Genomic DNA, 68,312 nt, shown 5'->3' with positions numbered 1-68,312 from the left:
CTAGAGTAAGTTTAAATATTTTCATTTTCACTAAAACATTGATTTATTTGAAATCTTGCCCTAAAACATGTAACTGCAGCTTTAGTTACAAAACAGATATTTGCTCTTTGTGCAAAAATGGTTCACTCTTTTTTTTTTAAATAAGAATCTCCTTAACACACAATGTAGTTTTACATAAGAGCTTGTTTTTGGACAGGGGATTCTCAATGTCATCTTTTTATGCACCGGCAACTGATTTGCATTTGCATGGAGGTGCCCTTTTCCAATAGTCAACCTACTATAACATATGTATTATGTATTCATGAAATAACAAAGCAGGCATAACATTGTGATAAATCCAATGACAATTTTGTAAAGTAAGCAAAATACAAATAAAAAGAATGACACTGAATTATTAAGCTGAACAGGATTTGGTATAGTATGATTTGGGGTTGTGAATAATTTGCATCTGAGGGATGGAGTGAGTCCATTTGAAGTGGCCTTTGGGATCAGTATCTTTGATGACTTCTCACTGGTACTAAGACTAAAATTTTAGGTCTACGATTCATAATATAGTGTGATTAGTTTGGTTATGTTTACCAGCAGTCATTCTATTCATATTTTGCTCAAATACATTTTATGATGGCTTTAAATGCAGTGTCTTCAGTTAAAAACCCATCCATCTGTTATCTACCAGATTATCCTTGCAGGGCTGTGAAGGGGCTGGTGCCCATCTCCTGCGGTGATCAGGTGAGAGGTGGGGTACAACTGGGTAGGTGTCCAGTTCGTCACAGAGCAACACACAGTCACAAAGGACAAACAATCATAGACACCTACTCATGCCTAGAGGCAACTTCGAGAGCACATTTTACCTAAAAGTCATATTTTTGGACTATGGGAGGAAAAATGTACAGGAAGAACATGCAAACTCTATGCAGACACACCCTACACCAGAATCCAAGAAAACTCCAAGAAAGCTGGAGTGATGTTAGTCCTTTTGTTTGTTCCACTTAAGAGTCCTGCTGCACAGTTTTGGGTTAACCGAAGGCAATCAAAGGTTTTTTGTTCATCCATGTGAAAAGTTAATCACAACAGGGTAGACTGTAGGAAGTACAAGCATGAATAACATTTCAAAAAGCTGTTTTTATGCAACCTTCTTAGTTGGTAAATATTTTTCAAATACTAAAAAGGGTCAGCACAAGCTGTTTTGCATGACTCTTAAGAAATGTTAATTGGTTGAAAATAACACCTAATTCCTTTAAATTTGGCTTAAATTGTCAAGTAGAAATGTCTAATCTGTTGCCCTATCAGAAGAATCTTTCTGGGGCAATAATCAGGCACTTGGAGGCACTCTCAGAGTTTACCTAACCAATTTGTCATTTTCTTTACGTAGTCAAGTGGATCAATGATTTGAGGATTACAGAATCTTTGAAGGAGGAGTATAGCTGCATGTCATCTGCATAAAAATGTCTCCATTAAAACCCAATTTCCATTAATGCAGGGTTTATTGATACATTAATTTGTTTGAACTTAAATGGTTTGCCAACAGCATCACACCTGGACTATGTCTTACTGGTGAAACAGTAGCACATATTCATAAAGTTGGCCCATGCTACAGTTGGGCTTAGACGTGTGTATTTCTGGTGAATGAAATTCATCCACATTTTACACTGGCTTCTGCACTGGTATTCACAGGAGTGTGGAGCATTCGCTCCCCTGAGTTCCTTTTCACCTGGGACTTCCAAGAGAAAGGTCCTTTACTGGAGAAATATTTTTATATTAGAAATATATTCCTACAACAAAGGCTAGTCTGCCATCATGGCTGTGCAGGGGTCCATTATTGTACAAGAGTTATTGTTCCTGTCCCTGCTAACACTGCAGTACTCAACAGCTCCTATAAGGATGAGTTATGGTGACCAAGACGGAGAGATATATTACAACGAGGCATCACATGATGGATCACCTCTTTGCCTGGGCTTATTTTGTTGGTACTTAGGGCGGGCTGTGATATATACCAAAAGCTGTGGCCCAGTACAAAGGTGGATTGTCTACCAGGTCAGTTAACATTCAGGCCAATGAACTCAAAGAGTAAGAAGGCTTTACTGGAAAATGCATAATGTAGAGATTTATTTTTTGTGATGTTTTTTTAGAGTTAAATTTGCTCTTTTGTTTTAGCTTCATACAATATGGGGTTATCAAATAGATTAAATGACAATTTGTTGGTCCACTGGCTAAAAGGTCCACTGTCTTCCCATACACCAACACAAGATTTCTCTCTGTTAGTACAAACATTTGTTTTTATTTACATATTTAATCCTTTATTTTAAAAAATATATATCATGCATGGCATTTGCCATCAGAAGCAATGGTCAGTGCAACAACAATCTGGACTCCAGCTAATTGTCAACTTTTAGTCTACTGAATTCTACTAGATTCTTTGGCATTTAATTGAGGCCTGATACTGTAACTCTTTTGTTGTGATGTTTTATTTTACTTACTTATTTCTCTAATTCATATATATATATATATATATATATATATATATATATATATATATATATATATATATATATATATATATATATATATATATAGAATTTCTCTCTTTTCATCAACTTATTCTATTGTCATTTTTGTACAGCACTTTGGTCTAGTTTTAAACCTGCTTGGTGCTATATAAATAAATTTGACACTGGCATTGATACTATCTTAAAATCCCTATGATACGCCACTGACTTGTTTTTTTCGAGGTGTAGGAGATAAACAGACTCCTCTTAGTGATGCAGAAAAAAGGATAAAAGTGTAGTTATTGGCTATGTATGTATAAAGGATGTACAATTAATCAAATTTGTATTTCAATTTCCTATTTGGCATCATATATTCACAATAGCAAAGTAGGATGTTAAAAAATTTATTATAAAACAAAAAATATTGGCCATATTTGCAGCAGAATGTGTCAAACTCATTTCAAATGAATTGCTTGGTTAAATTTTTGATATGCATTTATTAAGAGATTTGTTACCACTCAGCCACACAACCTTTACTTGTGCTAGTGAGTTGGAATGTTATGAATATACAGACCAAAGGCAAGAATTAATTTTTTAGATTTTAAAATACACATGAAAAAAAAAAAAACATTCTAAAGTGAGGAAAGGTATTTTATGAATAAGCCTATTCAGTCACTGGTGTTGAAAAGAAACCATTTCTCACTCAGGTGCTTGAAATTATTTTTTCTCAAAAATAATAGCATGCAAATTATCTTAAAAGTGCAATGCGGGGTAATTCACGATGCAGCCTTTTGTTAGATTACACATTAAGGTGAAGGCATGAATTCAGCAGAGCCATTTTAAAAATCATCTTTACAAAGTTGCCTTATAATGTCCTTGACACTCTTCTCTTTGAAGCTTCTTGCTTTGAAATGATGCTTCAAGAATAATAATTAAAAAAAAGCCAAATATGATGTAATTTTTTTAAATAATGTCTAAACAATATTGGGGTCAAACAGACAAGAAAAAAAAAAAAACAGAAAACAATATAAAGAAGAAAAAATAAAATGTCCTACAGCAATCTACTGAACTTTTGAAAAATGAATTCTTACATTTTCACAATGAACATTTCAGACATGTTCTTTTTTCACTATTCTCATTTCACAAATCCATCCATTAATTCATTCAATGGTTCATTCATGGTAACCATTGTTGGATTTCCAGCCATCAAGCACTGAATACAGGAGGCTGGTTTAACTATTGATGCATTGATAAATGAACTGCCATGACCTACTGTGGTTCTGGCAAGAGTTCGAGGAGGAGTTTCAGGTAGGAGACCCTGTGACACAATTTGAACCCTATAACCCTGGACAAAAATGTAGGACTAAAACAACAATCGTGTACAAAACATGTTAAAAGTGATCAATCGATTTGTATATTTGAGATAAATTGTCTCAAAAACAGAGACTAAACGATTTGAGTACTTTCTTGATAACTAAGTGGTGTTCTGATTTAGTAATTCTGATTACTAAATGACTAATTTTATTAATACTTGCACTAAGCAATTATTTAAAGCTATTTATAGCCAAGGAAGACTCCTTGTTGCACAACGCCACATAGGTTCTTAATGCTACAAAAATCTCCAAGTCCAGGTGAGCTCTTTCTGTCCAATTACAGTAACTAAATGATACAAAGTGTTCCAGTGTAGCAAAGACCTGAAATAGTTTAACACAGTATGTATACAACATACTGTTGTATATATACAATAATACAATATGTATACAAAATACAATTCAAAAGATCCAACACCTCATTATAGCATTTCTGAACTAAAAATTGTCCCCAGACAGTGTGAGTTGGTGTTTTTTTGGCACCTTTTTTCCATTTCCTCTCAGTCACTCACTTCACCTACTTGTATTTGATGTTAAGCCAAGACAAAGCAGGACAGATGCTTCCCAACCTATAAAAACAGTTCCACTTTATTGCTGTGGATTCTTGTATAGAAAGTTATGGTGGGCATGTCAATGGTGGTCCTCTATGATAACATTTCCAGATGTACAATTCACTTGCATATATTCTTTCTAAATCTTTTTTTTTTTTTTTTGTTACTGAAAACATACGTTTTCTTGTAGATTTTTTTCTGTTTAGCAAAGTAATATGTTACTAAACAGGGAAAATCTCTGTTTAACAAAATACCCGGGCTAATGTGGTAAGGCCTTTGTCTCTCTCTTCACTACACATAAGAACACCTCATAAGAAATAGATGATCAATAATACATGAAAGTTTAAGGCATTTTCATTTTCGAAGATGCATCTCATTTAAAACTATTTTGTATTCTACTCTACTTTCTTTACTCTATAAAATCCCTTTAATGCACTAGTCACCTTTCCAGTTGCACCCTGTTGACTGCTGAAGATGGACAGAAGCCCACCCTGCCACCCTAACAACCCTGAACAGGATCCAGTTGGAATAGAAATGGGTGTATATATATAATATACCTCATTTTAACAACTGCAGCTGCACAGTAATATAACATAGGTGGTTGAGACAGTTGTAAAAAAATTCAGGCACGATAAATTCTGGGCTATGTTTTTCAGAAGACCTTTCAACCCAAGATTTCTTCTAAGTATAGAAGTAATTTCTTACTTAGTAGGAGTCCTGTCACTGGAGGGTAATATAATACACTAAAGTGTAACAATGCCATCTAGTGGCAATACCCACAGCAAAAGAAGCTTACCCGAAAAAAACAAAATTGTGTTCCTCTCACCACTAAAACATATTTAAAATTAACAAAAATTTATCAGTTCAAACTAGTCTTTCAATCACTGATCCATAGTGTGATACCATGATGTAGACAAGGACCTGTATGACTTATCCTCATTTATGCACTCTGAAGAAATTGGATCCGTGTTTTTGCGGCTGCTCAGCACTGACTATCAGTTTTCGAAGAACTATTTTAAACCTTGCTGGCCAGCCACAGACTACTTATATGAGAACCCACCTTCATCTCACTGTTATAGATTGCTACCTTAAAGGTTCAAGACACAAGGCATGTTTAATTTAAGTAAATCAATAATTCTCTGAAAGTTTAGAACAAGATCCATCTTGACTATGTGATGTCTCTTGTGCTGTTTTTACGCGAACATATATTTATATGTTATGGGTGTGTATGTGTCTCTGGATATGTAAAAAAAATAATATTTTCTTTAAAGATATATCAGTAATCCAATTATGCTGACATCTCTTTTTGACTTATTTTTAGTCCAGTTAGGATTATATATGTGTGCTATTGAATGGTTGTTTAATCGTCTACTTTACATATATATTCATTTCAGAAATTCATATACACACCACATTACATGTATTATTGGTGTTTAATTTAATTCAAAAGTATATAATCAGTATTTAATCTTTAACCATAAAAATACATTGGAAACTCTCAAAAAAAAATTGTTACAAAAAACAGTGGAACTATGGAAACTGGAAAAAGCTGTCTATGCAAGTGTGTGTGCAAGCAGCTCAAATGTCAAAGGCGCCTCTGTTTACTGTTACACAGGAATTAGCTGAAATGGGTCAGAAGCTCTGGAGCAGAGTATCATCCATCATCTTCAGGGCAGAGTAGGACAAGGGGAAACTAGTGACACTAAGGTCATTTAAGCTAATGATAAAAAATTAACAAGATGCTGAAAGATTAATCACTCTATAACATGTTTAGAACTTGCAGGAAAGTAATATGCAAAAAAACCACAAAAAAAATACACAAAGATATAGATATTTAGGTAAAAGCAATTAAAAACTTTAAAAACTTATTTAAAATTGGTTGGAATTATAACACACATGTTCTGATGTAAGCTAATTTTTACTTACAGTAACTCACTGAAATGCCTCTGATGTTACTGTACACACAACACTAATTTAATGCATCAATAATTGGCTTTTTCTCTGGTTTCTTTAAATTTCATACACAGGACTAGGTGAGCTGTGAATACACGCGTTACATGTTGAAAACTACCATTATTTACTCACTAGGGGTAAGTCGTAGCAGCAAAGGGCAGGAAGTCATTGCTTCAGCTTTTACAAGAATTAAAATTCAATCACTAGCAATGTCTGATTGATAGAAAAATATTTGTTACAGTTGTAATTAATGAACAATGTTAAAGCTGCATCTTCAGAAACAAATATTGAAGTGCTGAAAAATAGATTATCAAAATAGTTATCAAGCTGGCAAACATACATAAAGAGGTCACAAACAATCTTTCTGCTTTTGAAACAATGACTCATGGCTGCTTTAAAAAGCTACTTCCTATAATAATTACATTCCCTGCAATGCTCAGATAACTTGTTTCCTTGAACATGAACAGAACAAATTAAGATTTGGTTTCAGCTATATTTAATTCCGATCAATGCTACAGCTTCCAACATTTTTATGATGTTGAAGCGGTTGCTGGGACTACTGACCATATTTCCCAGGGTGCTTAGCGGCATGGATGGAGGTGTATTAAATTGACCTCCCTAATTATTGATTCCAATCCATAGATGGTTACACGAGCGTCAGAAGTGAAGCTTGAAAATGACATCATTAAGAGAAATTGAGCAGCTTTTGGTAACTAGAGAGAGAGGGAGCAAACACCTTGAGGTCAGCTCCCTGATGAACACTGGCTTCACTGTTTCCATAGCATAGCCACCACTGACTAGATAGGGGAAGCAAGCTCCCTGTGTCAAGCCAGGCTGAAGAACAGAGCGTGAGAGGGAAACAAGCCAGCAGCAGTTGACGTGATGGAGTCAGTGCCATCTGCAGGCACCATTTGTCAACGCTAGTAGGTGCCCAAATTCTAGCTTCCCAGCCCACCATGGTGATGCAACAGCCTGAAGAAAGGATCTCTGCAGTGGAGCTGCATTTCAGAGTTATATCGTCCAGGTTGACTTGGCTGCTAAACTGTGTAACTGGTCCCTTGAGGAGACACCACTGCAAGTTGCCCTGGACTTAGAGATGGGTGCCTTCCACGTATTGTCTAACATAAAACCAGGGCAATGCCACAATTCATCATTGGTCCACGAGGGTCTTTCAGAGATGCTTTAGGAGAAGGAGCTATCCTGAACATGTAAGGGAGAAGTCAATCAGCTGCTGGCGCCTGAGGGGCTATTCTGCTACAGACATGACAAGGTTATTCTCATTTAGTGATAGAACAGAAAGAAGAAAAAAAACTTGCCCTGCAAACTTTTATTAGGTTCTCTCTGGCCAGGGAGTTCTGATCAGCCAGACTCCATGAACATATTTGTGTACAGTCCCCAGTTAGCTGATTTGTGGTCCTTTCGGCAGCAAAAAGAATGGAGTCCATGCTGAATGTCAGAAATGACAGCCCTATTGCAAGTTTTAATTCAGCCCAAGCTAGTAGTGAGAGTGATGAGAAAAAGAACTGCCCCTCTGCAAATACCTCAGCAGCAACAAAGAGGAGTGGATTGCTTCCGATCTGGATAGCTGGGTCACCTGACTCGTGGTTGTCCAGCTCCAGCCCCATGTAAGATAAACTTACTCCCCCCTTTCAGCTGAATGGGGGAAGTGCTGAGGAGGGCCTACCACCCATAGAAGACACTCCAGCTACTGAAACTGCATTGTGGTTGGACTGGCATGGCAGATTGCATGGACTATAAAACAATATCAGGCTCATTGGCATTCCCCTCAGTTCCCTGATGAACAGTGGCTCCACTGTCTCCATGGTCCAAGCAGGCATACTCCCTAGCACTAAAAGACCAAGTCCCAACCAAGAAATGCACTACGAACGCCACTGGTGAGCAACTAGTGGGTGCTCAACGTAGAGGACAACAGTCAGAATAGCTGATATGTTCTTGGTAACCTACATCCAAGACCCATACATTGTTGGACTGGACCTACTTGGCAGCATATGGGAACATAATAGATGTTGCCACACTTTTAGTGGGCCAAAAGCCATGGCCAGGAGGTGGAGCAATGAGTCAACACAACAACACAATTGAGAGGCCGCAATTGGGTCTCACCGTCACCACCTGGTGACTCAGTAGTGATGGGCAAGGCACATGCTGTGCTACTATTCACAGAACAATACAAACTCTGCTTGAGTTGTCACAAATAATACAAGGCCAAGCCAGGTACAGAGTGAGAAGTTACAAGACTTCCTGGAGATCAATGATGATATTTTTAATTCCAAAGAAGTGTTCCCGCATCAGTCTGGTCCAGCACAAGATCAACACTAGTGAGACAAGACCTATGCGTCTACAGCGTCATTGAATACCTTCTGGAAGGCGGGTTACTGTGGAACATAAGATTGAAGAGGAGGCTGACATTGTACACTCTTCAAACAGCCCCTGTGCTGGTGGGTGGTCCTTGTGGGAAAGAAAGACAAAGACTGGCAGGTCTGCATTGACTTCTGGCAGCTGAATGAAAACACAAATACATACCTCCTCGCAGGCATTGATGACACCCTTGACTATATTGCTGGGTACAGTTGGTTCAGTACCACTGACCTCTGCAGTTGCTAATGGGATGGGTACTGGCCCATGTCCTGTGAAGCTGCTGTGTTGTCTACTTGGATGACCTTCTTGTGGACTTTGTTCTGGGGACATGGTTTGGGTGCCTAGTGTATAATAACTAACTGTCCTAAAGTTCACCAGCCAGCAGGCTTGACCCTCTGTGTGTGGTTCTTCACTGTGACTGCCTACTCCCATCCCACACAAGTGTGCCTTCAGATTAAGACACTTCTCGCTTCTCCAATGGAGGCATCTCCCTCCCCATGGGTTGACCTAGGTGAGTCTCTGCACACCAGTCATAGAAAATGGCAGTTGTTAACAAGTCTTAAAGATTTAGTAGTTGATCTGTAAAGAGAGATTGTTGTGTTCTGGTTATGTTCTTGTTACAAGATTGTGGTTAATTTTACATTACTGTGGTTAAAGTCGTCTTAACTGCTAGAATATGCAGAGGGGCATATTTTAGTGGTTGATGGGGGTGGACTACCTACTATATTTCACAGAGTAGTTTGCAGCATTTTATGTATCCTGTGTTGGATCCTGACACAAGTGTGTTATATTGAGTTGTCTCTAGTCTCTAGTGTTATTAAAAGACTGTTCTGCTGTTCAACTGTGGTGTCATTATTGATAACAACCCACAGAAGGTTACAATATATAATATATACATACAGTTTTCATTAGAAGAAATAAGTTGCGACAGCCTTCCATCCCTTCTGTTACGATCCGTGTTTCTGTGTGTTTATTTTTGAGTTTCTGTGTAGTCCTGTTCCCTGCGAGTCTGTCTCTGCGTCGTCCCCGTTGATTGTTTCCCAGGTGTGTCTCATTCCCTTAATTACCCCGTGTGTATTTAAACCCACCAGTTGTCTGTGTTCCTCGTCGGGTCCTTGTCTATGTCTAACGTGTCTACTGTTGTCTAACGTTTGTCTTATGCTTTCCAGTAGAACTGTACAGTCCTGGTTTGCTAAGCTCAAGATTCACATTGTCAGTTGCTACCGGTTGTTAGCTGTGAGCTAATTGTTCCTGCCGTGCTGCCTGACTTGGACCGTGTTGAGCCACTTCATTAAATCATCATCTTTTCACTATAACCTGGGTCTCAACGTTCTCTCCTCACCACTACCACCACCAATCATGACACCTTCAAGGATAGCAGCCTTCCTCTAACCACAGATTAACACTAGATTATCACAAAATCTAACACTTCTACAGTTTTCAGAAGGAGGTTAAACAAACACCTAGCAGTGTTCATCACTGCCAGGTTTTCGGATTAAGGATCTTATTGTATTAATAAACATGTTACATCATAACATTTTCATAAAACATTTCAAAAGTACATGAAGGAAAAAAACAGATGAGACATAAAAGAGACATTTTGAGGCAATTATCCCATATGTTTCAGTTTCTTCAGGTTAAGTCTTCCTTATGTTTGCAGTGGATCTAGTAGAAGTAATTGGACTCATGTCGCCAGTAAAAAGATACTGTTGTGAGAGGAGTACATTACTAGTGCCAAGTTTGCAGTATCCTAAGTTAAGTGTTGCGGCATGCACCAGAAACAGGTGGCACCATTATGAGTGCTCCAAGTGCTGCATGACATAAACAGCACTGGGTTTACTGCCATGATAGGAAAGTAGGAGGGAAGAGAAGGCTAAAGCAGGTGAAAGATAAGCAAATAGCACAAACAAGAAGGGTTTCCTACTCTGGCTGTGCAGTGTATAGAAAACATAATGTTAAAAAAGTATTTGTGTCTAGTGTTTATTTCTAATTAATTTTGTGGAATAACAACCACATTGCTTCTTCGTTGGAAAGAGTCATTCCAAACGACTCCTACTCTTTCCTGCACTGTAATTGAATTCCAGGCAAACCTATGCTTGACCTCATGGGGCCTTGAAGATAAAACAACTTCTAATTATGAATTGAGAAATACATTTCACACAAAACTTATTTTTTCTGTTTCAAAAAGTTATTAAATCTGTCAGTTATATACACTTCTTTAACAGAAAGCATAAATCAGAAAACCCACATATCTAGCTGCAGGTTAGTGCAGAAGCAGAGAGAAAACAGTCATCCAAGCTGTTTACTCAGCTTTGTGATCTTGGGTTCTTGTCTCATTTACAAGATGTTAATAACTACACTTGTCTAACTTTAATACCAGAGAATTAGAATGTGTAAAGTCTACTGCAGCAGCCAGCAGGGAGCCCTGTTTTTTTTTGTTTTTTTTTTACAGCTTTTTGGTGCACAGTCAAAACAAGTGGGGATTTTCAAATTAACAACTTCCATGTGCACAAACTATATCAAGTATAGCACATCCCATTCCTTGTGTTATCATTGAAGATGCCACTGTTTGCTAAAACTACCAAAAGAACTTCATCATGTAAATGGAACCGATAGAAGGAGAAACAACAAACGAAAATTGAGAGGTGTGATCCACTAATCAGTTGGGGGCTTGTAAAGATTCTCCACTTTCACATTGACCGCGAAATCAATTTGACAGACATTGTGTGTTAACTTGCTGCTGACTATGCATCACAGTGCACCACTTTCAAAGTGAAATACATTTTAACCACAGACGGCACACAGCGTGCTAAACATCACACGGTGCTTGATGCTAGGCAAGACTGTAATTGAAGGGTTTGTAATACAAACTTCACTGGTGCTGCTTCCGTTGTGAGAATAGTTTTAGAATGACTTTGTAAGCATGTGTTTATTTAACATTAAGCCGAGTTAACTCCACATACTTCACACAAATCTAATCAAAGGTTCTTTGAGCTAGCTGCTTTAGTCAAAGTTGTCTTTGATCAATGTCTTCTGGTGATGTAGTAAAGCAATATTTTAAAAGTGCGATTCATCTCAATTTGAGTTTTCCATGCTCTTGAGTCTGTGACAGGAACATGATGGGTACCACTTTAAGATCAGAGAACTGTGAAGAGCAAGCATTACATTATTGTGGATAAAGTAAGAAGTTTAGCAGCTTTTCATTGCTCAATGTATGAATATGCGAGTGCTTGAAATATAAGTTCAGGGGTCAGACGGAGGCCAACTACAGCCAGACATGAAATAATTTTGCCTTTCTGCCATTGAACTTTTAAAAAAGCACAGAAACCTATTTTACACCAACACATTTCCATCTTATATATGTAGCATACTTGCAATGAGAATTGACCTGTAAAAAAACTGCATTAACTCGGGTACATATTTTTTTTTTTTTACATTCTAAGGAATAGAAAATGCTTCCAGATTTAGCAATCTGCTACTGTGGCCTGAGTCCCAAGCTGTGTGTGTTAGCATTGTAAAGCTAGCAGAGCAGTAAATCAAGCTCATGTTGGGACCTCATCAGCCCCTCGCCTCTTACAAGGACTGGAGGCATCAATTTCCCTGATCGCATGGTGCATTTCCCGAAGCTTTAAAACATTACGAGAAGCTGATAAAAATGTCTCTCTGATTATGAGACTATTAAAATTATCTAGACAAAAAATATGGGGCAGCCACCCAGAAGAGGAAATCTAGTGACCTGCACCACTGGCTGGAGGAAAACTGGTTTCATGTCAGACTGATTTTAACTATGAATCGTCTCAATGTTCTCTAAATTTCAAACATTACTCAACCAAAAGATGCACAATACACAAATAAGAGATACTGCAATGGATATACACTTAATTTGTAGTAGTAAAGCTCTGACATACCATTGTGACTCAAATGGATTAATGACAAGAGCAGAAGAGATACTGATGGAGGAAGCAGACTTAAATTAAGGATTGTGATGTTCTATAATTAATATAGTTTTATAACTGGATGGTGGGTTGGAGGCAAGAGTTCTGAGAAAGAACATTAGCTAAGATTTGGTGAGTTATAAATCATAACTAATTTATGTTATAAATCATAACTAATTTATTGAAATTGCTAAATCTTTACATTTCTATGTGAATACTTACAATACATTTCAGATCAGTTACTACTTCCTGGTGATCAATGGCGAAGTTTATTTGTACAGCATATTTCAGCAACAAGGCAGTTCAAAGAGCTTTAAGTTATAAAAACATCACACAGTCTACAGTTGATAAAACCAGTAAACAATACATTACACAACACAACAAATCATATATCTTTAAACATAACCAGAGAAACTTGACCGAGTCAATGTATTCAATACATAATGCAATAATAAAGCAAGTCAAAATTTGCAGAAACTAAAACCTCCTGAGATACTGACATGAAGTTTGTATGTGGTAATGCACTATCAGCTACAAATTTACTCTATTTCTGAGTCTAAACAGACAGATCTAAGATCCCCTGGAAGATGATACTTGGAAGTAGAATTCTTTGCGTACAGTGTTTCAGATTTATAGTTGTTGTTGTGTGCTGAAGTCAAACTTTACTGCTAAAGCCATAAAGATTTGGGGAATGCTGTAAGACTGGCATGTGGCTAAAGAAACACATTTAAAAGAGGAATGCTAGACTGTGTCTGTTTAAAAATATTTGGTAACATTGGTAACATTTGTGGGTGGCTTTACCAATTTCTATATGAAGAATAAAACAAAACACTGATATTCACGATATGGACATGCTGATGCTACTGGGGATGTAAATTTTAAATACTGAGTAAATAAGAACAGATACTGTAGGAAGAGTACAAATAGAATTGGATATCACTTAGTCACTGGATGTTGGATGCTTAGGATCAAATTGCAATGTTTGTCTAAAGGCGCTTTTAATAGTCTCCCACTGCATGTGAATTTGTGAAGGTGAATGTTTATTTGTCTGAGTAAATTATGATTGTGGATGCTTTAGATCAAATTTCAGTTGGAAATAGAAACAACATAGCCTTCCTGGCTCCAGTAAAGGCTGAACATGCGATGGGATGGAATAATGTGCCTCTTTATTTAAGTGTTTCTGGACAGTGACTGGCAACTTCTCCCTTCTCTTTAAATAATACATCTACTCACAATGACTAAATGTAGTATCAGAGGCTTTAATAGACAAACATGTTTCCAGCTAACTCTAAGTACGCTTTCTTCAAGTGATATGATATTTTGAATACTATTGTTGTCTGACCACTTCTAATTATAAGACTATATGGATTATGGCTTCAGTTCTAAAGTGTCTGCAGCAAAAATTGTCAAAGATGACAGTTTCTCTAAGTAGCAACCTTCATCCAATAGACATTATTGTCATTATTTCCACCCCAGTTTTTCAAATCAATATCAGCCATTTCAAGACAGCTTATTTTGTTAATTAAAGTTGTCGGGAAAGTAATTGCTATGTTCAAGTCATCAAGAATCAATTACTGGAGGTGAATGTCTAAATCAGACTGTGAAATTATAAATGCAATGCAGCACACAGAAGAGTGCACAAATGTTTATTTTTGTGCACTTAGAGACTTATCCAAAAGAAAACTTCTGCAGTTGAGCATCGCACCTCTAATAAGAGAATAAAAATTTAAGGATGCCACGCCTTAAACATTCATGGTTTCTAAGCTGCAGGGCATTTTTTCACCTCAAATTTAGAGCCAAGCTTGCATATCCAGACTGAAGTACAAAAAAAATCTTTACGAAGTATTTCACCTACCCTGCTTCACCGCCCACTTGACCTCTAATGCCTCTGGAGTCATCACTGACATGAAAAAAGCCTAAATGGATTTTGGCAGTCACTGGGTCCGAGCTGAAGTAAAGCATCAAGCACTGCTTTGCAAGCTGCAGGAAGGATCTATTACGGTTAAAAAAAATAGGGGAAGGCACAGTGTGACCAGAGTGCTGTCTGAAAGAGAAGGGAACAGGTAGGTGGTCCACAAAATGAAAGCTTGATCAGAAATTTTACAGAGCAGGGGAGTAAAAAAGATATATACTTTTTGCATGTTTCCACATGCTAACATCCAGATTAATGCTTCGTGTTGAATGATGGGATAGAAAAGATAAGTGCACTAGTCTAGGCAGTTGCAGTGGAACTGTAAAAAAAAAACATGAGTGTTATCCTTGTCCAAGAATAAAGCTTGCCGTTTTAAACTCAATACCTTGCACACCTAGTATTACATTGCAAAGTATTTTAAAACATTATTCATTAGGCTGTAGATTAAATGTTGCATATTTGCTTCTGATGCTTGAAATCACCTTATGCTGGTTACAGAGCTTAAATTTCACACTTTTAAAGAGGTTGGATCAGTGAAATATGGACAGAGATGTGAAGCTGTTGGATGAAAACTAAGTTTAGATGAAGGTATCAATTCAATAGTAACCTGAGCTTTAGGGGCTGGGAAGCAAGAAGTGGACTGTAGTTTGGCAAGTGATCAATTTCTTTTGACGTTGAAGAATCTGCAGAGCTGTGTTTCATATTGTCTTCTCCATGCATCTTTAGGTGGTACACCTTAAAATGTATGCATATCAAGATCATCGTTAGAAACATAAATGTCTTCAATGCAATTAAATAAAGCAAATAAAAAAATTCTAAAACGGAGAAAATATTTTATTTATTTTTTTTCAATTTGACATCATGCTATTTTTGAACACATGAGCAAATCCAAAGGGAGGTTCATGTAGCACCATTAGAGCTCATTTGTCACCAAAGGTCTTACCATTAAGCTGAGTTTTGTGAGTTACATTGCTCAAGCCACTTTCTGTCTTGTTCACCCTGCTGTGATCACTGACATGTTGGAGGAAAAAAAGCAAGGAGCGACATTTGAGAAGCTACTAGATGCCATTTTCAGAGTATGTGGTCAGTGGTGCAGTCAGCTGAAGTGGGTGGAAGCTGGATGTCACGTACTGCTATTATATTAAGTATGTTCTGACTTTGTGTTGTGCGATGACTTCAGAGACTTTTCAGAAAACTCTTCTTTTAAGATGTTGTTTGTTCTTTTTGCAGGAATTGGTTAAGTATAGCCCAAGGCAAGTTATATAGACAGTAAAAGATTAAGAACATTACCCAATGATATTTGTGTACATATTAATGTTTTCAAATGTGTGTCTGCTTTATAATTTTGTATGCTACTAAAGTGTATACAAAATTATAACGTTTTGAATATGTCCACAGTAAATCAAATGCACGTCCAATATTGTTTGGTGTCCGTTTTACAGTCAAAACCGATTTAGATTTCAGTTCAATTAATTTCAATTTATTAATATATACAAGGAAACCCACCCAACTGAACTGAGCTACTGACTTTAAAGCATTCAGTTATTAACTTTGCAGAAATTGCTCATAATGTGCATGGATATTGTGAACATGGAAAAGAAGACTTCCTTTTAATAGAAAGAAAACTACTGCAGAACCTGGTTCAGTGTGAACAGTTATAAGTCACAATCGACTAGAGATTTAAGAAGACAGAGGGAAACTCAAGAAAAGAGCAACACTTCCTTTGTTTAAGAGAGGAACAATTCAAAAAAGCTCTGAGTTAGGGGTAAAATCTATGGGATGCAATACAAATAGAATTAGATGAAGCAACATCTTTAATGCCTTCGCTTAAGAGAGAGATAAAGGATTGAACACAGAAAGAAAGGGGTCACATTTGTCATCTACAGAGATGACAAATGTGTGTGTGTGTGTGTGCGTGCGTGCGTGCGTGCGTGCGTGCGTGCGTGCGTGCGTGCGTGCGTTCTTCAGCAAAAAAAAAAAACTTCAATCTGGACAGATGAGACTAAAATGGATAGAGTGTAAATTCCAAACCAACTAACCAAACGGTGTCGTTCCAAACATATAAAGAATAGGAGTTTAGAGAGTCATTTCTATTGTAATACTTACTGCCAGCTTGGCTTTTCTTCTTCTAAAATTTGTTGCAACATTGGATTAATATCCCATGGTAATGGAAGACAACTGTTCCTCGTGAAAACCTTGCATTCCAATAAAATTGCTGCTATGTTAGCATTTTCACGGACCTAGCATAACCATTATATAGCTTTTTAGTTTTGAATAAAATGCGAAAGTCTGCTGAAAGTAGTCAGTGGACTTTTGGCAGACATTCAACTGAAAGTCCGCCGACAGTCTAATGGTGGTCAATTTTGAGTCTGGAAACGTCTCCCAGGTTAAAAAGAACCACACTGATGGCTTTTGTCAAAATTCATGATAAGAAGTGTGACCGTTTTAGTCAGTTCATGTCTGCATGAAGCTACAGATTACTTTGTTGCTTCAGTACGCAGAGCTTTGCCAAGTTGTGCACATTCCCCAGGGTATTGTACCAGCAAATGTTGTTTTTTATACCTGAAAGTAGCTTCTCTTGCAGATTTTTTGTTCTAAAAATATGTAAATTCTTTTCAAATGCCCAAACACTGCCACTTTATGTAGTTTTAAATATTCAATTCTTCTTCATGCATCTTTAAGGCTTCACTAAAATCTGTGCTTAATTTACAGCTGCCTGTGAAGACCTCATGAGACAGGAACTCAGATCATGTTATGATCAAGTTACTGTAAATAACACCAGCTGCTGCCTCTTACCGTCAGGTTTTGGAAACTGCAATCAGTGGGCAGGAGTGGTATAACTAAAAAGCTTTTTGAACTTGAAGTTAAAAAAATGTTCTGAAAATGGCAGATATTTCTGTAAGAATCTTTGAGTGGTCTGTGCTTATATTTTCAAAGAGAATTCGTTAATAATAAGATATAAGCCATCTCTAAGTCTGTCTCCTCAAAATCTGGGGAAAATATGAGATATGTATGTATGAGGTGCTAAGAGTTTTTGTTGTATCTCTCTGTCTTTTGTTCAGAGTCCTCTGAATCTGCTGATCTGAAGAGGAAATAAAGATGTTGAAGAAGACAAAGGTGGACGATGAAACTGCCACTGGGCAGGCAGGTAAGTACAGAAGTCAGCCAAAGGTTGGTATTCTAGCTGCCTCTCCTTACATTTTCTTTTACTCCAGAGATCATCAACATAATACAACTTAACTACACTTTATAAGTAAACTTCATCGTCATTTAAGATTGCCACCAAGAACCAAATATGTACAAGACATGGAAATACTCAAAACAGCAACGACAAAGAAGACAGTACCAATGTCATCGAGTCTTGAAAGATCTTTGAAGATGTGGAACCCAACAATTTTTGGTCAATGCCGGGAACAGCTAATAATTGCAGAGGAAATAAAATTAAGTGGAGGAACTCAAACTGTCAGTGACAATTTAGTTGCTCTTTAACCTTTAATGCCAAGATATCTCACCAAAGAAGATACAGACAGAAATGGTGAGATCACCCAATTCATGCATCACAAAGACAAGAAACAACTATCAAGTTACACCGGTCAGAATTGCATTCTGGTTATGGTGCTTTTCTCTTTCCCAAGAACAGAATCAAAAAATGTAGTCAAAGAAGATTGAATTAAACCAAGATGTAACCAGGAAACAGGAAACCTCTCTGTTCCTGATGAAATGTGGTAACAAAAAAATTACTGAACGTCCAACACATGACCTGATGGCGACATGGGAGTCAATACACCACATTAGGGATGCTTTCAAATAGTCACGGAATTGAAACAATATCTTTCTAAAATGGATGTTCTTACAACCTGCTTTTCTCCAAGTATTACCTGAATTAATCTCAAGCACCAAGCAGAAATCATCCTGAGAAGTCTGCAATGTGGAACTATGTAAGAAAGCTTCGTGTTGAGTCTTAACAGTTGCACGGCACAACTCTTCCAAGCCATATGCTAACATGTTGCATTATCTTTTGTCTATCACTAATAGTTTTTGTTGTGTTGTCAGTCTCTGCATATTTGATCTGCAGATATTATGTGTTGTATTTGTCCACCCAACCTTGGGTTACAAACTGTTTATATTATGTGGTCCCTTGTGTTTCTTCTGTGTTCTTAATCCTGTCAAAGTTCCAACCTGCCATGGTTCTTCTGTCAGGATTTATATTTACCTGTCCTGTGCCTTTTCCTTCTGTCATGTTGCGTGTTAAATCGACGGTTCTGAGGGAGTACACCAGGATGACAAAGGTATGCAAGGAAAAAAGATAATGAAAATACAAATGAATAATTTTCTGCATGCATGATGCCATGCTGGGTTTCGTTGCATGAAAAATTACATCTTCATTATCCTCATCTCTGTCCTCAACCTTGAAAGGTGCTTTCCAAAAATGGATGACAAACCTTTCTGTGGCACAATGGATCCATTTCATTGTGACAACCTTCATACCATGTGAAAACTTGTGACAAGCTGTTACAAGAAGGCGTTCTGAATGATTGTGATGTCTCTACTTCAGCTTGAGAGTCGATGGGAAAATGCCACTTTTTACTGACAACCTTGAATCCAGATCTGTCCTATACAAATATGACCTTCAAGCTCAACTCAGGAATATATTTTGCAGGAAACATCACACAACATGACAATCCAGAGAAAGTGACTAATAAAATATGCTATTGTTATTCTCATTAAGCTCAAAATAAGTCAAATTTTGGATTGTTTACCCACAAGGAAGGTTAATTATAAATTTTTGTTGTTTCTCAAAGAAAATATATATATTAAAAAAAAAAACTTAAAATAATAATAATAATAAATACTTCTGAAACATTTGACCTTTTTATGCTTTCTAACATGTAGTTGACATGGAGTCGCTTGGATACAAAAACCACAAAATGTGTAGTGATTTTTTTTACCCCTACATTGAAGGCTTATGATAAGCAGCTTAACGGACACCCCCGACATATACAAGCCTTGTAAAATAACTGATACTCTTTGAATGTTTCCACAGTTTCCAACCTTCAACGTATTTTATATGGATGAGCACATGGTTTTCACAAATGATTTCTAATAAAAATCTGAAAAGTGGAAAATACCATTTGAAAATCAATTTTACTCTTCGCTATATAACATCCAGTCCAACGAATTGCTTTAAAAAGTCACATAATAAAAGACCATACAGCCATTTGCAATTTAGCCACAGCTTTATTACAGCTTTCAGGGCTTTGTGAGAGATTTACTAAAAAAAAAAAAAAAAAAAAAAAAAAAAAAAAAAAAAAAAAAAAAAAAAAAAAAACATTTTGAGTTTAGCTCGGGCCTAAAAATACAACCCAACCCAGCTGGACCCCATAAACATTGTGTCTGAGCCTGATCCAATCCAACTAATTGACTCTAATTAGAGGCCAGTGCCCAAAGTACCCCAACATATTTTAAAATGCTACCAGTTAAAAAAAAATTCCAGATCTCTGAATTTGCTCTTTACTTGCTTAGAGCAACTTTTCCCACTTTTAGCTTTTATTATCTTCCTGCTCCATCTGTCGCTTTTTGTAACTGCAGGGTGAGTCAAGTGCAAATGTTCCATAAACCTGCAGTTTGAAAGCAAAGTACCCCATTACTAACATATGGAACAATCAAATCATTGATGTACAAAAAGATGTTTAAATTATATTCTGAATTTAACAGGGAGCTAATAGAGAGAAGCTAAAGTAGAATAAATGTGATCTCTCCTTTTACGTAGTTTTCATCTTGGTTTTAAAACCAAGATGAAACCAACCAATATCCATTCCCTTCACACTTTAGCTGGCTAAAATAAAACTATCAGTTAGGTTAGTAAAATGGAACAAAATGTAGTGAAAATCTTTTGTGGGTTTGTATAACAGCATGTTTGGGTCACAGTTTGTTCCGCTTTAGTGGCATTTTCCCAACAGGATCACACTCCTTTTGGGTAAACATACATGCCTGATATCTAGGCCCCTCTCGCACCAGATTAAAACTGCACAATGGAATAAAAACCTTGTGGGGTCTAGGAGAGTTTATCTGTTAAATATTAAAAGCGCACTGAGCTTCTCATTATTCACATGAGAGTTCCCTGACTGTTTTGAACTTTGACAGAACTTATGTATGGAAATAAGTTGTTGTGGTTTCTATTTGTAATGCCAGCATAGAAGTCCTTGAAGAGGCATAGGGGAGTGTAATGCGCCAGCAGCAGTGGAGCTGGCACAGCTGTGAGGCTTGTTCCTCTGAGAAGTTGAAGCTGGACTGGCCATGCTGAGCTCATCCTAAGGCTACTATAATTCTCTTGGCAGTATGGCTGTTATGTGCAGTACATTAAGTCACTTCTCTGGCTTCGGTCAAAAGGACATAAGCAGTCAGCTGTAGTGAACAATTCATGTTTTCTTTGTCAATGCTATAGGAGTGTGCTCAGGCCCCCTTTGACAAATAAATTAGTAAGTGTTTGGTTCATTGCTAGAGAAGGACACCTAGTTAGGGAGAGGATTACACACCTCTAAATTCTCCCCAGGCTGTGATTATTGAACGACTAAAGAAAGACTTGAGTTTTTCAGGCTGCACTTTAAATGCATCATTTTGCAGTTTTACAGTCTAATGTTACAACACTCACAGTGGGACTCAAATCACAACCTAAGGCTTTAGCGGCTTGGCTTGACTGATTCACAAGTATCCTAATAGAGTCTTGTAGCAGATTACAATATGTGCTCCAGATGGCACGCTTATTAGTGCACAGCAGTCTTTTAACATGCTGAAAACACTAAATGTGTTTTATTCTTTACAGTAAGGCTGAAACTGGCAGTGGAGATCCAGAAACCTCCAATCAATGTGATTCTCATGCACTGTGGTAGAATGACCAGGATAGCAGAAGACGGAAATAAATCGGATCAGGACAGATAACATAGCCGCAGAAGGTTTTCCAAATTTTCTGCAATCCATTGATGTTTGGACTCTCGTGCAGCTCTTTCAGACCACACAGCAGTCATAGCCTGGTGTGAGTGGGCCTTAAAAGACAATCATACATCCTGTTAATTTTTGTTTTGTTTTCATTATGAAATCAATTTCAGCGCTGTTCAACTGTCTTTTTTATGTTATGTTGTGTACCTGATGGAGCAAAAAAAAAAAAAAACTATTTCAATGATTAAAATACACATTTAAAGGAATTGCTGCTTATTTGTGCACTTATACTTGGTTTTGCATCATTCTGTTTGTAAGCTAATTAATTGGTTCTTAATTGGTTCTTGATTCATTTAGGCATCAAGAAGAAATCAAAAGTGCCTGGTGTCATGATTACTCAGTTTATGGAGGAACTTCCTGAAGGAAAAACAACTCCAGATTTCACACGGAAACCCATAGCCCTTACTATACAAGAGGGTAAGATTTTCCTGTCTGCAAATATGAACTGTGTTTTTAAGATTACCTGGAAAGGAGCAGAATGGTTGGGGACAGATAATCTGAGCTCAAAGGCTTGAAGGTTAAGGTTTTAGAAACAATACACCCCTTTAAAAAAAACTCAAAACACTTGCACATGTCTGTTCTCTGCAAGAAGTAGGAATTTTAGACAATTTTTTTCTGTGAAACTGCAATCTTACCACAATTAACAGCTGAAAAATCAATGCAGTAGGACAATATAAACAACCGCAAGGTAATGTATTGCAAATATATAGCCCCACTTCTAAAACAGAGAATGATATTCATGATGATAAATGGTTACATGTAAAGAGTTAAGGAAGAACTATAAAGACAGGAAAATGTGAGATATTTGTAATACGCAACAAGAATTCCATCACTGATTTTCATTAACCAATATTTTAAACAATGTCATAATCAATATTTCAGAAGGCAATTAGAATTTTAACAAAGCTGTGATTTCTTATTTTCCTTTTGGCAATATTTTGATCTCTCCAATTACATTTTAAGAGATCATTATGGTTACCCTCACTCAGGTGTCTGAGAGCTTCATCATCTCAGTCACCAGTGTCCGAAACATTACAGAAAGCATTCCATGTCCTATTAAACAAGAACCTAGAGCTGAAATATGATCACGTTCCAGGAACAATGTATGTCAATTATATTAAATATTTACTTAACTAGCACTATATCCATAAATACACATATTTTTGTCCGAGACAGAATCTGATGTCAGCCAGACTAAACAAACTATTATCTAATTGTTTTTTGTAAATAAATACATTAAAAATACATTTTAAAAAATCCTAAATTGTTCAATTAAAACATTATCTATATTTACTCATTTGAATAATATGTTTTACTTTTGGTTCATGGCCAATTTATTTTGAAGTTTTTTTTGTTTGTTTCTTTTTAAGTTGACTGTAAGAGTGCTATGTTGCAGGCAAATTTGCATACTTTAAAGCCATTGTGGTGGGAGATCCAACACCTACTGTAACATGGAGCAGAGCAAATGGAGAAATCATTTTTCACCCTGATGTGTGTCAGCAAAAATATGATCCGACATCAAATGAACATACCCTCGAGGTAAGTTTTAATAAAGCAAAAAATACAAATTGCTGTCATCGACAATAAATATAAAACTTTAATACATAATGAAACAATGACATTATGACTAAAAAATAAACTGACATTTCCTCTATTTACCCTTGTACTAGTTCCCTAAGGTAGCTCCAGAAGATGCTGACACCTACAAGTGTTATGCAACCAATGAATATGGGAGAGCTGTTTGTACCGTTATTCTGAATGTTATTGAGGGTATGATTAACTGTGTAAAACTAAAGCTGTTTTATTCTGCTTAAGGTATCTCTAGATCATGTGGACACATTGTGAAGCAGAATTAAAGTTTTGTATCGTTTGTTCACAGTGGGATTCTCTAAGACCAAGGAACTTCAAAAGATTCAAGGAGAAGGTAAACCTTACACAACCAATCTTTACACATATAAAATCATAACTGTCCTTTCATTTGCTTTTGTTAGTATGCTGATTTACTACACAACACATTCCAGACTTTGAAAAAGCCTTAGGCTAAAATAAGATTTCATTGCAGCAGTACATTACCACAAGTTTTGACAAAATAATACTTTTATTACTGTAATTACTTGTGTAATTTTATTCAGTGAAAATTATGCTTTTAAAAATATTAGATACATTTTTTCTTTTTATAATTAGTGCCACATTTAGTGGCATCTCTTACAAATCATGTAAAATAAATGTGACAAAACATTTTTTTTCTACTTTTTACTTTTGTCTAGACACTTTAATTTAGTAATCTATGACTATGTTTAACATGTTCAGGAAAACAGTTACATTTAAACAAAGATAGAAAGATATTCCATACTTGCAGACAGATGTGTTTTGAGTCAGTGAATTATGAAAAGAAAATGTCTGTTTATATAAACTGTCCCATATCTTCCCTAGATGCGACAGAGTTCAGAAAAAGACTCAAAACACGGTCAGTAAAATGCATTATCTTTTATGGTAGCCTAGTACCTTTTCAACCACAAGAACTAATGTTTTAGTCAAGCTCCACACAACAAATGTTTCACTTTTCAGTAATCCCGATGGAACTCGTGAGGAAAAGACAATGGATGTAAACGAAAAGGTCTGGGAAATCCTGCTTAGTGCAGAAAAGAAAGATTACGAGCGAATCTGTGCAGAGTATGGCATCACTGACTTCCGTGGCATGTTGAAGAAACTTACTGAAATGAAAAAAGAACGAGAAGAGGAGATTGCACAGGTACAGTTCCTGCTGCTTCTTGTTCTGGATGAGTTATGATGTTCCCCAAAAGCAAAAAAGTACTCCTGCATGATTTATTTTTTCTAATTATTTTCATGATTTACGTCCACCTGCTTATTTTTGCTATAGTTCATCTCGCATATCAGGACACTCAAACCAGTTGAGGTCAAAGATGACGACTGTGCAACAATTGAGTTGGATATGGACCTCTTAGATTCTGGCAGCAAAATATTTCTGTACAAGGTGAGACACACGGACAATCCTTGTTTATTTTGAAGAATTTTGATTAAAAAAAAAAATCATATAATTGAAAATCTCTGCAGGATGGTGTCATGGTGCCATTCTCAAAGGAAGAGGGAGAAGAAATGAAGCATAACTTAAAACAAGTTGGCAAAAAATATGTGTTCACAATCAAAAACCTAAGTAAGGATGATGCTGGGCTCTACTCTGTGGATGTGGAAGGAGTCAATGTATTTTCCACAGATTTTAAAGGTAAGACCCTTTAAAATATTTCAAGGCAACTTGAAATATTTGTGTTTGTTGTTTATTTTACAATTCATAACATAATTCAAACTTTAAGATGTACCAGCAAAACAAGGTAAAATTTGTGCCACTTTTTTCTGTGGTTTTACAGTGATAATTTAGAAGAAATGTCATCTGACTCCAAAAACAGAACTGGCTCAAGAATACCTGCTTTGTGAAAGAAAAACACATAAAAAGTTATTGGCAGGAGTAAATCTTCTAGTGACTGCATATAGGACAGGAACACTGTCAAATATATCAACTCTTAGCCAGTGGTAAAATATCCAAGATGAAAGCCAAAGTAAAATTTGGTGGCAGCAATGTCTCTTTTATTGCAGAGGAACTGGGATAAACATACAAAGATATGGTCATTAACAGACACAGAACGTAGTCATTGACTGCTTGACACAGAAACAGACATTTAACTTATATGAAATAAAAATCAAACATCTGCTGGGAAATTTTTTGCTTTTAAAATGTAAAATATCTCACTCAATGTCAAACTGATGTTTGTTTGAATCAAACATGCACTAAGTGTCCATCAATGAGACTTAGATAAGTTGGCATTGAATTACATGAATAGAAGTAATGAAAGGCATTTGTCTCTTCAAACTCCGCAGTGCCTGAAGTTGACTTTGCTGTCAAAATCCAAGAGGTCAAGGCGGAAGAACGAGAGGATGCTCTCTTTCAGTGTGTACTCACTGCACCAATGAATGAGATCAACTGGTATGGCAAAAGCGCTTTGCTGACAAATAATGAGAAGCATGAGATCATTGTATCTGAAGATAAGCTCATCCATAAGTTGATTGTGCGAGACTGCCTGCCTCTGGATGGTGGCATTTATGCTGCTGTGGCAGGAATTAAGTCTTGCAATGCCTGGCTTGTGGTTGAAGGTGAGAAAACTTTTATTGCCCATTTTCGATGTTTGGAAATAAGCTTCTGACCGATCGAAGATACCTCAAATATGAAAACACAGTTACAAGACCACAATTTTGTTTATTTACGTATTTATTTTATTTTTATTTTACAGTGGAGAAAGATCCAGCCAAAAAGGGCAAAAAGGCAGCACGGAAAACCACCATTGCTGGAGCCGGCAATGATGAAGAACTGCTGAGAATAGCAAAGGAACAGCAAGAAAGATATCAGAAAGAAATGGAAGAAAAAGCACAACTCGCCAAAAAAGCTCAAGAAGAGAAGGAATTGGCGGCTGCAGCTGTCCGAGCAAAGCAAAAGGCAGAGGCTGAGGCCAAAGCTGCAGCAAAGGCTGAGGCCAAAGCTGCAGCAAAGGCAAAGAGAGCGGCCGCTGGCAAAGATGGAGCTGTTAGGAAAACTAAGAAAAAAGTAGCTGGTGCTGGGGCAGATGGGGCCAGTGGGGCCACAGGGGGGGTTGTAGGTGTTGGTGCAGGTAGTGCTGCAGGTGGAGCTGCTGCTGGTACTACAGGTGGAGCTGCTGGTGCTACAGGTGGAGCTGCTGGTGCTACAGGTGGAGGCAGTGCAGCAGGTAGTCTAGCTGGTGCTGCAGGTGGAGGTGCAGGAGGTGCTGGTGCAGGTAATGCTGCAGGCGGAGTTGCTGGTGCTACAGATGGAAGCGGTGCAGCAGGTAGTCTAGCTGGTGCCGCAGGTGGGGGTGCAGGAGGTGCTGCAGGAGTTGGAGGGAGAGATGGGAGTGGAGCTGCAGGTGGGGCTGGAGGCAATGAGGGTGGAGATGTGGAAGGAGATTCTGAGGTCGAAAGTGATGAGGATTCATTTGAAGATTCAGATGAGGACATTGAGGGAGAAGGAGGGGGAGCAAAAGGAAGGGAAGGAGCAAAGGAAGGAGGAGAGAAGGGGGATTTGGGAGGCGAAGGAGAAGAGGGAGGAGAGAAAGGAGAAGGAGGAGAAAAGGGAGGGGAGAGGAGAAAACGAGCAAGAGCTGGCCCACTGGTTCCTGATACAGTTATAGGTAAGAAACTAAATCATAAAATTAATATTTTCATTTTCACTACCATCAAATTCAATTTTCCTTTAGGTTTATTTTGACCCGGAAAAAAAATGTGTAAATGTAGAAAATGTGGGTTTTTTTTGTTTTGTTTGTTTGTTTTAATGGTGGGTTTTGTAAATACTTTACAAAAGTTTTCCAACAAAGATTGCTGACTTCATATCAGTCTAAAATCAACACCTAACATTACTCTATTATCTACTTTATAAGTATTGTAAAATTATTTAAAAAGTTTTGTATATCAAGCAATGTTTGATATATAACATAAATTGTGATACTTTTATATAAAATTGACTATCATTACTGATAGAACATAAAGGATGGGGAAAAAAATGATCCAGAACAGAAGAGGAAATTCACAAATTGGCTTGTGAAAATCAAGTAGTAACTTTTACTCTTTTGGCCAGGCAGTGTATTTGATATATTTGGGTTTTCTGTGTAATAAGTGTACTTATATGTGTGTAAACATGTTTGTTTTCATTGTGTTATAAACCTCTTGTTTGATTTATAAAAACTGAGAACAAATTGGCAGGATTTAAAAAGAAATGGTAGAAATCAACCTAGATATGGACATTTATGCATACTTGCTTTTATGAGTACATAAGAGCAAACTTTACACAAAGCATTCAAAATGCATCCCATGGTTGACATTCTCCATGACCCTGTTGCCCATTTTTTAAAATCTTTAACGTTTTTTTTTGTTTTTTTTTGTTTTGTTTTTTTAATGTTATTTGTCAGGCTAATTCTACAGCAAATGAAAAAAGAAATATTGACTTGATGCTATTTAAAATGAAATCAACTAAAATGAAAAGCCAATAACGTTGGAAGAAGATATGCCCGAGGTGAGAGTTGCATGGGCGAGCAGCAAGCTGTGATGATGAGGGTGCAGATGAAGGTGAGCCAGCAACAGCTGGCAAATGTTCAGGCAGTGCACGGCACATCCCGTTGATCGAGCAGAGAGTTAGCGGTAAGATTGCGAGTACTGCATTATTTGCTGCATGGGAGGCATCATCATTGCATTAAATTATTCAATGCATTGATAAAATTTACAGAGATATGGTATGTGGGTTAACAGAATACATTCGTAACCACTGGGCAAAAAGCTGTTTATTACCATAAATTTGCTGTTAAACTTAAAATATAAAAGAATTAATTAAAATCACGATTGTGCCTTAAAGGAATGCTAAATATATCTGATTCCAATTTATGTTTTGTTATGTTTGTGGAGTATTGGCTATATGTCAGTCTGTGAATATCAGTGACAGATTAGTCATTAACTGTGTTTCTTTGACCTGCAGGTTGGACATCAGCAGAAAATCCTTTTGTTTGTCTCAATGTTTGTCTTTTGTGGACAATTTGAAAGTTTTTGTGCTTTGAATGCCTCTGTGTTAACATTCCTGCTTGGTGTTTCAAATATTAATTCAGGATGAGATGGTGCAGTCAGGCAAATTATTTTAACACAGAGTAATATACACACTGCTTAAGACAACACAACTGAAATAGTCACTGTGTACATGAGGTTTTAACAAAACAGAAAAATCAAGAAAGAGATGAGCTGACCATGGAGGATGGTAATGCCCAGAAATATGTTTTTTTTTCTACTTTTTGTACATTTACTAAAGACTGACTTTCCATCAGAGAAATAAGAAGTTCTTCAAAAGAAGAAAGAACTTTCAGTACTGAAAGGGTGATTTCCTTTCTCAACAGCTTGTTTTTCTGTCAACATAAAGTGAATAGAGGAAAATAAATGGCACAGAAGACTTTCTTTTAAGCTTTAAGAACTCAACTTGTCAAACTGAAGAAAGCCTCTAGAAAATAAGCCATTTAAGTTCCATGTTCATGAAGACGTCTTCAATTCAAATGAAGGAAAGACACACTTTGAGATGTTATTTTTTCCTGACTTCATACATGAATTCTATTAAATTTAAAACATTACTTGAGATGTAATATTTCGCAGGTAAGTCTGTATGCAGAGAAGAAAGACTGCTCATTTATTTGTATAAAGTTCAATCCAGATATTCACAAACACTGCTTTAAAACAACTTGTTCCCCCATTACTGTCTGGCATGAAGTCGTACTTTTCCTGATTAAGATCATGTAGATTGACCAAAATTATTTCCACTTGCAAAATGTGAAAATAGTTTTTGTACTTTCTTCAAATTCAGAAGTTGACACAACATCTTAACATTTGATTTGATTTAATTTTAATGTGAATGACTGGGGTTAAATATTTTCTAACAGATGTGGTGAAACTTATTAAGGGTTGTAGGCCACCTCGCTCCCACACATTTTCTCCTCTGCCAACTATATGGTTCTCGAATGGCCACTCCAAAACATTGACTCTGTTGTACTGAAACCACTCTGTAGATTATTTTGACAATGCAGAGGATTAATTTACATTTGGTAGGCCTGTTTGTATCCAAGCTTTAACCCTCTATTTTTCTGAATAATGTTCTCTGTGATGCTGGGATCTGTTTTGTGAAATCCATCAGCCCCTCCTGCAGGAAAACAACCACACAACATGATGCTGGGATGGTCTAGATATAACTAAGGAAATTATGGTCAAACATAGGTTCACAACTCTCTTCCTGATTTTTTAGCAAAACATTTTTTTTCAACACGTCACACATGGAAGCAGTGCTTTTAAGGGATTGAGTTAAAAATAAATAAACAGATGTGCATTAAATTAGCTGAAATATTGTGAACTTTTTTTATTGTCGTGATTTGGTCAAAATTATATACATGTGTAGTGATGGTAGGATATACGAGTAGGAATTCTTGGATTTGAAGAAAGCAGCAACCAAAAACTAAATCATAACTCTCCTAAAATGGAGAATAAGTAGACTGATTTTATGCCAGACAGTGAGGAAAAAAAAGGTCAGATATTTTTTCTGGTTTTAATTGTATTCGTGTTTAGAAAGAAGATAAAAATTAAGAAAACATGATTGCAAAAGGAGGGTAATGCGTGCATTTATTAACTTACTTGCTTCTCAGACCCAGGCATTCACTTTCACGCTGGACTTTCTGACTGCAAAGCCATTATTGGAGAAGCCGCAGAGTTAGAGTGTAAAGTAAGCAGTGAAGAGTGTGTAGGAATCTGGTACAAAGATGGAGCTGAGGTGAGTTCAGACCCCTAAAGCAGTCATTATCAGCAAAGTATACCTGGATGACACTGAAGCAATAAAGCAATGTTGTAATGTTTGTATTTTTTCCTCCAGATTCAGGCTTCTGAGAGTTTAACAATTTCAAAAGAAGGATGTTTCCACAGGCTTAAAATCCACAAAGTCACAGAGGAAAATGCTGGAAAATATAAATTTGAAGCCGATGGCCGAAAAACCGAGGCTGAAATTGCTGTTGAAGGTAAAAACATTTCCATAATTTACCAGAGTGTGAATGCAAGTCTTTAAACTGAATTTTAAAAAAGGTTTTGTGCATTTTCTTGGTTTCAGATCCCCCTCGATTTGATAAAGAGGAGCTAGAAGCATTTAAAGCTCCTGTGACTATAAAGAAGGGACACAAAGCTACTTATAAATTGTCTTACATTGGCCGGGAGCCAATAAAAGTCCAATGGTACCTTGAGGGTGAAGAACTTTCAAGTGAAGGCAATATAAATATTGAGACTTCAGATGGAACCAGTCGTTTGCTGATGATGAAGCTGCAGCACAAAGACAGCGGCGAAATCAAGATAAAACTGAAAAATGTGTTTGGGACAATTGAGGCTGTAAGCCAGCTAAATGTACTTGGTATGTATTTGACAAAAGTAACATGTAAGCATAATACATTCTGATCAACTAAAATACTATGTTACCATACCATGTTGTATTCCGACAGATAAACCTACACCTCCAATGGGACCTCTGGAGATTGTTGAAGCCTCCTCCTCTGTAATTGATTTCAAGTGGAGACCCCCAAAGGACAGTGGTGGATGCAAGATACAAAACTACATCCTTGAACGACAACAAGTTGGACGGAACACCTGGAAGAAGGTTGGACCAATTGGCCCTGAGGCCAAGTATAGAGACTCTGACGTGGATCATGGTAGGAGATACTGCTACCGTATTAGAGTGGAGACTGAAATGGGAACCAGTGAAATGATGGAAACTGAAGATATTCAGGCTGGAACAAAAGGTAAGTTCAAGTTAAATGTATCAGGGGGTTTTTAACAACTGAAATAACCAATCTGTAGTGAAGAGAAATATAACTGAAACATTTAGTGTTGTTCACAGCAGATGTGTTCTGTGTCTTAGAAGCAGGCTCATTACACATATGTAACCATCCTGACTTTGATGTAAGTCCTCACCAGGTTTTACATACTCAATAAGAAAATAGTGGTAAAATGAATATTTCCCCTGTGTCAAAATTATTGTTTTAAATTGTAAATGATCTGTGCTTTACCAAATTCCAATTTTTAAAAAAAATCTTACCCAAATAGTCAAAACCACACAAAGATTCCTCCATGTAGTCATTTATGAAACAAAAAAACAAAAAACAAAATGGAAAACTTGAAACTTGAACTTGATAATTGAAACAAATTTAAATTTAGTTAGCATGCGAAGATATTCAAATTGTGTAGATTTTCCTCTTCTCACATGTCTTCAATGATAACAGAATGTTAAATTTGACACCTGTCATTTACGTAAATCAAGGAATTAAAACAAATATTATAACAAATGCATTTAAAAACAACTTGAAACAAATGTATGTTTCTTGTGCATACAGCATATCCTGCACCTCCATCAGCACCAAAGGTTGCCAGTGCCTTTAAGGACTGCATCAACCTCACATGGTCCCCTCCTGCTGACACTGGAGGAACCAGCATTCTGGGATACAACCTGGAAAAACGCAAGAAGGGCAGCAACCTCTGGGGCCAAGTTAACCCCCCAAATGAGATTATTAGAGGTTACATTATAGTTTATCTATGATTTCTGCTAATTCTTAGCATATTGTTATTTTTGAGGATAAACTAATCAAGAGTAGTCATTAATGTTCCTATTCAGGTAAAGGATTTGCTGTAAAAGATGTGGTTGAGGGCATGGAGTACGAGTTCCGTGTGTCTGCAATCAATGACTCAGGAGCTGGCGAATTCAGCACTCCATCTGAGTTTGTTTTTGCCAGAGACCCTAAAAGTAGGTGGATGTTTATAAATGTTGTGACAGAGCTGTCATTGTTAATCTACATAAAATATTTGTGTGACATTAAAAGTGGCACCAAATCATGTGTTTCAGAGCCTCCTGGTAAAGTGCTTGATTTGAAAGTGACAGATTCCACCTACACAACCCTGTCCCTGTCTTGGAACAAGCCCAAAGACATTAAGGGAGAGGAGGATGAAGCAAAGGGATATTTTGTGGAAATCAGGCCTGCAGAAAACACAGACTGGGATCGATGCAATTCTAATGCAATAACCATGACTACATATACGGTAAAGGGCATGAAGTCAATGGCCATGTACTGGGTGAGAGTTATTGCTACTAATGATGGAGGTGAGGGAGTGCCTCAGGAGCTGGACAATTACATTCTCGCTATGCCCCCTCCAGGTAAGTACATTTGCACTTAAATCAGTCTCTAAAGATAAATTTAAAGAAACAGCATGCAAAACCATGCACTGCCAGTTTATCCGCTATTCCTTGGGGTGACATTAAGTAACAATAATTATTAGAAATTGAATTAAATTTCAACCCAAAGCCTAATCATTAAGGCTTATATTCCAAATAAGCTAAAAGGACAGAGACAGCTGAAACTGCACTGTGCATTGGTCAGTTATTTCCACATGGGTAGTAAAGTGGCTGAAAGCCTATAAACCTTTTCCAAAATAAAGATTTGAAAAACTTTACTTCATCCATTGTAAATGGATGAATTTGTAATTTCACCTAGTATGGATAGCTTTGCTTTGATCATATTAATATGAAACTTGGTAGTGTTGAAAGTGATAAACAGAAAGTGATGTACCACCTAGAACAAAAATACTACATTGCAGATTGCCTGCATGTAACTCAGCAGAACTTTTTCATTTTAGTTAATCTTTTAATAGCTACTTTAACAAAACTTATATTAAATAGCTTATTTGGTTATGTTAGGCCATATCTGACCATTTGGTACTTCAACAAGATTTCCTGATAATTTGAGCAATATGGGGGCACAGAGAGATATTTGGTTCATTTTAGCTTCAAGTGTAGTTTATCTCTAAAAAGTATGATATATTTTTCTTTTCAATGTATTTCCAGGATATCTAAAAAAAAAGATGGGATGAATCATGATATGATTTAACAGATGTGCTTTACTGTATAATCAGCGCTATTATAGGTTATACAGAATCATCGTCTATATCAGTGTAGTGCGTAGGACAATACCAAGTTTTATAGTTGAAATTTATTTTGTCTTTTTTGCAGTGAAATGTGTCTTTTTTCAGTTTTCATAAAAACAAAATTGCTTTCTATTCTTTAAATAGTGAGACCACGATTCACAGATGCCAAAATCAAGAGTTTCATGATTGTAAGAGCAGGAAATTCTGCAAGATTCACCATTAACTTTGAGGTACTTTATCAGATGATTTACAGAAGTTAATTCATACCTATAAACTCCTGGAAGTAATGTTTTCATATTGTGTTGTAGGCTTCACCATGGCCAGAGGTAACCTGGCTAAAGGATGGCGTACCAGTGTCTAAAAAGGTCACCATCAGCAATGCTGAGGGTGCATCCCAGCTTTTGATTCCTTCTGCAGAACGTTCAGATACCGGCATTTATACCATCATAGTCAAAAACATTGTAGGACAGGAAACAATTAGCATTGAAATTAGAGTCACAGGTAAGTTTAAAACAGTGGTCTTCTTTCTCCATTGCTGTATAATTCAGTAGAGTGAGTAACAAAAATGTTGAACTCTAGATGAGCCAAAGCCACCAGGTCCTGTGGATCTGGATGAAAACGTGCCTGGCACAGTAACCATCTCATGGACCGCGTCTCCAGACGAGAAGCGGGATGACAGGCTGCACTACATGGTGACAAAGAGAGATTCAGTCAAGAGATCTTGGAACACCATTGCAGATCGAATCTTCAACAACAAATTTACGGCCTGTAACATCATGCCGGGTCGAGAATATCAGTTTAGAGTCTATGCCAAGAATGACATGGGCTCCTCTAAACCATCCGAATCTGCAAAGTGGCTCATTCCTGCCAAAAAAGGTGAGCGGATCTGCTTTTCAGGCTTAGAAACATATGTTGCAACACTGTGCAACTATGCATCACAAATCCTAAAGTAAATGCAATATTTTAACAATTTTAAGTTTTATTTTGTTGCTCAGATACTCATAAAGCTGACCAAATATAGTTCACTTAAAGACAGATTTTAGCCCTTTTTCATGTAACAAGCTTGTCAAAAGAGGCATTTTTTATACTAGAGTGTGAAGAATTGCTTCTTTATTTTTTAAGTCAATAGTTATATTCTAATGAATTTTTTATATTGATTCTCTGCAGAAAAATTCACTCTGAAGATGCCAGAGTCCAAAGCCTGTGACCTGCAATGTCCTCCTAAATTCCTTGTCCCACTGAAAATGCACACTGCTCCACAAGGCTATGAATGCTACATGAGCTGCGCCGTAAAAGGAGATCCAACACCTCATGTGACATGGCTGCGCAACAACATCAGTCTGAATACCAACACCAACTACTTAATCTCCAACACCTGTGGGGTCTGCTCTATGCTAATATTGAGGGTGGGAACCAAGGATACAGGGGAATACAAAATTGTTGCAGAAAATGCTTTAGGAAGAGCAGAGAGTTCAACTAAACTCACAGTCAGAGGTAAGTCCTTAACAGAACACTATGCACAAGTGGAAAGATTACACGTACATCTCAATAAATTAGCATACAATCCAAAATATTATTTATTTTAGTAATTTAAGTTTAAAAGTAACAGAAACAAACTGAAGGAAAACATTTTAAACATGTATTTTTATCCCTCAAAGATTATTCCTCACAGCTATAAAATACAAAGCATGTAAACACAAAAATGTTTACTTATGGCTTACCAAATCTAGGAGGGACTATTAACTTGATAGAGTATAGCAAACAGTGTGTCTGCATTCAAGCACATTCATATGAAGTTAAGTAAAAGGAAAATGTGTGGTAAAAAAATAGCTGCACTTAACAACAAGGATAACGACAGTCTCCAAGATGCATTCTTTTTCTGAAGCCAGTTAAGAAAATGAGAGAACATCAGATGCTTTTAAACCAGTGCCTAGATGATAACCTGAAAAAATGTGAAGAAAATAACTTGTTGGTTTCTTAAGTCATCCCAAGTTATATTATAAATGCAGTAATTCATGGCAAATAACCCCTCTACCAAGAATCGAGAGCACATGCTGTACAGTTCATGGGCAGGCTTTTTGAAAGGCCAGTTTCTGTATTAGACATATTTTATTTATTAGTCCTATGCAATATTAACATTTTCAGAGAAACAGAATTTAAAGTTTTTAATAGCTGTAAGGAATATTCATCAGAATTAACAGCAAGAAAAATACAAAATATACGACAGTGCATATCAAATGTGAGTGACTTATGAGTTGAATTACTCAAATAAATTAACTTTGATATTCTCATTTACCAGTCAGTTAAATAAAAATGACTAATGATCTCTATTTGCTTTCTTTGCAGAGTAAAGGGATCTACAGACAATACCACATAAGCCACGTAGTTGGAAACTGACATGTGTTTTACAATCAAGAAAATCCCAAACGTGTGTAAAATGTACATTCAGTGTCACAGATGAAGCCTCATCTCGAAAAGCTGATTGTCAAAACTTTAATGTGCAAATAAAAAATAAACCTAGGTTGCCACATATTCTTTATAGATCTAGTATTTAACCTGTTTTATTTTGTTAAGCTAGAAGGTTGAATATACAAAATACAAATTATATATTTAGTTTAACTATTTCCCATTTGAGTACCTGAAAAGATTTATTGATTTGATTCTACTGTGAATGCCTGAATTAATGATTTTAACATGAAGGTGATACAATTTTCTGCTGTTTCCCATTAGGTTGTTCTGCAACATAGATGGTTGCCATCATTTTATTTTCAGACTTTGTTTTGGTTGCCTGTATTCTGTTGTGAGTTTACCCAAGTATTATGTCAACTGTTATGAAATATGGTGCAAAGGCAAAGCAACAGAAAAACTAAAAAAGAAAAAAAAAAAGGATTAATACGTAAAAAGTTGTTTGTTTTGCGGGGTTTTGCTTTTGCTATAATCTAGTCATACGGGATAGGTTCTGAGCAAACATCAGGCTCCTTGGGGCTTTAAGGGGCTCCCACATGCTGACAAGTTTTGAATCCTTTACTCCTAAACATTAACCTTTCACAGTGGGAACTCAGTAGGAGAAAATGAGCCCTCTTGGGAGGAGTGAAAACAGGAACTGTTTTAGAATTTGAAAGTATGTTGAACTTCAATTAAACATTACTATTAGATAACACTAGATGTTAGTAGGTCATTGTGAAAATGTTCATGTTTGTGCATGCAAGGTTGGAGTTTTAAGCAATTACTATGCTATTCATATGCCAATTTGTGTGAAAAGTATTAATAAATATTGAATGTTGCGTTTTGATGCAACTTTTTAAAACTGAACAATGAGTTAGTCAAGAACTTTAGACATAAAAAATACATTATGCAGAAGTATTAAAACTGATTCACTAAAACGTACATCCATGACGCATGTAACAAGTCTTTATATAACGTGCCTCAAAATTCATCCCACATGTCAAGCTTCATTAAAGTTTGTCTGAATAATGTATGTCTACCATTCTCATGTTGTGACTGTTCATGTTTTTGAATTGTTCAACATCCCTTCGTAAGTGTCATGGAAGAAGGAAAGGTAAACATCCCAAACAACTAAAAACATGAAAATTTCTGGATGCAAGACCTGAATGCAAGTTGAAGCTACAAAAAATATGCTCTGGTTTATTTGCATAGTTTGCTTTTCATAAAAAAAATAAATAAAATAAAAATTATAGCTCAGTTTTTATGATAGTCTTTCAGCAACTTCATTATATTTCAATACTGACATTTCTTATCAAATTCCAATCAGCAAAATAAATAAAAACTCTTACCTCTTAAGTAATGTGGGAAAAGCATGATAGAGGCTTCATGTGTATTCTACCCATAAGAATGAAAAACTACCTAGGAGAACTACCTTTCTACACTATCCGATGGCATCCTGCAGCTGTCCTAAAGCTATGATTCCCAGTTTTGAGACTGATTGCAGATATTTTCTGCTGTTGTTTCTCAGATGTTACCCTTTCTGAACCTGTAACCTATAGCACTTTATGGTAAGGTGGCATATGCAAGTAAACCTATCTCTATGTACCACTGTAAAAAGGCAGTGGGTTGGGTTGCTCTCAGGATCTCTGAGTGCCTTTATGGCCTCTTAAAAGGCAGAACTCACACTCAGGAATCCACTGGACCTTGGCTGGCACCAGACTGCAGAGAAAAGCAGCCAACGTAAAAAATAAAAAAAAAAGTAAGTACATTTACAGTAAGATCTATTATTTGTAGCAGGTGACTGGATTTCTACATCAAACCAGATGTGATCTGTGTATTTCTAAAGCTTTTTTTGTGCATGTTTTCATAAATTAACTTGGTTAAAAAATGGTTAAAGTAAAAAAAAAAAAAAAAAACACCAGTGGTAGAAGTTTTTTTTTTTTCTTTATATGCAATAGCCCTGTATTTGGACTTCTACAATTTTAACATATGTATCTACTTTAGTGACATGAGAACTCTGCTTGGCTCTTTCAATCTAACTTTGTCTCTTTAAATTGTTATTGTGCATAGGTAGTTAGTAAGATGTTCTTTTTGGGCTGGAGAAGAAAATGAAAAAATAAATAAGGCCATAGCACAGCTGTTTTAATAGGAAAAACATATAATCCACATCAAACTAATATCCATAAAGTTACATGATTAAAAACATTATACCTTTTCCAGTTATGAATTTGTCAGTGTGATGCTATGATTTAAAGATTTTTCAAATTGATCTAATGTGATCAATGTGATAGTTACAGAAATCTGACAATATAGTTTAACATATATTTCAGTGACTTATTCTGATGCCTAATGGTCAATATAAAAAATTGGAAATGCAAAAATAGAAATATCTATAATAAAAAGGAACTTTTAAAGTAGGTAAAATATTATTTTTTTCCAATTCAAAAACTAATTAAAAAAAAACAAGACTTTCCTCTTACTAAGTAAGTCTGTTGATAGTTTCTTGAATAGTAAAATAAAGACTGCCTAAGTGAACTACAGGCCATCATGGCACAAGTCTAAATACACCATTTATTTTCACATAATAATGTACATCTTATATTTTATATATTTTTAGCCTATTGCCTATTTAATCTATACAATAGAGTATTGATACCAACACTCCCACCAACACTGCGTTTTCTAAAAACACATCCAACCATAAACCTCCAGTTTCCACAATGACAAGCGATACCCAGAATATATTTAGACCATCTGGAGCACATAAATTATTTTAAAGACAGTGACCAGTTTCAGAACTCAATGAAATTGAGTAATATGGTATGTACAAAGCAAATAACCCAGGCATTCACTCAAGAAAATTGAGACAAATTGCTATACAAATAGCACTCAGGGAAACCACAAAACATCATATTAAGTGATTTAAGAGTGCATTGTGATTATTCTGCATTAACAGAGAAGTTGGTGTGAAGATGTTTAAGATTCGCAAAGCAAAGGAAGAGCAACCAACTGCTGCGGGGCAGGGTAAGTCAAAAAACAAGTGGATTTTTAAAAAAAATGTATCCAACTAAATTACATGTTAAGAACCTTGATTAAACCTATAAAAGGACAGTTCAGACTATGGTACTTTAACAGTATGGAAATTATCAATGCTATCCTTAATTTCCTTTCTTTATCAAATTGTACAGATTATTTCTTTTCTTTTATTTTCTTTTATTTTTTTATTGAATGGCAGTGAAAATTAAAAAGAAGTCACGGGTGCCTGGAGTTATGATCACTCAGTATGTGGAAGTATTATCAGATGGCATGAGCACCCCTGATTTCACTCGGAAACCTATCGCGCTCACAATTCAAGAAGGTAAAATTTGCTTAGTTTCCTTGTCTTTGTGACATAATCTACTATGCAAGTTTTTAATTCTTTCTACCATGCTTGTAGGAAAAATGGCCTTTTTCAGAGCAATAGTTACTGGTAATCCAACACCAGTTGTGACTTGGATGAGAAACAATGGGGAGATCGATGAGGAAAGATACAAGTTTACATTTGATTCAATTTCTGGTGAACATCAGCTTCAGGTATTTCCCATTTTCATTGTTTAAAGGATGACAAACTGTACAATTTTCTTTTTCAAAAAAGAGAAACTTTGGATTTCTTGATAGATGCCTGATGTATGTGCAGATCAAGCAGATACCTACAAATGTTATGCCAGAAATGAGTTTGGAAAAGCAGTTGTAACCGTTACTCTCAATGTCATTGAAGGTAAGATGCTATGTCTTTTCTCAAAGACCGAAAATTATAATATGACTCAAATTTTCTTAATTTAGTTGGCTACAAGAAGAGTAAAGCGATGAAAGAATCCAGAACAGGTAAACAGACCACTTTTCTGACCCTTTAACAAAAATAAGCATAACTCAGCTGCTTGTTGTTTTAGCAATTCGAGAGTTACCAGAAGACTTCAAAAGGAACTTGAGGAGCACGTAAGTGGAAAACAAATTTCCAAATATATATTTTGTCCTTTAGTCCGTGTTTTGTTTTTCACAACTAACCAGTATTTCATGTATTTACTATTTTTTTTTTTTTTTAACAAAGATAACAATTATTCATTGTCGCAAAGTGCTCATCCAGGAGGAATGAATGCTGCAAGTCCCTGACTTGATGCAATCTGCTGGATTTCCTTAGAAAACTTTTTAACCAATTTCAATAGTCAACTGAACTTAAGAGCACTATTTCGTAACCACTATTTCAAATAACGTTTCAATTTGAAATGTAGGTACTTCAACAGGTGTCTGTCTGAAAGACTTGACTGAACTGACTTTTTTTGTAAAGTGCTTTGGCATAATGTGTTGTGACTTGGTGCTATATAAACAAACTGAATTGAATTGAAATGTTTGTTTGTTCCCCTTTTGAGGGTGGACTTTGAGTCGAGGGAAGAGAAAAAGCTAGAAATCGATGAACAATTTTGGGAACTGTTGTTGAGTGCAGACAAGAGAGAATATGAGAGCATCTGTGCACAATATGGGGTTACCGATTTTTGCTGGTTGCTCAAGAAGCTAAATGAGAAGAAGTTAGAGAGAGAGCAGGAGCAGGAAAAGGTTGGTTTTCACACATACGTGGTTGTCTGCAGAAACCACATATGCAACTCAAGAAAAATATTTTTGTATAAATGTCAATATATTTTTCCTTGATTTAAATGAGTTTAGGTTGTTGAAAAACTCTGTAACCTCAAGCCCATTGAACTGAAACCTAGTGGTGCAGCAGAGTTTGAACTTGAGATGTCACTGAAAGACCCCAAAAGCAAAATTTTCCTATTCAAGGTGAATGTTCTTTTCTTTTAGTAGAAAGTAGAAAAATGAAAATTTCTGAAAGTAATTGTGTTTATTATATTGATTCAACTTTATTATCCGTCTTGTTACAACAGGATGGAGTTATGATTCCTTTTGATGCTGAAACAGAGGTAAAACATGGACTTAAAAGAGTAGGAAAGAAGTTTGTGTTCAGCATAAATGGAGTTAATCCTGAGGATGCAGGATTATATCAAGTGGAAATCGATGGAGTCAAGATATTCTCAACTGAATTAAAAAGTAAGAGGATAAACAACTGAATATTTATTTCTATTTCTTAAGGCTTTTGTTCAATTATTAAATAATTTCTACAAATATTGGATTTTTCTCATGTTAAATATATACATGTATACTTTTTTTTTTTTTTTTTTGCTTTGTCTAGTTCCAGATGTGGACTTTTTGGTTAAAATTCAAGATGTGAACGCAGAGGAAAGAGAGGATGCTGTGTTCCAGTGTGTGCTTTCACATCCAATGAAAAAAATCTGTTGGATGGGGAAAAACAACCCAGTGGAGCACGGAGATAAATATGATGTTACCGTATCGGACGACATGCTAATTCACACTTTAATGGTGAAAGATTGCCTGCTACTGGACAAAGGAATTTATTCAGCTGTGGCTGGACTTAAATCCTGCAGTGCCTGGCTCATAGTAGAAAGTATGGAAAAATTATGTTCAATGGTGCATTGGAAGTTTATCTTGTTCAAGTTTATAGCATTAAAATCTACACTTTCCATCATATATAAGCATTAATAATCAGTAATATGTTATTGCAAATTAACTAATGTTTTGTGATAAGACAAGGGTTGTCAAAAAAGTTTTTCAAAACTATAATAGTATCGGATTAAGCAATAAATATATATTTACTTCAGAGTCAGCTTCTCTGAGTCTGAAGCCATGAGTCTCAACAAGAAACCAGTGGATTATTCCTTCTGGACCAGGGGTCAGTCTTTTTGGCTTAACTGTGGAGAATGAAAGATTGAAGATTGAACTGTGCCTATTTTTATATGATTTAGTCAGTGCTCTGGTCCGTCAGGGTAGAGAAAATCAAAAACTTCAAGATTACTTTCAATTTATTCTGTCTGTGTTCCAATTCTCACCAATGGTCATGAGATATTGTATATAATTGGAGAACAAAATCCCAAACACATATGCCTGAAATGAGCCTGCTCTACACAATGACTGGTTTTAACCTAGGAGATACAATAAAAAGTTCCATCATCTGGTTGAGATATCCTAAAATAAGCTGGAGTCTGCTGTTAGAGAGAGGGAGGTCAGGGTTTTTCATGTTACTCCCCACCAACTTCATCGTAGACAAGCAGAAGACTATGGAGGATGTCTTCTTCTAGTTGATTGACAGTATTTATTTCTGTTAGAACAGGTCTCCACATGATTATCATAGATGATGTTTACTCCTATCTGCACAACTTGAACAGACCACTTTATTAACATCCATAGCTGGAGTAGAGTGTCTCCTCGACAGTTATTCATCACTTCATTTTTGGTTTGATTGTTAGAACAGTTAATACATCAGTAACTATCCATGTTTAGCAGTATACTAAGTTTCCTAAAAATATTACAAGAGTTGATAAAGCAAACATTTTCTTTCCACTTTTTATTCTTAAATAGATAACAAGGATCCAAGTATGGTTGGAAAAAAGAAAGCTCGCAAGACAACTTGTGCAGGCGGTGGTGGAGACGATGTTCTCAAAGTTGCTCGGGAGCAGCAGGCGAAGTTACAAAAAGAACGAGATGAGCTGATTGCAAAAGCAAAGGAAAAGGCAGAGGAAGAGGCAGCAGAGGCGGCAGCGGCAGCAGCAGCAGCTGAAGAACCAGAACCTGTAGAAATCCCAGAGGTAGATGCCACACCTAAAACTGAACCTCAACCAAAGAAACAAGCAGAAATAAAGCCAGAGACAAAAGCAGAAGTGGTAGCAGATTCTAAACCAATAGTTGTAGAAGAAAAAGTGAAGGAAGGAAAACCAGAAGAACCTGCACCAGATTCTGCAAAAGAGAAGGAGGTTGTTGTTGAAGAGAAAGAATATGTTCAAGAGAAAAGACAAAGAGAGAGAAGAGGCCCACTTGTCCCTGAAACTGTAACTGGTGAGGTGCATTAAGGAGCTATATTTATTCTGAGTATTGCTGGCCATATTGTATACCATGTCCAAAGGTTATGATGTATTTATTTCAGACCCAGGAGTTTATTTTACTGGTGGACTCTCAGACGTAACTGCAGTGATAGGAAATGATGCAGAACTGCTATGTAAGCTAAGCAGCGAGGACTATGACGCAACCTGGTACAAAGATGGAAAAGAGGTAAAGATTATTTAAACTCATTAAGGAATAACTTCACCTTCATCGCCTGTGATGGTAAAAGATTTACATTACATCAATTTCAGATAACAGCAACAGAGGACATTGATATTATTAAAGAGGGGTCTTATCGGAAACTAGTTATTAAAAACTGTAAAGAAGAGGATGCTGGAAAATATAAATGTGAAGCTGATGGGCGTAAAACAGAAGCTATGTTGAATGTTGAAGGTAATATAATCTCTCTGAAGTCATCCACACTACTTAAGCTATGTTGAAGGGTTGTTCAACTAAAATGGCACAGTTAAAAATTAAAGCATAGCTCAGTGAATTTTGTTAGGACATAATTATAAACACTGTTTTTCCCTGACCTAGATCCTCCAAGAATCAATCCTGATGACCTTGCTGAGTTTATGAAACCTGTAATAATCAAAGCTGGAAAAGATGCATCCTTTAAGCTAACATTTGTTGGACGTGAACCAATGAAAATCCAGTGGTACAATGATGGGGAAGAGCTAATGGAGGAGAGCAATATTAAGATTGAGAAGTCTTCCTCCCATAGCCGCCTAATCCTAACCAAGTGCCAACGCAGAACAACTGGAGAAATTAAGATGAAAATTAAAAATGAATGTGGAATGATTGAAGCCATCACAAAACTCATTGTCCTAGGTAAGGTTTGCCACCACATTCTAAAAAAAATTATGTTGTAAACACTTCACAGTACAAATATCAGATCCATATTGTAAATTTCTTAATACAGCTAAGCCAACACCACCACAAAGCCCTGTCGATGTCATTGAAAGCTCTTCATCTTGCATCGAGTTCAAATGGAGACCTCCCAAAGATAGTGGCGGTTGCCCTGTAACCAACTACATTATGGAGCGCCAGCAAATTGGACGCAACAGCTGGCAAAAGTTGGGTAAGATTGGTCCAGAGCCCAAGTACAGGGACACAGATGTAGATCATGGCAGAAAATACTGCTACCATATCAGGGCTGAAACTGAACAAGGCATTAGTGACATGATAGAGACTGATGACATCCAGGCTGGAACAAAGGGTAAGTTTTCACAAGACTGGAAATACAGTGTGGTTGGGCAAAAATCTTTACATCTGTGGCACGCTTTATGATTTCTTTAGCATATCCTGGACCTCCCTCAACACCAAGAATTGTCAGTGCTTTCAAGGACTGTATAAATCTCGCTTGGACTGCACCGGCAAATACAGGAGGAGCAAACATTTTGGGTTACAATGTGGAGAAACGCAAGAATGGGAGTAATCTGTGGGGCACGGTCAACCCACCAGATGAGCCCATCAAAGGTCAGGCTGTTCCAATATTGCTAATTTTGTTTTTTCCAAGTCCTAAAAAAGAAACAAATTCCATTTAACACATTAAAGTGTTTCATCTCAACAGCAAAACAATATGCAGTAAAGGATGTTGTTGAAGGTATAGAGTACGAGTTCAGAGTATCAGCTATCAATATGTCCGGAGTTGGAGACACAAGTCAACCCTCAGAATTTGTGATTGCCAGAGATCCAAAAAGTAAGTAATAACTTTGGGGGAAAAAAAATAGTTTTAAGATTTCTGAGATCACAAACCTCTCAATGTGTAACTGTGGAACTGATTACACATACAGAACCTCCTGGTAAAGTTACTGACCTGAAGGTGATGGACTCGACCTACTCCACCTTATCGTTGAGCTGGACCAAACCAGTAGAAGAAGAAGGTGTCCAAGATGAGGCTAAGGGATACTTTGTGGAATTACGACCAGCTGAAAGCCCTGAATGGGGCCGATGTAACACGAGCCCCATTGTTGTGACCACATTTACTATTGTGGGTCTTAAGTCAATGGCAATGTACTGGGTAAGAGTTGTGGCCACCAATGAAGGTGGAGACGGTGAGCCTCAAGAGTTAAACAACTACATCATTGCAATGCCGCCACCAGGTGAGTCACTGAAAATTACAAAACTGCTTTAAAATTTTACAGACAATCAGTGTCTAAAATATTTTCTCATCTTGACAGTTAGACCTCATTTCACTGACAAAAAAATGAAGAACTTTATGGTTGTGAAGGCAGGGAACTCAGTTCGAATCAACTTCAACTTTAAGGTACTGTTTTCTTGATTAAATGAACATCAGTCTAGCATGTTGTTAAAATCAAAAACCTATTTATGATTCAGTGTCTTGTGTGATTCTCCTAATACCAGTGCTGAGAGAAAACAAAACATCTTCACTATTTATACTGAACATTCCAACAACTTTTCTAACCCATAAAAATGGTCTGCTGGTTAACATTAATGCAAAATGATTGGACTGGGAGTAAATTTCATAATTTTTGTTGCACACTGCAACACGTGTATCAACACGTTTTTCATTACAACAAAAAACGGTGTATTGCAAATAAACAACAGAGAATAGCAATCATTAAGCTAGCAATAGCTAATGACATGGATGCATTCTCTGTCTTTTGCACCTTGTTTGAAGCTCAGGCATTCAAACTGAACCATAAGGAATCACTAAAATGTGAACCTCTACTCATTTACATACTTATGCTTGAGTGAACGAGTTCTTTCAACACTGGAAGCTGATCGATGATAATCAATCTTTTTTTCTTTACAAAAAAGCTTTGCTTCTTTTTTTTTTTTTTTTTTTTACAAAACTTTACTTTACAGACACATGAATTACCATTTTTAACTGCTTCTCCTGTTTTTTTTGACAGGCTTCTCCAATGCCAGTGATCACATGGCTCAAGGATGGCTTGCCTCTACCCAAATATGTAACAGTGAGCAACACAGACACATCATCACAGCTAATGATACCCTCATCGGAGCGCCATGACACTGGAATCTATACAATTGTTGTCAAGAACCTTGTTGGTCAGGAGACTTCCAGTGTTGAAATAAGAGTCACAGGTACAGAGAAAAGCTGAGATATCAAGTCAGTTAATTTTTTTCCTTTATCTTTTTATAAAATGATCATTTCTGTGATCAGAAATAATGCCTAGTGTTGAGTATTTGCCATTTTTCATGTTGCTCTACTTTAGAGTAAATATCAGAATGATTTCTTACCTTTCTGTAGATGATCCTAAGCCTCCAGGCCCTATAGAACTTGAGGAAAATGTGCCGGGAACAGTGACCATTTCATGGACTGCATCTCCAGATGAGAAGAAGGATGACAGACTGCACTACGTGGTCGACAAGCATGATTCTGTTAAACACACTTGGCATACTGTGGCTGAACATCTCTTCAACAACAGGTTCACTGCTGTCAATATTATGCCCGGAAGGCAGTACAAGTTCAGGATCTATGCCAAGAATGACATGGGGCTTTCTGCAGCGTCTGAGTCACCAATCTGGGAAGTAAACAAAAAGAAAGGCAAGTTTTAACAACTTTGAAGCAAATCTGTGATTTAAGAACTGATTTGTTAAAAGTACATTCTTTTTAATGAACTATGCAGAACTAAGTCAAAAATAAAAAGGAAATTATAAGCCATTTTCAAATCTTTGACATATTGTCAGATACATGTAGTTTTCATTAATAAACCATTTTTTTATGTTAGTATAAAATATTTGGATTGACCTCTGCAGAAATCTGCCACATCTTAGTGCAAAAGCTTCTTCTTCCATCCCATGAACATTAACATTAATGTTAATTACATTATTTGATGCATGTATGAAAACTTTATGAATGACCACATTAGGTACTCAAGGTAAAAATAAATATGGATACAGTATTGTTTGTAAACTGTAGATCTCCAGATTACAATACATAAAATGTCAGATAAAAATCCAAATGAAAAGAAAATCTAAATCTTTGTTACAATGTGGCACCTTAAGAGGTATTTTATTAATATGAAGAGGCATTTATTTCATTTATCCTTCTTGCACAGCTTTAGATTCAACAAAAGACTGGATGAATTAGTGTTTACTCATCAAGTAAAGTTGTGTCCTCTTAATAGTCACATGCACATTGATTCATTGTGAATTTACATCTTGAAATTCACAAGGAATCATTTCATAGTAAAATCATATCTGAAGGACAACATCTGGATATTTTCTGGTTAAGTAACATGCTGCAATAACTGTGCTTCGCCACATAAGTGACCGTTCATCAGCAATGCAGATAAATTTGGAACTGCAAATTAGCATAACCTTTACAAAATAATACATTTAAAAAAGTAAAAAATAATTTATTTTAGTATGGATTCTTAATGTTATTTTCACAAGCAGATAACTAAAAATAATTAAGTTATTAAATAGACAGTCATTATGGGCTATAACAATTTTTCTTGTGTTTTTTCAGAGAAATTCTTTTTGAAACTTCAAGATTCCAAGACCTATACCCTTGAGACATCTCCATCATTTTCTGTTCCTCTAAAAATGCACCAAAGTCCTCAAAGATACGAGTGCTACATGAGTTGTGCTGTGACAGGAAACCCCAGACCCCATGTTACCTGGTACAAAAATAACATCAGCCTCAACACCAACACTAACTACTACATCACCAACACCTGTGGAGTCTGCTCCATGCTAATACTCAATGTTGGGCCTAAAGACAGTGGGGATTACACTGTTGTTGCAGAAAATTATCTGGGGAGAGTAGAGTGCTCAACAAAACTTGACGTGAAAGGTAAAAAAAAAAAAAACTAAATATAAAATGTTACAAAATTTAACACCAATGAAAAACATAAATCATTGTTCTCTTCTTTTGCTCTATTAGATTAACATGCTGGAGCAGTTCTGACCTTCTATAGAGCCCCGCTGCATCAAAATCAATGGAGAAAATTCATCAGTTTGAAGTCTGTCAACATTGTTGATTCTATTTTAAGTGTGAAACAATGTAATGTAATTAAATCAAGTCTGATAAAATAAAACTGTAGCACTGAAAAATAAAAATTAAAATCACATAAAACTAGTAGCGTTAAATTCAAGAAATTCTACTTGGAGTGGACCTGAAGACAAAGACAACAGAATATTTGACAATCACTCTCACCAATATGTAATGCTATTAAGAACAAATGTTACCATCTGGCAACAGTCTAAGCCACAGGTGTCAAACTCCAGTCCTGGAAGGCCACTGCTCTGCAACTTTTAGATGTGCCTCTGCTGCACCACACCTGAATAGAATAACTAGGTTATCAGCACGGCTCTGGAGAACGCATCTACACAAGGAGGAGGTAATTAAGCCATTTCATTCCAGTGTTTTGTACCTGTGGCACATCTAAACACTGCAGTACAGTGGAGTTTGACGCCCCTGGCTAAGCTTTTCAGCAAGCCAAACATAGCTTAGTGTCTTTGTTGTTGATGATGTGTTTTAGTATTCTGTGAAATGTGTTTTCCTTCAGTTAAAATTCATTTAATTTTTGTGAAATAAGTAAAATTTGAAGTATATGATCCTTTATTACCAGCACTTTTACTCATGTTAGCTTGTTTTCTCCATGTTTTCATCAACCAGAATATAGGACATTTGAGCGCAATGACCTGTTGAAATAAAAAATATAAAAGGTGAAAATATGAAGTCACACACATCGTATTCTGATGAGTCAGAGCAGCTGTTCTTCCTTTTGTCACATAGCTTGAAATATTCCCTACCAGCTGAGCATCGTTCAGTTACTAAGACAAGAATGGTGGTTCAAAGTTCAAAGTTCATCTCCTGAAGACTTTTGAAATAGAAAAACACCTCTAGGTGACCAGGGTGGAAAAAAAGTATATTTCTCCAAAATCAATTTTCAGATTTTCTTCAAATATTCCAAGCATTTTAGACTATACTTTATTTTAATGAAAAATATGAGCTTATAAGTGCTCATCTTTACAAGTTGACAAAGAAACTATGGGGATTTATGAACAATATACAAGTCAAAAATATTTTGAAAAGTATATACACCTCTGAATAATTAAAGTTTAAACCTCCATTTGATTTACAGTAATCAAAAGCTCCTTTGAATGATTACTCTGGTAACTGACAATTTTATTTTTCATCTTAAACTCAAAATCTTTGAGGTTGTAAAGCCTCATTCATCTTTATATCTCTCTCCCGTTTCTCTATGGGGTTTAATTTAGTTTAATTAAATAAAATTTGCAAAGTGTGTTATCTCAAGGTGCTACACTTACAGCAGATCCAATTTATGTACATAATCAACTTAATCCAATTGTATAGACAATTTTAATTCAAAGCAGACTAATTAAATCATAGTTTTACTATATTTCAGTTAAATTCATTTGGTACAAGGTTTTTAATCTATGGAAACCCAGTTGATTGCATTGAGATATGGACTGTGCAACAATCTCTTCTTTTCAGCAAAGATGTTCCAAGACGGAATGTTTACTTTCCAAATGTTTTAAAACTTCATCAACTCCTCAAACTGAGAATGGATGGAGTGGAAAGGAATGTCTCCCGTTTTTCAGCAGAACCAAGCAGCGCAAACCACTTTTCTCTGATACAAACCAGAGGTTTGACAAGACAGACAAAAAACAAAGACTCACTGGTTTGAAAATACTTCTCTATATAAAATGAATCCAGAACTAAAAGATTACTTCTAATCCAAATCCTGCTAGAATCTCCATGACTAATCTGGCCTAGTTGTATTAACATTGACATTTGACAAAATAAACCATGCAATTAAATGTGTATGTACTCCCAGAGATTTTCCTACAAACATAATTTCAACAACGAGACTCATACTTGCCTTTTATGAGAAAGCGCTCTGCCAATTAAAAAAATAATTGGAAAAGTTTAATTAAAATTTGTACATGCTTTATTGTACTGTTGCTTCATGCCTCAAAGTTTGAAAAATTAAAAATTAGGTCCCTACTGTCTCTTGACTCTCCCCCACAGCTCTGAGTGTGATTCAATATTTAAAAACAAAAAAAAAAGAAAAAATAAATAAATAAAAAAGAGTTAGAAAGTTAAATATAAAGTTTAATGGTATTTAATACCTTCAAGATTTAAGAAAAATTTAAATCCCAGTGCAAAGCGTTATGTTTGAGCAACACTAATCATACTTTAATTCGTACTGTGCGTTACAGTTATCACATGATGTATGATACAGAATATTTAGACTAATTTCTACTTCTTTTTGCATAACCAAAATCTTAATATAGATGCTTCTATTGGAGCAATTATTCAGTGTCTGCTTTTTTCAGTCCCCAATGATCTACACAATATTTGAATCTAATATTACAAATTATGCAGAACTCACAACTTTAACTTTTCCTGCTCTAATCAGCCTCTTTAAAGATACCCATAAGCTTTTGTAAATTGCCTTCAGCTGTGCCTTGCATTAAATAATTTCAGCTTGGTCTGAGTATCTGTGAGGATATGGACTCCTGCTGGGAGCAGCATTGGTCACAGAAGCAGCTGGTTGCCTTAAGATCAGCAGCCAGCAACAACCACATAAAGCTATTTAGGATTAAAAAATAAACATTACACAACCCTCTCACAGCAATAGTAATGTAGACTTTCAACAAAATCAAATCCAAGTAGTCAAAACAAATGTTAAATGATGAAATTATCTTAAAGGTCAGGTTTCAAAGTGCTACTGAATTTAATACATTTAGCTTTTCATTACCAGTATTACATATGAAGTAAGTCAGGAAAATGTATATTTAAACATATATATTCACACGTAAAGCTATTAGGATTGTAGTACATATGAGCTTCATAGAACAAAAAAAAAAAAAATGAGAACATAAGTTGTATTGGAAAAAAATAAACACTGAGAATTGAAGCTGAAGTATCAAGTATGCCTCAAAATATCAGAAGATGTGAACAGAAAGGTTAAAATTTGTTGCACACCATGTTTCATGTCATGTTGTCAACTATGATTTACAAGCATATTAAGATGCTTAGGGTGAGAGGTTCAGAGTTTTACTCAGCATCTGACCTATCATGTGAATGGCTAACTTATCTTCTCGTGACCCCATACTGTTGAAACCCTAGAATATCACATGTCTTTGCAGGATGGTGGTAACACTGAGCAACGACAGGAGGAAGTACAAGCTGTAGAGGAAAACAAATTGTGACACAAATTACTATTAATCTCCCACCTGTCATCATAATAGCAAAAATTAAATTTTACTTAAAGATGTTATTAAAATGTACATTTATAAGTTGTGTATCATTTTGAACTAAAGTAACAGTTTAATCCATATTAGTTTCATCAACTTCACAAGCATTGTCTATGTCTGTAAAGCTGGTTAGAAACTAGGGATTGGATTCTGAAGACTCCCACCTCAGATTATCTCAAAGTGCCAAGTACAGGGAAACTTTGTTGTCAAGCAAAAATGAAGATGTATTTACTGGAGGCCATGGCCCCCAGTTGAACAAGGGTAGATTGTGAAGCATGCATTCTCTCCAGCCCTGGTTAGTCTGCTCTGTCTAAAACAGTGGTTCTTAACCTGGGGTCGGTCGAACCCCAGGGGTTCGGTGAGTCGGTCTCAGGGGTTTGGCGGAGCCTCTGCCGCAGAGGTAAAGACACACTTGTGTAAAGTCGTGATGACTCTCCCTGCTTTGCCATTACTTGCTGCAGAGGATCACGTTACATTGCTGAACCAATCAGAGCTACGGAGGAGCACTGATTGAAGGAGTTCCACTCTCAGCATGGATTTGAACTTGTGTCTTTAATTTCTTCAGCAAAGCTCATCGTCGCTTTCTGTGTACTTCTAAATCTGCTCCTTAGTCGCATCTTTTAGGGGTTGCTACTGCCTCTAGTGGCGTGGGGCTGGTAACACAACTAATAATTACATTACTAAATCAGAATACTGCAAAGTCTTTATTATTTATTATTAATTTTTCATTCTCTTAAGAATGTAGAACTAATTAAATTGTCTAAACAAGACCTTAAAGTGGTTCCAGTTTCTCTCGATGGCCAACCTGTTGAAACTGTGGCAAATTTGGGTCGTTCCTGGACAGTCAGCTCAACTTTGCTGAAAACACTGACTATATTTTGAAGAACTGTTCTCAGAGACTCTACCTTTTAAGAAGACTTAGTGATCATGGGGTGACCCAATTAGGCTCTTGTTCGGTCACCCCCATGTCTTGAATTTGGGGGGGGAAATCATATTTTATTTATCACTACAGAGGGGTTCAGTGTATGCGCTGATGAAACTGGTGGGTTCGGTACCTCAAGAAAGGTTAAGAACCACTGGTCTAAAATTATCCCTTATCTTTTTTCCTCCTTTTAAAATAGGAAAACTGATTTCTTCAAAGTCCACATTGGAGTTAAAAGTTAATGATAACATGGAGTAAAAATTATAGATATTTCTTAAGCATCAAGAAACCAGGCCAAATATGATCCCAAAACCAATAAGAATAATTGTGAGGCAAGTGATAGGGACTATCAAATCACAGCAATTTTATACAGCAATGTTCTGATGCACAAAGGTTAAAAATACTTCAGCCAGAAAGACTGAGAAAGAAAAAAATAGCAGAAGAAGGTGTTTGATTACAACAAGGTCATTTGGTCAATCATCAGTCAGTGGGTCTTCTGCTTAATTTGGTCAATTATCAATCAGTTTGCTTTGATAGTTATTCCCAAATGTGTAATTCCTAAATGTAATTAAACATGCACAAAAAAAATTTCTTCTTAAACCATGAAAATCCGTTAGATTTCATTTGATGCTCCAAGTGAAAAATTAAGACGCAACATTAACTATTAAAAAAAATAAAAAATTATGGCAGCCCATGAAGGACTATCTGCCCAGTGACCTACGTGTTGACATTTCTAAAGTCAGATTGAAATGTCACAACTCATTTGGAGTACAAGAAACTTTTAACTACAAATACTGACAACACGAGCATTGTTCTCAGTATTAGTTGTAAATCTGCTGTTTTTATTTTTTTTATATTTTTTCCCCCATACACTCTCACCTATTGTATTTTTCAATGCATCTTAAATCCTTAAAGAACCTGCTTTAGATTCCTAGTTTAATATACTTTGTATAATTTCAAACCTTCCTTTTCGTTAAGCAATGTTGAAAAAACAGTAACCTCCCCGCCCACCATTCACCTGAGTAATCATAATCTGTATGAAAAAAACTCAGCCTGGTATCCTCCTCCTCCACATTATAGAAACAGTGATGTTAAATCACTAATGACCACCTGCAGAAGCACTTGTGGTATGATTTAATGATGCTGTTAGACAACTCATTTATCAGCCATCTTGAAATTTAAATTAATGATAATAAAACTATTAGAGACAGATTTATCAGATATATCCAAGTCCAGAACTTGGACTTGGATATATCATCAAACTCTAAAATAAGTTTGATGATAACTTGGGGATTCCACAGTAAGGATGACCCTTAGTGCAGAAAAGTCAAAGACTTTGACCACAGGATGGGAAGTAATAAAAACAATGGGAATATAGGTAAAAGAAATATTGAAAGTGTAAAGTTCTCTGGAGCAGAATTAATAAATTCTCACGTTTAAAGTACACACGGCTTTGGATTTCTATATCCACATGTCAACATGTCTGTAAACCTTAAAATGATATCTACTTCATTCTATGTCAACAGTTCTAAGGTTTTATAATTATACTGTAGGTATTGTATAGGCAAGCACTCCATTCATTCTACAAACTAAGATGAGTATTCTGTTGATATTCCAACATCCAGGACAAGCAGACTTGCAATGTATGACCTGTTTCACCAACAGCTAAGCCATGAGAAGAAAGTTTATATGTAATAAGTTCAGACTTTTTGACAAGCAACAGTCTGCTGGCACTATATCTGAGAGATTACCTCATTTTCTCCACCAAACATTTCTGTTAATCTGCACAAATGTCATCAGGCTTCCTTCTCAGCTGTGTCACCTTCTTTAACAAGCTTAGGGTTACTTCTCACACTGTCTGAAAATTTCATGCCATGACAATATAAACTGACAAAAAAATCTCTGCACACAGTTTCCAGAGCATCCTAAACTCAGCGATTAGCTGTCTTTTTATAATGCAACAGCAGGTTCAGCGTGACCAATAAAATACCACAGGCCTGCTGTGAGATTCCAGCTGATGCATATGGATAATTATTGGGACAGGGGATCCATTAATACCAAAAAATTTTGATCATTTTACTATGTAAAATGTATCATGTTGATCTTAATAGACCAATAAAGTCCATACTTGAGTGGTCATATTACTAAAAGGGTATGATGCTGCCAATGAAAAGCTTGTGGATGGTGTTGTATGTTGTAGGAGGACAACTAAAACACACATGTAATGGAGATTTATATGTCAGATTATGTGTGGTGCTGTGATGTCTGTTACAAATGTAGTGCCAATAGTGATGCATAGCAATTTATCATAGTTTTATATTCCTGATAATATATATTGCTGACATTTTCTTTTATGATCTTAATATAAATGATAGAAAGATGTTGACTTGATATGTTAGTATCAGTTTGAGTGAACAGTTATAAAGATTGTTCAGTGCCAACTGGAGAGTGATCGCTTTCCTAGAGATATCATTTCACGCTGTGGTAAAATGGGATTTACAAAGTGTCCATGTAAGGAGTTATTAAGCATTCCAAACTTTAATCACCAAACAAAAAGGGGAGCCACATCTGTAATATCGTCTAGTGAGAGGAGCAGAAGCTACAACATGTTTATCTGAGAAAAACCAACTGAACGTAAGTATGATTTATTATTAATTCAGAAAAAAGTTCTATGATCAGTAATTAAGTATAAACTTTTTTATAATTAGAAAACTGAAACAATGTTTTAATTAGTCCTTAAATTAATTACTCAGATTGTCAGAAAACTAGCTGAATTATTAAAACAAGACATAAATTGATAAAAGAAGGTTAACCATTCAGATTTGATAGTTCCAACTTGTTTTTGTCAAAGTAAATACTGTGTTTGTCGTTCAGTAGACTTATACAGGTAGATTTAGTTGACATTACTGAAGAACATATTTATATGTTGCATGCTATGCTAAAGGAATTTTGTTCATGGCAAACTGAAGGAGTCATAATGTCAAATGGTAACATAACTGGCAGAGACATGATGTACTCTCAAACATTTAACACATTCGATCATTTAAAGAGCAAAAATCCAAAGAAATAAAGCCTGACATGCTATAAGCAGGTCTATGACATAGTTTGAACTTCTTGAAAACACCCTTACTTATGATAAAAGATTACAAAAACTAAAGTGACAGAGGAATGTGACCTTTACGAATGAGCAGGAGTCTGTGATCATTTTGTCAAACAGAATGTGTGACACATCAAAGGCTTAATATACTTTTTCCGAAGCCATAGATGTTGAAGGACATTTGCACCTTTTGAAAAATTACAGTCTTTTTAAATCTAAAAAATTCAGAACAAAAACATCACTGAGATAAATTTCTTTCCCAACTCTTTCTCTTTTGTCTTTTAATTAAAAAGTCTTTATCAGCTTATCAGAATCATTGAACTAAGAAAATATTGACCCCTACACTTCTATTCGTCTGATTTACTGGAATTTGTGGAATGGCATTTTATAGTTTTATCATAAAACTTAATAAAATAAAGATTTATTTATTTTATGCTTCAAAAGCGCACAGTGTCTATAGCTGTAGTATCACAAAAATCTACTAAAATATTTAGTGGGCTTCAACATCAATATTTTAATCATTAAAATATGGTTTAAATGTCTTTTTTTTTTTTTTATAAAGACACAAAACATAACCTAAGGCATGAAAAGGCTTAATGTTACTACTTAACTTAAAATATGCCTCTTACTTGTCTGGTTGCTATGACATGCTTTGCTATGTTTGGTCCAAAAGCAGTTAAAATTGCTGGCAAGGAAGGCACTAGGTGGGATTTCACATTCCTCATTTACAGTTTCCCAGTTTGTCTCCAACTGTCTCCACAAGACACGCAGCACTCAAGGCATCCCGATTGACAGACTGATGTCATATGGCAACATTTGCTACATGAGAAGCTTCAAGACAGTGTTTTTAACCTTTCCTGTGCCATGGCTCTGTTTTTAGGTATTACACTGGCGTTATTTGAAGCCATGAGGAAAGAGTTGCTCAAGAATGATAAAAACTGTAATGACTACTAAATAAATTATGACTTAAAACTAATTATTTTCTCCCTTTTTCTCATTTTAAGGTTTAACAAACATGCATACAGTAAGTACTATCTTAGCAAACTTGAAATCAAAAATCACAATAAAAAAAAAATATATATATATATATATATATATATATATATATATATATATATATAAACCAATTCAGAAGAAAATGACTCAATATATGCAATAGATAATAAATTAAGAAAAGGAAACAAATAATGTAAAAAAAAGCCATATGAGTAAATACAGACCACAATAAACATAATATCAAATCACAACTGAAGTTCAGTTTTTATAATCTTTTTTTTTTCTACGTTAGCCAAAAGACATCAAGAATTGAGTCACAATCCACAAACAAAAGCTACGATGAGTTCTAAAATTCCCCAAGAGCAACCAAAATGCTCAGGTAAGTTTAATTACTTGTCTTTGTAGCTGTTGTATGTGTGTTTTGTTTTCTGGACGGACTACTTATTGGAGCAATTAGCATTGATGCCTTGCAGCAAAAAGGCCTTGGGGTTCTAATAAGGTGTTTCTACATGGAATTTCCATGTTTTCCCAAATGCATGTGTGAGTTCCTTTCTGGTACTCCAGTTGTTTCATCCAGTTCTAATAAGTTAAAGTGCTTTGATAAATTGTTCTTATATGTATCAGTGTGTGTGTGTGTGTGTGTGTGTGGATGATTGTTAGCAAAACATCTGGAACAATTATGAGACAATCAAAGGATTTCAAAATTGTGGAGATTCACTGGTTTATATGAATTTTGTGTACAAAAAAGTATGAGAATTTATTCAGCATATTTATTAGATAACTGTGTGCTAAATATCACTAAATTATAGACATAAGACCTTTAAAATAATGCTCATAAATGCAACACACCAGCCCCACTACTTCGCTCTGAAGACAATCCTGAGAACCCTCTCACTCCATTGGTAGCATACTTGGAAAAAACAAAGTTGAATGGAAGACTTTGAATAAAATCCATTAGAATTACACCTGTGCCCTGCCCTAACCATGGAGGAAGTCACAAATCTGAACTGGCATGCATGAGCAGAATAGGTGAGCAGTGAAAGTAATTCTCCTCTCGACACAATGTTGTTCTTTTCTGCCTTATCCCACATGTAATTTTATGAGCGCAATGAGCTGCATCACTGACTGTGTGTAAATATGAAAGTGGAACATCAGCTACTTCACAAGGACATGTTTTTATTAGCTGATATGAAGGAACTGTTGTGTGGAAAGAGCTAATGATATACATGGCCTTCCCTCCCATTTTGGCAGATGCTACTGCCACAAAATTAAACGGGCAAATATGCTTAGAATATTATCTGAAATTACACACAATTTTTATGTACATGATAAACAGCATGCTCACACTTCAGGAATTAAAGCAATTAAGCTTAAAACAAACACTGTTGAAACAACTTTATCATTCACAACATTGTAAACAACACATAGAAGCTAATCCATCAATTCTGATATAATTCTAAAAGGCTGAACCTAAATTATATATTGTATTGTTTTACACATCTGAACTTAAGATGTCTAAAACAAGACTGTATAAAGAGTGCAGACTTATCATTCCTTAACAGCTACTACCAAAAATTACAAAATTAGTAATTGTTTTCCAGAAAAACAGGAATATAACCAGAAATTAATGCTTTATGTAGTAAAGATAAAAAGATAAGATGCGACAGGATACATTTTATGTAGGAAATGAAATGTACAATTCCATTTTGTCTTTTCAAGAAAGACTACTTCAAAGTGTCTTAAAGCAACTCACAGTAATTCTCAAGGCAAAAAGTGATGGCTCGGAATGGTTTAGGACAGGAATATCTGCAAGAACAGCCAACACATTTTCTTACGGAAGATATCCTCAAGTTTGCAACCGCCTAAATCCAACAGTTCTTCTGGGAGCAATTGGTATGCAGAAGAAAACGAAAGACTGCTATCAGAACAGACGTGGATTTTGAGAGAATCAATGCTTAAGGAACAAGGTTACAAGAATCCTCCCTGCATTCAGATGATATAAGAACATAAACCATCCCCCCTGGAGAGATGACGCACAATTTGATGAATATTCAATGCATGTCCTAAAGCTGCAGTATACCAGCTGGGGAAATAACTATGCCAAATGCATAGTCTAAAAATGACTCATAGAGGACAAAGTGCAATAATAAATAAGCTGGACTTGACTGTATATTTATAAAACATAATCACTTGCTTGTACTAATTTGACTGATTTTCCATAAAATCATGTTCACAATATGTTTTTTTTTCTAAGTTAGCTCTTAGCAAGTTCGTATGATTTTTAAACAAAACAAGTGTGAAAACTTTTAGAGTCAAATAAGTCATAGTCAGCAGAAGTTTGTTGGCAAGTTTGACACTTCACACAGCAGTGCTATATGGTAAGTAGATAATTGATCTATTCATGTAAAGCAGCAGTAAAGATACACTTAATGTATTAGCTAGAGGGTAACAGGAGCAGTTCAGAGGTGATGCACTGAAACAGATGGTCTGCTGGTGTTTGTGTTTGCAGTAGCTTTTGGTTAAATCTTATGCTGTCTACTAAATCATCACACACATTTAAAACAAGATCGGAAAAATTAAGAAAATATACTTTATTTGGGCAAAAATGTATACATTTGTAAATTTTCGGCTGATTTAGAAGTAAAAAAATAATTTTAAGAACTAACAAATAAAATGGTATCTTAATACATCAAATAAATGAACATGATTTGTCACTATGTAGACAACTATAGGTATTGGCATAAAGGAAAGTCAACAGTGACCCCTGGTGTTATTCTGATGTTAAACTCCAACCAGCACATATGAACAAGTATTGGTGTCTGTTGAATATCTTTACATTTTATTTAGTGACAACTGCAAATGTCAGTGTGTTTTATTGGACTTCCATTTGATAGAAAAGCACACAATACTTACTTAACTGGGCCAGGGAAAAATTGTGAATGAAATTTGTAAAATTATTTATAAAATGTATAGCCTAGATACGAATTCACTTTTGCACAATTGAAAACTTCTGCGACAGACTGGCGACCTGTCCAGGGTGTACCCCGCCTCTCACTCAAAATGTTCGCTGGAGATAGGCACCAGCAACCCTCCTGACCCCGCGAGGGATAAGGAAGTACAGAAAATGGATGGATGGATGGATGGATGGATGGATGGATGGATGGATGGATGGATGGATGGATGGATGGATGGATGGATGGACAATTGTAAACTTAAATACACATAGTCATCCACCTAAAATTAGAGTCATGCAGAGAGAGCATTAATTGGTATGTAGAGGAAGGTGTACTGGTCATATGATGGTTGTGGAAGTATCCCTTTTCTTTAAAAACAACTTCAACAACAGTTTTCCTAATATTTTAAAATGATGTGCAACTTGTTTAGATCCATTACTTAAAATATTAAACTTTGTTAAAGTTTGAGGATATATGACAAAAGGTGAAAGCATTTTAGGGGTAATAAATTAGAAACAAATGTTCTCAATAAATGTGGAGTTTACGCCAGATTATATAGAGGTAAATGTTGCTGCTTAAATAGATGAAAATTAGGTTTCCATTTAGGGTTAACATTAGAAATTTTAAGTTAATCTTATGTTCAACCTTCTAATTCACATATTGTAATAAAATAAAGTAAATTTTTTACCTCACTCTGGGATGTTTTGGAAATATCTGCATGCTGCTTTCAGTTGTTTTACCAGCATATTATTTCATTTGGTTGTATAATACTCAAATATACAAACATGATTATTCCATATTAAATATATTTTCTTTAAATCCCAACAGTGGCAATCAAGAAAAGGTCCCGAGTCCCTGGGGTTACGATCACTCAGTTTGTAGAGCGACTTCCTGCAGGAAAATCTACACCAGATTTTGCCAGGAAACCAATGACTACAACTGTTCAAGAGGGTAAAGTAAAATACAGCACAATATACAAAAAATAAAAATAAAATGGTCAAATGCTAATTTTGCACTGTCCCATCTGTCATTGTTTTAAATTTCTTCAGGTAAAAAAGCCTTTTTTAAAGCTATGGTTAGTGGCGAGCCACCACCAACTGTTACATGGGCTCGCAACAAGGGTGAAATGGATGATCAAGAAAAGTACAGTACCAGATATGACGAACGAGCTCGAGAACATGTTCTTGAGGTAAATACTATATATATATATATATATATATATATATATATATATAGCTCAAAAAATAAAGGGAACATTTCACTTTAATTTTGTGTGTGGCTCCAAATCCAGGCCTCTATTGGTTAATAAATTTGATTTCCATTGATGATTTTTGTGTGATTTTGTTGTCAGCACATTCAACTTTGTACAGAACAAAGTATTCAATAAGAATATTTCATTCATTCCTTAAAAATACAGATTTACTTTGAAATCCATTTCTTAGGAAAAAAACAGTTAAGACTTAGCCTAAGAACATGTAATACAGCTATAAAGTGTGATTGTTTTGGGGGCAAAAAGGGTATTTTCTTGCACCTCTACTGAAATGTTATCTTTATTGTCACTTTGTCAGATAGTAAATGTTAAACCTGAACAAGCGGACAATTATAGGTGCTTCGCAACAAATGAGTATGGACAAGCAGTCTGTGCAGTCACCCTGAATGTTGTTGAAGGTATGAGTTCATATTTTCATAAGACAAAATAATTTTACTACACCACAGCTAGTTATTTGTCCCATTTGTTTGTTGCTTGTGTTTCTTCAACAGGCTTCAAGAAGAAACCACAGAATGGTAGGAAATGCAAATACTAATTAAGAAAATGCATCTTTTATGTCTGTCAAGCAATAATTACTGAATTACATATCTTTTACTTACTGACTTTAATCAACTTCCCCCCCAATTTTTTTTTTTCTTTTTTTATTTTTTAGCAAATGGGTCAAATGGGCAGGCCACACAAGATTTCAGATCTATGCTTAAGAAAACGTAAGTTCACCTTGAGTTTAAGAATTATCAGTCATTTAAAACTATAAAACCTAAATGAAGATATTTACTTTTATCTCTTTTCAGAACTGTGGTCACCAGGAAAAAACAACTCCCTCAACAAAAGGAGGGAGAAATTGATCCTAAACTCTTGGAACTGCTTCTGAGTGCACCAAAGAAAGACTATGAAAGAATCTGTTTGGAGTTTGGTGTTACTGACTTCCGCTGGTTACTGAAGAAACTCAAACAGATAAAAAAGGAGAGGGAAGATGAGCAATCAAAGGTGCTGACTGATATTAATGACTGTACAAATAGTGAGAATACATTTTCAACCAGCAAAACACATTTTTCTGGCAGAAATCAATTTGTATAATGAGTCACACCTTTAGTCAGAAAACTAAGACAACTTTGCTTGATTTTAGCTATTTCTTTTCTTGCATGAGGCTTTTGTGCTCTGCAGCTAAAACAGGGCATAATTATGTATTATATATTAAAAGGCATACATTCAATACTATGAGTTGCCAATAGTAAGCAACTCTGCAGTCGTATTAATGTATAGTTTTTATCTTTACATCATAGGTTGTAGAAAATCTGGACAATATTAAACAAATTGAAGTGAAACCGTCTGGAAGAGCTGAATTTAGCTTCAATATGAAACTACGAGATCCCAACAGTGAAGTTAATTTATACAAGGTGAATTAAAGTGTCATATTTAAGCATAAAAATCACATCTGAATGATCAAAAAATCATCAATAAACAACATAAAAATCTTATTTTTGACAAGGATGGGACCTTGATTCCATATGATGATGACAAAAACTCGAAGCACAGTCTTCAGAAAACTGGAATAAACTATCTTTTCAGCATCAAAGACCCTCAGCGAGAGGATGCTGGATTTTATCAAGTTGATGTTGAAGAGACCAATGTTCTTACAACAGACTTTCAAGGTAAGCCCTAATTATTACACTTAAAATCAATACAGCTACATTGGAAATTCATTAGAAACAAAGCATTATGCTTTTTTCACCTCTCCTAGTACCCGATGTGGAGTTTGTAGCAAAAATCAAGGACAGTAAAGTCACTGAGAACGAAGATGCAATCTTTCAGTGCGTTTTGTCAACACCTCTCAACAAAATAACTTGGTCAAAAGAGGATGTGTCACTGGAACATGGTGGTAAATATGAGATCACCATCTCAGAGGACAAACTTACTCACACCCTGAGAATAAAAGATTGCCAAATGGCAGATAAGGGAGCATATTATGCCATTGCTGGCATAACCTCCAGTAGCACCTCACTCACAATCCAAGGTACATTGCCCTTTTTTACTAAAACATATTGGTATTTGTCTATTATCAAATATAAGTTAAATCTAATCTTTATCCAGGGTCTGCAAAAATTGCTTCGTGTTGTCCTTTCTAATTTTTTTTCTTATCTTGCATGTGTGCTAACTATTATTCAGCTGATTCAAGTGGGCGTAAGGGCATCAAAGCCAGTGATAAGTCTAAGCTGATCTCAGAAGAGCAGGACAAGTTTCCAAAAGAAAACACTGAAATGGACACAGCAAAGCAAACAAAGGCTGAAAATGATGGTGCAGACAAAGATGCACAAGAAAAAGTAGAAGATGGCAAAGAAGGAAGAGTAGGAGGGGAAGGTGGGGATGGTAACAGTGAAGGTATATGTGATGGAACAGGAAAAGGAAACGATGGAGACGAGAATGATGAAGATGGCAAAAATAAAAACCTACTAGGAGATGATAAAAGCACAACAGATGATGGCAATGACAAGACAAAGAAGCAATCCAGAGCTGCTCTATTGGTTTCTGACTCTGCCATAGGTAAAACTTTGATCAAATAATGAAAATTAGTTCACATGTTGTGAACATGTGTTCATACATATATCACCGACAGTGATATATGTACAATTATCACAGCTATTGACTAAAAGAAACCAGTAAGATGGAAAAATGTTAAACTGTTTTAACTTCATCCATCTTCCTAAAATGATGGGCTAAGTCTTTTTTTTTTTTTTTTGCCAAATTAATCTTTTGGCCAAAAAAATTCCTTACACATTATTTTACGAAAGTTACAATACTTTAATAGGTTCAGGGTGTACACTATTTCAGTTCTAGAATCCATCCATAATAATACATATTTGTAAGATTAAATGTTTGTCTTAGTCAGAAATCTATTTATCAAATTAGCCAATCATTTTCTTATGAATCACTTATGAAAAAGTGATTCATAAGAAAATGTTCTGTCTTAAAACAGTAAGAAAAGTGAGTCTATCTGCAAAGATGCCTGAAAAATGAGCCTAAATATTAAGGTCTGAAAATGTTAAGATGGTGAATAATCAGTTTACATATGATGTTAAAGAGAGCAGAAGTTGTCTAAACACTTTTTTCCTGTCATTGTCCCATTGTCAAAATGCAGACCGAGGAGCTCAGTTTGTCAGAGGTCTGTCAGATGTAAATGCCAAAGTTGGTGAACGAGCAGAGCTGTCCTGCAAACTAAACAGTGAAACCTCTGAAGGATGCTGGTATAAAAATGGAAAGCTGGTAAATCAATAAAAGAATTGTACAGTACAGCTACAATGAAACCTTTTAATCACTTACACAAAAATGTCTAAAGATTTTTTAAATTTTTGGTATGTTTTTTATTATCTGATAAGCTGACAGAGGAAGATAGCGTAAAGATAATCAAAGATGGAGCCTGTCACATATTAATGATTGAATGCTGCAAAAAAGATGACACTGCTGTGTATCGCTTTGAAGCTGAAGGACGCAAATCAGAGGCAACACTGAATATCCATGGTCAGAATAATAATTTTGAAATAAGATTTTAATGGCAACTTTGTCAAACAAAATGCTTGTTTTTCCTTTCACACTACAGACCCACCAAGACTCGACCCTGACGCTCTAGGTGAATTTACAAATCCAGTGATTGTTAGGGTAGGTGACAATGCCGAGTGGAAGCTGCCTTTCTCAGGTGGAGCACCAATGAACATACAGTGGTACAAGAATGACGACAAGCTTCTGCCTGCGGTCAATGTGAAAATTGACACTTCAGATACAGAGAGTCAACTGCGCCTTACCAAATGTCAAAGAAAAGATACTGGAGAAGTCAAAATCAAAATAAAAAATGAGTTTGGCGTCATAGAAGCTGTGTCAAGGCTTATAGTACTTGGTAGGTTTACACTGACAAAAGAATAGATCAACTATTTATCCTTAGCAAACCATAAACTTCACCCATTTTGCCAACAGACAAACCAACACCCCCACAAGGCCCTGTCGAGATAACAGAAAGTGCGGTTACTTCTGTTGAATTCAAATGGAAACCACCAAAAGACAGCGGTGGCTGTCCAGTTACCAATTATATCATAGAACGGCAACAAGTGGGACGAAATAAATGGACAAATCTGGGAGAGATCCCTTGTACCCCTACCTACAAGGACACTGATGTGGACCCTGGCAGAAGATACTGTTACAGGATTAGAGCCAAGAATGCTGAAGGCATCAGTGATTACCTGCAGACAGGGGACATACCAGCTGGTGTACTACGTAAGTCTTCCAACAGAGCCAAATTTATACCTGTGAAAAAGTGTGATGTATTGTGGCTAAAAGTGCTCAACCTTTGACAAACTGATAAGACTTTAGACATATTAACAAGACAAGTGTGAAATGATCAAAGATTGCAAATGGTCATGGGCAGAAATCCCAGGGTGTTCGGACTCCCCCCAATCTTGGACAAGTCTAAAAAAAATTATAAAAAAAACTTTTGTATTTAAACAACATCAATATGAAAAGGCAATAATAAATCTGCCATTCATCTAAGAAAGACATAAGAATTATTTTTTAAGTCCACCCCGTCACTGTCAGAACAATGGTTCAGTCCAAAGTATGGGAGGAGCAACAACAGTCCTGCAAAGGACACCGGCTCCGTTAGAGCCGCTGAGGAGGTGAACTAGCTGTGGCTCTCCAGCACAAACAAAAAACCCTCCAGTAAGTAAACACTTACAGCAAAAGACATGCAACACCTTTTATTAGGTTCACTGCTTAATAGAAATAAACACATTAACAATAAAAATCAAACTGCAATTTGTTATTTCATTACTTTGGCTGAATCATGATAAACAGCCTTGTTATGCCTTGAAAATCAAAACTAGCAAACTGGCTACATTTCTTTGATATACTTAAGCTTTTTTGTCAAAGGTAGCAAATATTTAAATTATATTTAGCTCTCCAACTCTTATGTTAATGAGAAGAGTTTGAAACGGGAGGGAGCGCCTGAGCATTACCACTAGCCGAGAGCTCGGTGTGGGAGCCGAGAGCAGACAAGAAATAGAGCAGATAGGAAAACGGAAAGGTATGCCTTTATTTCTTACCATCTTCAACGTAAAACCACAAAAGGAAAAAAATAAGTAAATAAATTGAAAATAAAATTTTCCATAAAAATCCTGATTCTTTAACATTAAGTTATGATAATTCCCAGATATTCATTAATTCTTGGTTGTCAGTCATCCAGGACATGGCAAAACCAAAAAATGTTTAAAAAGAAAGCAACTTAGCAAGTTATAATTTAAATAACACGTAACTTGTATTGAGAGCCACAACAAAAAAAATCAATATTTATTTTCATTTAGAGCCTTAGGTTTTTGTAAAGTTGTCGCACAAATTAGATCAGTGGTTGATGCTGAACCACTCATATCTAAACTTCCATGAGTCTCAACAATTTGTTTCCTGAAAAAGACATGTGCATTGCCACTTACTTGTCAGTTTTGGTCTTGCAGCATGAACACATTAAAAACTTTTTAAACCACATTTTACATTATATTTCACTGTAACTTTGCTGACCCCCCTCCCCAAAATTGCTCTTAAGAAATTTCCCTGTTTATTGTCCTCCCCAATAATGAAATTGGATAATTATGCATTAGTCTAACGTTCTAATGCATAATCGTGGAAATCACTTGCTATGCTCATACCAATCTTCCACAAAAAATAAACTAAATATAAAAATCTATTCTTTATGCAACAGGTTACCCTGGACCACCAACAGCACCCAAAGTGGCGAGTGCCTTCAAAGACTGTATCAACCTGTCATGGTGTCCACCCTGTGACACAGGGGGAACCAAAATTATGGGGTACAACTTGGAGAAGAACAAGACAGGCACAAATTACTGGAGCCTTGTAAATCAAAATGGGCCAATTACAGGTATGACGCAAGCTACAACAGTTTAAAGAGAGATGGTTTTTAGCAGAATGCGGCATATGCCGAATTGAATAAAGACAGTGAGTGACATAATAGCAGCTTTTTCCTTCCTTCTCAGATACAAAACATGCAGTGAAAGATGTTTTTGAGGGTGCAGAATATCAATTTAGAGTGTCTGCCATCAACCTATCTGGTGCTGGAGAACCCAGTATTCCATGTGAGGCAGTTATTGCAAGAAATCCCAAGAGTAAGTCAGCCACAAATTACTCCTGAATTGTATTAAAGTTCTTTTTACACACAGAAAATAAAATCTTAAAAGGGAATATAGTTATACTTTGTTTTTTGTTTTGTTTTTTTGCTTCTGTGCTTTCAGAACCTCCAGGCAAAGTGATAGACCTTAAAACAACATCTTCCAGCTACACTACATTTTCACTGGCTTGGACTAAACCAAAGGAAGTGAAAGGGGTAGAAGATGAAGCCCAGGGTTACTATGTGGAAATCAGACCAATAGAGAGCCTTGAATGGACCTGCTGCAATGCCACTCCAATTAACTTAACTTCCTACACTGTGCTGGGCCTCAAGGCAATGGCTTCATACTGGGTGAGAGTAATTGCCACAAATTATGGTGGAAATGGGGAACCTCAAGGCTTTGATAATTACATCATTGCCATGCCACCTCCTGGTAAGAAATTTAGTTCAAGTCTATCAACACTACAAGATTTTTTTTTTCATTTTTCAGGCATTATGTAATATCTTCACCAAAATATTCTTGTTAGTGTTTTCCTAATTAGCTTATAATGATGTAACATATAGTCACCAAATCAGGTTTTTCTGGCCTTTGTGTAGTGCAGTTTTGCAGTTTCAAAGTTGGAATAGTGAATATTGGCAATTAATGATGGAATATGTTGACAACAATAAAATTATGATTGTCCAAAGCAAACAAACAAAAACTACAAAGACATAACTAAAAACCAACATAGCATTTTGCAACTATTAAAGTAATTTGTTTTGGTTGATTTCCAGCAAAAAAAAATTCTAGCTTTGCAGTAAGAAGCTCATGCATAGCTTCTTACTGCATGAGAAGCTGAAGAAAAAGCTTCAGCTTTTTCTGAATTCAGTCGTACTACACTATGGATGAGTCACCAGGAAGCACTAGACCAATAAAATGTGTACAGTAAATTTTACCACAGTACAGGATATGAATCTGATTTATGAACACGTTTTGCACACATCATTTTTCCCTATCATACTGCCCTGGCAGTACAAAATAAATGTAGCAATATTAACCTGCTATCTTGTACAAAAAAAAATTTAATTAAACTTAGATTTTTTTAAATCTAACACACAGTGAGACCAAGATTCAAGGACCGCAACATGAAGACCTTGATGGTGGTGAAATCTGGAAACACTATCCGAGTCAACATCAACTTTGAGGTATAAAACCTTCTACCCCGGATTGTGCTAAAATGCGCCTCATCCAATATTTTTGGTGATTATTTTGTTTGTATCATCTACAGGCTTCTCCGATGCCTGACATTTCTTGGGTAAAGGATGGAATTCCTTTGCTCAAACATGTGACTATAACCAATTCAGATAGAGGATCTCAGTTGTTAATTCCCACATCTGAAAGATCAGATAGTGGCATCTACACGATCACTGTCAAGAACATTGTTGGCCAGGAAAGTTTCAGTGTTGAAATCAGAGTTACAGGTAAAATTCCAGCATTTAGATTTGGCTGTACATCTCAATAAACAGAGCAAAGCTTACAAAGAAATCAACAATAAGAGTAAATGTTCTCTGTTGAAGTGAAAAAACTTAGATTTAAAATGTCTTATCAATATACGGATCCGTTCAAAAATATTGGTCCTACATAGGGTTAAAAATGCAGATGAAGTCTGTAAAGCCAATTAAATGCATAAAAAAGGATTACAGAAGCCATAAGACACTTCTAACAATTTGTCCACACATTAGAATGTAAAGTTTGGAGTTTTTGTTGCCAAATAAGTTGTATATAGTTATAAGTAGGATTTTACAGAATTCTCATGTAGTGTTTTAGAATGATCAAACTATTCAAATTACATAACTAAAGGAATATAGTAAGCACTGGTTTCAGATGCATTATACCTGCACAAATTACCGTCATTCGGTAATAAGGTCAAAACCATAATTTCAGGGCATCATAACATGATGTGATTTCTTTCATTTAAAACAGAAGAACAATTAATCCTTCTGATGCTAAGGTAATATTGCATGCATTATTATATTTAAACCACATGTGTCAAACTCAAGGCCCGCGGGCCACATGTGGCACACCATGTCATTTTATGTGGCCCCCCAGCATTTTATAGGCTGGTGATTGACTTAAAATTGGTTTT

The 68,312-nt window shown here is 35.9% G+C and overlaps 3 protein-coding genes across 6 annotated transcripts in view; all 3 read left to right on the top strand.

Annotated features, from left to right (window-relative positions):
• The first annotated feature begins 14,589 nt into the window (after window positions 1-14,589).
• Window positions 14,590-35,637, top strand: igfn1.1 (immunoglobulin like and fibronectin type III domain containing 1, tandem duplicate 1). 4 transcript variants are annotated; one of them, XM_015052635.1, is made up of 25 exons: window positions 14,591-14,734; window positions 17,646-17,731; window positions 21,877-21,996; window positions 22,976-23,118; window positions 23,250-23,349; window positions 23,459-23,503; window positions 24,013-24,046; window positions 24,148-24,331; window positions 24,461-24,574; window positions 24,655-24,823; window positions 25,474-25,746; window positions 25,884-26,321; window positions 26,442-26,795; window positions 29,826-29,950; window positions 30,050-30,191; window positions 30,281-30,574; window positions 30,663-30,959; window positions 31,551-31,730; window positions 31,829-31,957; window positions 32,057-32,365; window positions 33,277-33,362; window positions 33,441-33,633; window positions 33,712-34,008; window positions 34,300-34,626; window positions 35,479-35,637. In XM_015052635.1, exons 2-25 carry the CDS (start codon window positions 17,683-17,685, stop codon window positions 35,481-35,483), a joined length of 4,407 nt encoding a protein of 1,468 aa, XP_014908121.1. In that variant the 5' UTR covers window positions 14,591-14,734; window positions 17,646-17,682; the 3' UTR covers window positions 35,484-35,637. The 4 variants fall into 4 exon arrangements, with proteins under 4 accessions (XP_014908122.1, XP_014908121.1, XP_014908119.1 ...); XM_015052633.1 differs by having other exon boundaries at window positions 25,884-26,354; window positions 26,454-26,795; XM_015052634.1 differs by having other exon boundaries at window positions 25,884-26,390; window positions 26,490-26,795.
• Window positions 35,638-38,509: 2,872 nt separating this feature from the next.
• igfn1.3 (immunoglobulin like and fibronectin type III domain containing 1, tandem duplicate 3) lies at window positions 38,510-48,214 on the top strand. The gene is made up of 23 exons (XM_015052637.1): window positions 38,510-38,601; window positions 38,813-38,935; window positions 39,014-39,150; window positions 39,235-39,334; window positions 39,400-39,441; window positions 39,507-39,552; window positions 39,984-40,167; window positions 40,276-40,389; window positions 40,494-40,656; window positions 40,799-41,071; window positions 42,043-42,516; window positions 42,605-42,729; window positions 42,813-42,954; window positions 43,099-43,392; window positions 43,484-43,780; window positions 43,861-44,040; window positions 44,135-44,263; window positions 44,358-44,666; window positions 44,745-44,830; window positions 45,441-45,633; window positions 45,800-46,096; window positions 47,024-47,350; window positions 47,441-48,214. The coding sequence occupies exons 1-23, from the start codon at window positions 38,550-38,552 to the stop codon at window positions 47,443-47,445; spliced, it is 4,092 nt and encodes a 1,363-aa protein (XP_014908123.1). The 5' UTR covers window positions 38,510-38,549; the 3' UTR covers window positions 47,446-48,214.
• A 6,027-nt stretch (window positions 48,215-54,241) lies between these two features.
• LOC106959833 (immunoglobulin-like and fibronectin type III domain-containing protein 1) overlaps window positions 54,242-68,312 on the top strand; it is a 21,762-nt gene continuing 7,691 nt past the window's right edge. The window contains exons 1-21 of the mRNA XM_015052638.1: window positions 54,242-54,343; window positions 56,095-56,181; window positions 59,585-59,707; window positions 59,806-59,945; window positions 60,325-60,424; window positions 60,518-60,541; window positions 60,679-60,733; window positions 60,818-61,013; window positions 61,310-61,423; window positions 61,516-61,678; window positions 61,768-62,040; window positions 62,193-62,567; window positions 63,163-63,287; window positions 63,401-63,542; window positions 63,622-63,915; window positions 63,993-64,289; window positions 65,764-65,940; window positions 66,056-66,184; window positions 66,311-66,619; window positions 67,286-67,371; window positions 67,455-67,647. Coding sequence (XP_014908124.1) covers window positions 56,142-56,181; window positions 59,585-59,707; window positions 59,806-59,945; window positions 60,325-60,424; window positions 60,518-60,541; window positions 60,679-60,733; window positions 60,818-61,013; window positions 61,310-61,423; window positions 61,516-61,678; window positions 61,768-62,040; window positions 62,193-62,567; window positions 63,163-63,287; window positions 63,401-63,542; window positions 63,622-63,915; window positions 63,993-64,289; window positions 65,764-65,940; window positions 66,056-66,184; window positions 66,311-66,619; window positions 67,286-67,371; window positions 67,455-67,647 — 3,355 coding nt within the window. The 5' untranslated portion in view covers window positions 54,242-54,343; window positions 56,095-56,141. The remainder of the gene's footprint in view (window positions 54,344-56,094; window positions 56,182-59,584; window positions 59,708-59,805; window positions 59,946-60,324; window positions 60,425-60,517; window positions 60,542-60,678; window positions 60,734-60,817; window positions 61,014-61,309; window positions 61,424-61,515; window positions 61,679-61,767; window positions 62,041-62,192; window positions 62,568-63,162; window positions 63,288-63,400; window positions 63,543-63,621; window positions 63,916-63,992; window positions 64,290-65,763; window positions 65,941-66,055; window positions 66,185-66,310; window positions 66,620-67,285; window positions 67,372-67,454; window positions 67,648-68,312) is intronic.

This window comes from Poecilia latipinna, unplaced genomic scaffold (assembly GCF_001443285.1).
Source record: "Poecilia latipinna isolate Pla-1442-1.1 unplaced genomic scaffold, P_latipinna-1.0 Scaffold1123, whole genome shotgun sequence".
NCBI classification, from domain to species: Eukaryota; Metazoa; Chordata; class Actinopteri; order Cyprinodontiformes; family Poeciliidae; genus Poecilia; species Poecilia latipinna.
This window is presented reverse-complemented; position numbering and strand designations above follow the sequence as displayed.

Coding starts and splice junctions, on each gene's coding strand:
- igfn1.1 (XM_015052633.1), top strand. CDS start 17,683: ATGTTGAAGAAGACAAAGGTGGACGATGAAACTGCCACTGGGCAGGCA. Junction 26,796..29,825: donor GGTTCCTGATACAGTTATAG/GTAAGAAACTAA, acceptor CTTGCTTCTCAG/ACCCAGGCATTCACTTTCAC. Junction 30,192..30,280: donor GGCTGAAATTGCTGTTGAAG/GTAAAAACATTT, acceptor TCTTGGTTTCAG/ATCCCCCTCGATTTGATAAA.
- igfn1.3 (XM_015052637.1), top strand. CDS start 38,550: ATGTTTAAGATTCGCAAAGCAAAGGAAGAGCAACCAACTGCTGCGGGG. Junction 38,602..38,812: donor ACCAACTGCTGCGGGGCAGG/GTAAGTCAAAAA, acceptor ATTGAATGGCAG/TGAAAATTAAAAAGAAGTCA. Junction 42,730..42,812: donor GGTACAAAGATGGAAAAGAG/GTAAAGATTATT, acceptor CATCAATTTCAG/ATAACAGCAACAGAGGACAT.